This window comes from Lotus japonicus, chromosome 6, assembly GCF_012489685.1.
Source record: "Lotus japonicus ecotype B-129 chromosome 6, LjGifu_v1.2".
NCBI lineage: Eukaryota > Viridiplantae > Streptophyta > Magnoliopsida > Fabales > Fabaceae > Lotus > Lotus japonicus.
The window spans coordinates 8,391,326-8,461,613 of NC_080046.1; the positions used below are offsets into that span (position 1 = coordinate 8,391,326).

General features: G+C 36.3%; 8 protein-coding genes and 1 non-coding gene across 11 annotated transcripts in view; 2 read left to right on the plus strand and 7 right to left on the minus strand.

Moving 5' to 3' along the window:
• Positions 1-4,110: 4,110 nt before the first annotated feature.
• LOC130727190 (U1 spliceosomal RNA) lies at positions 4,111-4,271 on the plus strand. Its single transcript, XR_009015218.1, has one exon. It is a non-coding gene; the product is annotated as a U1 spliceosomal RNA (small nuclear RNA).
• Positions 4,272-10,346: 6,075 nt separating this feature from the next.
• On the minus strand, positions 10,347-11,806 carry LOC130726817 (ethylene-responsive transcription factor ERF069-like). Its single transcript, XM_057578122.1, has one exon. The coding sequence runs from the start codon at positions 11,435-11,437 to the stop codon at positions 10,694-10,696; it is 744 nt and encodes a 247-aa protein (XP_057434105.1). The 5' UTR covers positions 11,438-11,806; the 3' UTR covers positions 10,347-10,693.
• Positions 11,807-16,223: 4,417 nt separating this feature from the next.
• Positions 16,224-20,085, minus strand: LOC130723619 (ubiquitin-conjugating enzyme E2-17 kDa-like). The gene is made up of 4 exons (XM_057574727.1): positions 20,016-20,085; positions 19,483-19,610; positions 17,896-18,000; positions 16,224-16,367 (listed from the first exon to the last, which is right to left on the minus strand). The coding sequence occupies exons 1-4, from the start codon at positions 20,083-20,085 to the stop codon at positions 16,224-16,226; spliced, it is 447 nt and encodes a 148-aa protein (XP_057430710.1).
• A 3,161-nt stretch (positions 20,086-23,246) lies between these two features.
• Positions 23,247-26,082, minus strand: LOC130723785 (uncharacterized). The gene is made up of 3 exons (XM_057574914.1): positions 25,648-26,082; positions 25,074-25,492; positions 23,247-23,683 (listed from the first exon to the last, which is right to left on the minus strand). The coding sequence occupies exons 1-3, from the start codon at positions 25,969-25,971 to the stop codon at positions 23,668-23,670; spliced, it is 759 nt and encodes a 252-aa protein (XP_057430897.1). The 5' UTR covers positions 25,972-26,082; the 3' UTR covers positions 23,247-23,667.
• An 808-nt stretch (positions 26,083-26,890) lies between these two features.
• LOC130723052 (probable inactive receptor kinase At5g58300) lies at positions 26,891-31,143 on the minus strand. The gene is made up of 4 exons (XM_057573976.1): positions 30,997-31,143; positions 30,629-30,803; positions 28,070-29,408; positions 26,891-27,872 (listed from the first exon to the last, which is right to left on the minus strand). The coding sequence occupies exons 3-4, from the start codon at positions 29,400-29,402 to the stop codon at positions 27,244-27,246; spliced, it is 1,962 nt and encodes a 653-aa protein (XP_057429959.1). The 5' UTR covers positions 29,403-29,408; positions 30,629-30,803; positions 30,997-31,143; the 3' UTR covers positions 26,891-27,243.
• Positions 31,144-53,374: 22,231 nt separating this feature from the next.
• LOC130723118 (26S proteasome regulatory subunit 6B homolog) lies at positions 53,375-57,310 on the minus strand. The gene is made up of 6 exons (XM_057574070.1): positions 56,716-57,310; positions 55,644-55,874; positions 55,183-55,341; positions 54,831-54,983; positions 54,564-54,647; positions 53,375-53,725 (listed from the first exon to the last, which is right to left on the minus strand). Exons 1-6 carry the CDS (start codon positions 57,202-57,204, stop codon positions 53,591-53,593), a joined length of 1,251 nt encoding a protein of 416 aa, XP_057430053.1. The 5' UTR covers positions 57,205-57,310; the 3' UTR covers positions 53,375-53,590.
• A 5,307-nt stretch (positions 57,311-62,617) lies between these two features.
• On the minus strand, positions 62,618-64,953 carry LOC130721965 (root phototropism protein 2-like). The gene is made up of 4 exons (XM_057572552.1): positions 64,790-64,953; positions 64,589-64,658; positions 63,409-64,500; positions 62,618-63,314 (listed from the first exon to the last, which is right to left on the minus strand). Exons 1-4 carry the CDS (start codon positions 64,837-64,839, stop codon positions 62,856-62,858), a joined length of 1,671 nt encoding a protein of 556 aa, XP_057428535.1. The 5' UTR covers positions 64,840-64,953; the 3' UTR covers positions 62,618-62,855.
• A 71-nt stretch (positions 64,954-65,024) lies between these two features.
• LOC130721964 (uncharacterized) overlaps positions 65,025-70,288 on the plus strand; it is a 5,284-nt gene continuing 20 nt past the window's right edge. Inside the window, exons 1-6 of one of the 3 annotated variants that reach the window (XM_057572550.1) lie at positions 65,025-68,408; positions 68,477-68,565; positions 68,633-68,722; positions 68,799-69,050; positions 69,127-69,159; positions 69,310-70,288. The exon at positions 69,310-70,288 is cut by the window's right edge and continues 20 nt beyond it. In XM_057572550.1, the coding sequence (XP_057428533.1) occupies positions 66,410-68,408; positions 68,477-68,565; positions 68,633-68,722; positions 68,799-69,050; positions 69,127-69,159; positions 69,310-70,164 (3,318 nt within the window). In that variant the 5' untranslated portion in view covers positions 65,025-66,409 and the 3' untranslated portion in view covers positions 70,165-70,288. Of the gene's footprint in view, positions 68,409-68,476; positions 68,566-68,632; positions 68,723-68,798; positions 69,051-69,126 lie in introns of all 3 variants that reach the window. The other 2 variants (XM_057572549.1, XM_057572551.1) reach the window with 2 other exon arrangements.
• The window catches only part of LOC130724834 (uncharacterized), a 2,346-nt gene continuing 2,334 nt past the window's right edge, over positions 70,277-70,288 (minus strand). The window contains exon 1 of the mRNA XM_057576105.1: positions 70,277-70,288. This exon is cut by the window's right edge and continues 2,334 nt beyond it. Within this exon, the coding sequence (XP_057432088.1) occupies positions 70,277-70,288 (12 nt within the window).

Below are 70,288 nucleotides of genomic sequence, written 5' to 3' on the forward strand. Positions count from 1 at the left end.
CATATAATCATCACATCAAAACCGTTCATGAAAACACCACCACCGAAAGAACTGCACCCCCAATTTTAACCCAAGTTTTCCCCAAATTTTAACCCTACCAGATTCCCCCCCCCCTAATTTTTCCCCCAATTTGAACCCTAATTAGAATGAAGAACAGGGAGAAGGAAAGATATTGTGCAGCTTCAATCCCTCAAGTTTATGGGTTTGTAGCTTTCGCCACCATCCCAACCCCATCTTCACCCTCTGGTTCTTCACACCACACCAACCCCACCACCATCCTCAACCACATCTTCATTGTCTGGAAACCAACCAAAAAGTTACACAACAATCCTCAAAACCCCAGCTTTCAACAACCTATTCCCACAAATCCCAACTTTCAGCCCTAATCGCACAACCACAAACCGACCAACAGATCCAGCGCCACCCAAACCCTACCGGCCTTCATCGCTTAATTCTGAACCTCGTCTACCTTGGCCAAGCCCAACTGTGGCTACATCGACCCTTCCTCGAATTGAATCATCATGCCAGAAGGGAGATGTGCCTCGCTCTCTCTGATCCCATGATCTCTTTCTCCTCCCCGAAACCTGAGTCCAGCCCTGTGATGAGGATGTAGATCTGGTAGATGAGTGGAGTGAAATTTCTCTGGCTTTGCATAGGGTGGAAGGTAGATGGGGGTTTGTTTTTCTGATTTGGGGTTAGCATTTGGGTCATGGGGTTGGGATAGAGAAGAGGAAGAAGAATAAGGTTGGGTTCTGGTTTTGCTGAAGATGAAAACGTGAGGGAGGAGATGAAGAAGAAAAAGAAGAAGGAGATTGAGGGTTTTTTTAGTTGTTTTATTATTATTTTTTTATGTTTTATTATTTGTTGTAAATTAAATTATTTTTCTAAGTTAAATATGTGGACGTGGACGCCACGTCAGTTAATGAAGGGAGAACCGTTTGGTCAACTGACGGAACCAAACAGTTATTGACGGAAGGGCATCAATGTCACAGTTTAGATACATAAGGGAGCTTGACCGCACATTTTAAACATGGGGGGTGCAGATCGCACATTCATGAAACATCAGAGACCCAAAATGGAATTAAGCCTATTTTTTACATATTTATTACTTTCCAGTTTATATATCAACGTTAATATAATTATAATTTTTACCAATACTTAATTTCTTGATAAAGAATAGAAAAATCTAATACTAACAAAGTACAAAATTTGTATTTAGGCACATATATTATTGAATTCATGAGTTATGAACTTTCATAGGAAAAAAATTAACATTAAAACTTAGGAAATTTTCTAAGACACACTTTATTAGTTTAAATTTGTTAAATCATTAATCAAGTAATAATTAATACTAACAATAATTTTTTTTTTCCGAAAGCAATAACTATATTGATGAGGAAATTGACAGGATATACACCATCCTCCAAAGGGAGCAAAAGTCAGCAAATAAAAAAAGAACCCCAAAAAATATAACAACCAACCCAAGATACCCAAGGTCTATACAAACCTATCCAAAAGCCCTCACAAATCCTCAAAAAAACCCCTAAAGATATCCAAGCTCCCACCAAAACCCAAGAAACACCATATGCTAAAGTCACAGCCACAATGAATATAGCGCTTAACTTGTTTATATGTAAATAGGATAGATATGTTGTAGTGAGAAAGAGACGTTGGCACTTGATACTACAAAGCTCAAATATTTGAGTTTTTTTTATAAAAAAATGAATGAATGACAAATACTAAATAAATTATGTGACAAGAGAGGTAAAATAATAGAATTAAAAAAATATTAGAAAGGAAAGAAATATGTTTACTTGGGTTATATGATTTGAGAATTATATTTGAAAAATTATAAAAATAAAATAAAAATATAAGAAAGGATAATATAAGAATAAAAAAATTATAATTCATTCTGCTCTGTCCATTATCCAAACAATGAAGTGGTAAATTTGTTCCGTTCCATCATAACATACCCAAACAATGGAATGAGATTTTCATTCTATTCTGTTCCACTCCATTCCATTCCATTATATTCCACTCCGTTCCGCTCCATTATGTTCCATCAATCCAAACATAGCCTAAGGATAATTACGCGCCATGATTTGAGCTGCAATAAACTTCCTCCATTCAATAAAAAAAACCTCCCCTCCTATATATTTCACTTTGAACTTCCTCCATTAATATTAATTAGTCTATAGTTTTCTACTATTAACCTCAAAATATTATTTTAAATAAGTATATTATTATTTATTTCATATGAGTTATGAAACTAAAAAATAAGATCTTACAAATAAAAAAGACTTCTTCTATCTGTAAAGTAAAATAAAATTGTTATATCAAAAGAGTAAATCTGAAGCATCAATTAGATAAACAAGGACAAACAACAAAATAAAAAAATCAAATACACTCATAAAAAAACCTACGACAAAAAAAACACAATCAAAAACATAAATTAACAATTTGAAAAAAAAATATAATTATCACAAAAAAGATATTATTTTTTCTCCTTTACTTACGAATAAATAATTTTAAAAAAACCATTAAAAAACACAGTACAAAATAAAAAATAATGTCCCCGAGCAACGCATAAGTAAAAAATACTAGTAGATATATAAACGATATGCATTTTATATTTGTTTATCCACGAACAAAATGAAGCACAATTTTAAGAAATTTTCCTATTTTTAAGTTTTAAAATGAGATTGTTAATTTTTAATTTGTTAATATTTATTTTTTTATTTTACACTCATAAGAATGTAATGCTTTTTTATATATTAAATTTATGTAAATGTTACACATGTTTTACACATATTTAATTGAAGGACAATTGTCCTCTAGGTTGCCAAACTTCTTTCACTGATTGAATTAGCGATAACAACATGCAAATTATGAATAAACATTGAATTTTACCGTAGTGAAAGATTAGGAATGAGAAGAATGAATGAGAAAAAAGAAGTCGGCTGAAAAGAACATAGCTTGAGAACGAAATGTGAAGAAAACATGATAGTGAAATTAGAATAAATAAATCTAAAGGGAGAAAAAATGGGCTCTTACAGGATGGACGAAGATAGTTGAGAAGAATATCAAAGCCTAAGACTGAAAAGTGATGAAGAAGAAGTGGTTGATGAAGTAGAAAATACGAAGACGAAATTTTTCTAACCTGATGGAAGATCTTCTTGTGGAAGGATCATGCTATTGGAGAATCCAGACGGGAGAGATTTCTTGCATAGGAATAGAGGTTATGGAGATGAAGATAGGAAAGATGAAAAGAATTTAAAAGGAGAATGGAAAGACGTTTCATATATGAGAGAAAAGGAAGAGACTCTTGCACTTATTTTTGTAACCACAATAAAAAGTTACAAAAGCAACAAAGAAAACAACTAAGAATGTGAACAGACAGAAGATGAGAACTTGCAATGGAATGGACAGCTGTGATTGCATCTTTAGAAAATAATGTGTACTTTTACTTAAATACTCATGTAAATAATTAGATTATAGTGTTTTTGGTTACAATTAGATTATAGTGTAATAACTAATGAATGACAATATTTCAAAAAATAAAAAATAAAAACTAATGAATGACAAAGTTGCCCTCAAAATTGCAAGAACTTCTCTTTTATATAGATTAGATGTTAGACATTAGAGATTAGAGATTAGAGATTAGAGATTAGAGATAGATAGATAGATAAAACTTTGGTTAAGTTTAAGCTTCATTTGTCAAAAAAAAATTCACAAAATAGATACCCTATGAAATACTGACCACGCTTTCACAAGTTTACTGCCTACTAAATACTGTAATAACTAATAGCAAAGCTTCCTCCTTCAAGATTACACTAATTTGAAGGGTTTTAGATTCAAAAATTTCCACACAGAAATGGTTTGATTTATTAGTTGAGAGTGAAAGTCAAAGATGACTCTGCTAAAGAGTCATAATTCAAGTGAGATGGGGAAAATGGTTTGGACTAATTTTCCTCTGGACAAAGTATGCTACAAGCGAACACAACTTGCAATATACTAGAGAAATGCACCAAATTAAGCCCACATCGTAAATCCCAGCCAAAGTAACCTGGAGTATAAGATATAAATATGAGGTGTGTGGCACTATACAACTTACTTACCTGGATGGGGTCAATGGGCGATCAATAAGGTCCATGGCCTAGACTTGTGACCTCCATTGCACTTTGGAGGGGTGCTTGGCTAAGGTCTACCCAAGTGGTGGAGCCTACATCATAATTTGTGGTAGTGGGGGCCTGCGTTCGCGCGGCCCCTCTCTAATTTAGTTTAAATTTTTTTAGTTCTATGTGTTTAATTCCTTGGGATTGTTCAAGCAAATTGAGCTAAGTCATGTGGGTAGTAGGCTTTTAATTGTCATTTGTTATGTAAATTGAGTTGGCTCAAATGTTTGTTTAAAATATATTTTTGTAACACTGTTGAGAATTCATATTCAAATTCTTTTAGGTTTGTACTTTTGACTATGCATATTATTATTTTTCTTGTATTCTCTTTATAAAAGTAGAGATGAAGAAGGGGGAAAACAGTCCAGTGAGATTTGTGGTTCATTCATTGAGGTGGGTATCAGGTTTTGCAGAGCTGAATTGAGAGTTCACACACACCATTGATATGTAATTAATATTAGATAATGAAAAGTTTTATGTCTGAATTTATTTTATATAAGACTAATTTTAGAAATATAAAAAACTGATACAAATAAGACAACAGAAGAAAGAAAAGAGAGATTCTACAGCAAAAGAGAGATTCTGCAGCAAAAGGCTTCATGCATTCACCAATTTCTCCAGTTGTACATGTCAAAGATTTTTGCGGTATGACCAGTTAGAGTTGATTTTACTCAAAATTAAACTACCCATAAACTCTGCCTAAACATACTCCAACTGAGATTTTAATTGAAGTGGTATAGCAGAAAACCAAGCTAACTTGAGGTTTAGAAAAGTCTCAATTTCTAACAATCCTCCTTGAGAGCTTTGACTTGAAAAATAAATGGACACAAGGTAATTGGAGCTTATGAATTAATTAACTTTGATATTGTACCATACATAAAAAAGAAAACAAAAAACTAGGCCTTAACCACAAATACATGATAACAAACTCTCAACAATGTAATTTAAACAGTTGATCCAATATGATTTAATCATGTTATATTATATGACAAGGAATAGCCAGATGTGGATGGATTTCAATCTGGCACAACTTCTAGTATCCATGCATTTTGATGGGAAAACAAGTATAACATTAGGATGAAACATTGATTTTAGGAGACATTTTACCAAATAGTTGTTTAAGCTTTATAACTTGATAACATATCTTATTGGGTACTGTGATTTTTGTTAAAGCTTATGGTACTTGATTAATAAGGAACACTTAAGCAGCCCTTATTGATTTCTAGCTTTGCTTGTATTGTTGTTGATTAAGTTTATTAACTCATTCTTCTGGTTTCTGGACAGGAAGAAGTGGTTTTTGTGCTATCAGGCTTTGACAATCGGGAGGGGCATGTTGAGATCACGAGGAAAATTTACAACGAGACATGTTCTGCATACAATTTGCAAAGTGTTGAAACAATAGAAGTTCCACATTGATGAGTTTGACATAAAAGCTATGGTACATATTGGACTGTTATGTTCCGCCTGACACTTAAGCTTTATCGGCTAGACTATCACTCTATCTCACAGCCATCATTTTGGCCCCTGAGACTGAAGTTTATTCAGAGCATAAGCCACACAAACGACCTCTGAGCACAATTTCAGACAGAACCAATCTAACTCGATATATATATATATATATATTATATGAGTGTTGTAACAAAGAAGTCCCACATTGGTGAATTTGACACAAAATCTATGGTTTGACATAAACTATCCCTCTAACTCACACCACTTCACTCTCCCCAATTCATAGCAAAATTTGGACCCTATGCACCAAGCCCAACACAAAGACACCAAATGAACTCTATTGTTTGTAACACCAAATAGATATATCATATATGGTATAGAGATTCATGATAAATTGATAATGATATAGCCATCACAAATGTAGGCACATTCATTAGGAAGAATGTTCACAGCACACATGTATAGCCTCCGAATCACCCCTAATAAAGCCCACATCGAAGAGCTTTCAAAACATTATACGAATATTGAGATATAAAAATCAAGTGTGTGTGACCGCTGACAACACACTTGTTGATCTATAGGACACGTGGAGCTATAAAGCTTTTTATAGAAGTTTTAAATGTAAAAACTGTTTCTACATAAGTTTCTAGATAAATTATTTAGTGAAATAACTTATGTTGGAACAGGTTTCTTATTTAAAGCTTCTATATACAAAACTATTTTTTAAACTATTTTTTTTATAAGAGTTTATGAAGAAGTATATTACAAAAGTAAATAACTTTTAATATAAATTTGAGTTCAAAAGAAAAAACATAACAAATTTAAATACATCTTAATATAAATAATAATTTAAACACAACCGTGAACTGCAAGGGTAAAGGACTAGTATTCAAAAAAAATTAGAAATCTCATTTATTCTCATTTTCTTATCTCACTTTCCACTCTTTATTTCCGTCCTCTTCATCTCACTTAGAAGAGATGTTTCTTTTGCCCTATATCTTCTACGCTTATATGCTAGAAGAAGGGTCTTCTTCATTTTCTGCATCCATTTTGATTAGTTCCATCTCCTCCCTTCCTAACCGTTGCTTCGAAATTTAAATTTTTATTTCCTCTGTTATTCATCTCTTTCTCATATGGCCTACCATTTGTCAGGAAAACAAAAATCAGGCCATTATTCTTCTTCCTCGATCTTCTACATCTCAGTAACACATCAAGTTTTTTTTCATGATATTCCTCTTTTCTTCTTCTTCCTCATTCTCTTACCTTCTACCGCCAACTCTCTCCTTTTTGGTTTGAGATTTTGAAGGCTTCAATTTTGAGCTTATTTGCGTTCTATTAATTAATAATGTTTTACTTTTGCTCTCACCATTTTGTGTCCGAGACATAGTTTGTTACAACTTCTTTGAATACAAAGCTTTGACTTTTTTGTATTTCTATTAGATTTTGAAGACAAAGCTTTAATCTTTTTTGCCTTCTATTTCAGATTTGACCTATTTGTTTATGTCAAGATTTTATCTTTTTATGTTCTATTTATATCATATTCTCTCTCTAATCTCTAATTTGTTTTTCTTTTCTTCTAGGGATCATAGATATTTTGAATCCAAGGAAATGATGTCTTATTTTACCATCGGTCTCATTAAAATCGCACAAGTGTCAGTTCCAATATCACAATATAAGTGTTGTCCTTCTCTCTTTTAGGTATAGCTCGTAAAGCTAACTCAATTGTTGAGGTTGACGAGTCAAGAAACATGAAAATTTGGAGTCAGAATAACAAATTTTTAAGTTGTTGAAAATTAGGAGTATCTAACATGATATCTATGGAAAGTTCAAACAACATTAATGTGCTCTAGGAGCATTGGAAATTTGAGTAATAAAGTAATATAGTTTTTAAGAAACTTTATTAATGATGCAAAATATGCTACTATCTTATAATAAATTTAGATAAACTTAATTACATGATAAGGTACTCCCAAATGAGTACAAAAAACTTCTTCCGCAATATGTAAGCGCACCTAAAAGTGGAAACATGAATATTAATAGAGAAAGTGCAAACTACATAACGTTGCTATGGAAAGTTCTAACAAACAACCAAAGTTTTGTCTCCAAATAGCAATGATGCAAAAAAGTAGCAAACTTATGGATAATGTTGAAAAAAAAATGAACGAGGCTTGCAAATAATAGAGACATGTAGTAAATATTTTATCATTCTAAATTAAAGTAAATATAAGTAAATATGGTTATAACCAGGGCCGGTCCCGACATTTTGGAGGCCCTGGGTAAATAATAAAAATGGACCCATAATTTTTTTTTTTGAGAAAGTTGAATCGGAACACTACGCCAAAAAATGCCTTTTACAGCGGTTCGGACCCGCTGTAGAGCTCGCCGCTGTAAAAGAATATATAGCGGTCCGAACCGCTGTAAAAGATAGATTATTTACAGCGGTTCTTTAAGAATAACCGCTGTAAAAAAAATTTTTTTTTTTTGAGCTCTTCTTTTTGAAGGCCCTGGGTTGTATGCCTGCTTGCACAGGCTCAAGGCGGGCCCTGGTTATAACTTGTTATATTAACACAACATTCACACCAAGATGAAGTCTTATTATGAAACAAAAATAAGTCTATGTGCTTTATATTGCATCATAACGCTAATTATTGTAAATGACCATTGGCCATTTTGATTATATCAGTTTTTTTTTTTTAAATAATTGTTGAGCCGGGCAAATAGCATTGTTATATCCTCCTAAGCTTCTACTTCATCCTTCTACACACTAAATGGAAAAAGAATTAAATGTTTTTTAGCACTTCTAAGATACCAAAGGCAATAACTTCTTGCTTCATTTAGTGTGTAGGAGGATTTGTAAGATGATTAGTAGATAAATGATTTTCCCGTGCAAACCATTAAACGAGGTAGACTTCGGATCTAAAGAATCATCATTAATTAATGACCATTGTTCTGGGAACTTGGGAAATAGCCAGACTTGGCCCCACATTTCTGCAAATGACAACAGCGGGACCTAGGGGCTAGGAGTTGACTTCCCTCAACCACCCTAGAAAGCTAAGGGGTAGACCCACTTCATGGAAAGCCCAGGACCGTGGGATCTCTCTGGCGCCGCAGGAATAGCAGGAGATATAACGGCTGGGAGGCGCCCGCGCGCAGGACATGCATGACGTCGCATGGCTCAACCCTAGCTCCAAGGCAGGTATATAAGGGGGGTTCCCTTCCTTTAGAAGGTAACTCATCTCTTCATCTCTTTACTCACTCACTCTTATCCAACTTCTTACTTTGACATCGGAGTCCCTTGCAGGAGCCCCTCTCGGGACCTTCTTCAACCGTCCGACGTCACGTGCCCCTCCTCTTTCCTACCCCTGCTTCATGGATAGTTTGGTCACTCCCCGATCAATTACGTATCAGAACCTGATCAGAAGATGCAACGTTTTCCCCCAACACTCCTCTGAGCAAACCTAAGATTGGCCTGAAGACTTGAACTAGATAGCCTATTATGGAGAAATCTTTGTGAGTCATTGATTTGTTTTTTCCCTTAAAAAAACTTAGTTGAGACAAACAAAAAATGATGTCATAGTCACATAGTGAAATGAATGATCAAGTCTCCAACATCCCTATGGCACACAAATCTTTTTTAGGTCATGAACCGATACCATTTGAGCTTTGAGACATGTTACTTTATATATCATAACCAAATTTAGTATTGTCTCTTTTTCCTTCAATTTATCCTTCATTAATTTCCATTCATAACTATACATTTTTTTCTAAGTTATACCTCATTTGTTATGTCTAAAAAAAATATGTAATTGAAAAAGTGTTCATGTACTTCTTTTCTTAAATTTAAAGATGAGCTGTTCTCTTAATTTGAAATAATATTTGCATTTTCTTTCTAAATTTAAAGACATGGTCTTGCTCTTGCCCTGCCCCCACCTAGATTGCTCCAACACATATTTGGAGGTTTAATGAGTATTGGACTTCATGACTTTGTTCTTCCTTATTCATCTTGATTTTTTGGGGATATTTTTATTCTTGACTTCTATTGAGATTAATTAGTGCAACTTAACCAATTACACTTTTTACATGACTTTATCGATAAATTTCAAGCTAATGTTACTTATGCCTATATATAGTATATAATATTGGCCAAATCATTTTGGTACCAATAGAATCCCACAAGACGAATCTTAAAAACCAGCATCTTCTGAACAAAAGGTGATCCCACAATTGATATCTCTCTTTGGCATCTCTCTTTGGCCCTTAGAGCATCTCCAATGCATAGTTGTTAGTTGGGTTGCTTAAAAATTATTTCGGTGGGTCCAGACTGACACATAGGATTTAAGCAACCCAAGCATAATTCGTTCCAACCACGGTTGCTTAGTTTACTTTTAGTTGGGTCCCATTATACCTCTTATATTTATATTATTTCAAGGTAATGACACTATATAAGTACATGAATAAAAGAGAAAATATGATTTTTTAGTCAAAAAGTAAGGAGAGAGAAAATAAGCAACCGTTGCTTAAATTTAAGCAACCCGACTGCCACGTCATGTTGCTCCAGTGGTGCTTCAAAATAAACAACGTTGCTTAAATTGCCAACTGGATTTAAGCAACCCCATTAAAGATGCTCTTAGTACCAAAGAAGGCATTATTATGCATGCAGAATTAAAATAAACAAAAACGACATCATGCGTGATAACAAGCCATTAGCCAACGTCCAAAACATTATAAGTATCATCGAACTTTGGTCAATAAATTTTTTAATTGAGAATAACTTACCATATTATATACGAAACTACAATACTCCTTTTTAATATTTTCCATCATCACTCACTCAGATTTTACTTTTTTGAGCTTTTCCCTCTACATAATACTAATAATAAACTTAATTACAAAATCTCATAGGACAAAAAAGTAAAAACACTTCTTCGGGCCGCGGGAAAATTCTTACAAGGGTAGTTTCGGAACTCCACGACCACAACGTAGATAAGCATGCCACGTAAAGCTTGAGATAATTACTGAATAGTCCCCTCCTTTTAGCAAAAAGACACTTAAGCCCCCAGGGTTTTAGGTCAGGTCAAGAACTCGTCCGGGTTCAACTCGCTGAACTCGTCCTTCCCAAACCGCTGACTAGTCAGCACCGAGTTAACGTCCGTCAAACTTAACGGCGCGTCGATATCGAACCCGAAAGCATCCACCGCGCCATGACGGAAACCGTCAAACGCCGTCGAGTCACCGTCGTAGTAGGCCAGAACAGACGTCGGAGACGCAAAGTTGGTGACGGCATTAGGGCCCTTAAACTTCAAGGCGGCTTCATCGTAGGCAGCAGCGGCTTCCTCCGCCGTGTCGAACGTCCCGAGCCAGACCCGTTTCCCATAACGGGTCGGGTCTCGGATCTCAGCGATCCACCGGCCCCAGGGTCTCTGGCGAACTCCCACAAATTTGCTCCGGCAGCGAGAGGTAGAGACACGGGCAGGGGATTTTCTGGGTCTCTTGAAACGGGTCGGGTCAGGGTTGGAAGATGAAGAAGGAGAAGGTGATGGGGTTGAGGAATCTGAGAAGGGAGGAAGATGCATGTTGATTTGGGTGATTTTCTTCTTCACTCTTGGAGGCTTTGATGGGTTTTGTGGCGGTTTATCGTCGCCGGAAGAGTCAGAGTCAGAGTCGGTGGCGTCGTGGTCGGTGAGAATGATACGGAGGAGCTTCTTCCGGTTTTGGGTTTTGGCGGTGGATTTGCATGGTGGGTCACCCTCAAAATGGGAACTTGCAGTGGATTGTTTGGGATGGTGGAGCTTCAGTGTTGATTGTACGGACATGGGGGTAGGTGAAATAGAGAGAAACAAGGAAGGGTTGGTGTGTGTCACTCAAAAGAGTAAGAAAATGGATAAGTTGGTGTTTTTTGGTGACTAAGCAAATGGAAAAGAGTATATATCTCAATACACCAAGAGAGGAGAGAAGGTTTGGCGGGAAAACAGGGGAGAGCAGAGGGAAAATGGGGGGAAATGAGAGAGTAAAGGAGAGAGTGAGAGGTTTAGGAAACAAGATGAAAGAGGAAGGATTAAAGGGTATTTATGGTGGAGGGTGAAGAAAATATTTTCCTCGTGAGTGGGGAAATTGAAGGGAATGAGAGAGAAGGAGAAGAATGGAGGGAAAATGGAGTGATGGCGGGAGGGGAGTGTGTGTGAGTGGAGGGTCATGAGTGAGTCACTATTTTGTGTGTGTATGTGTGTCATTGTCGGCAGCAAGAAATATCCCCCACCTTCAAGCTGCATCTCTTGACACGTTCCTCCTCCTCTTTCTATGTGTCCGTTTCTCTAACTTTGGTCTTGGTATTGAGGTTTCTACCTCTTTCTCAAGAATTTAATTGCTCTACAAGAAAAATTCAGAAGCAAGTTATTACTTCTACCCTCACTTTACATAATAAGGGACACACAGAGAGTAGAAACAGATAGTGATTTGTAATGTCATTGATTCGAATCAAGATCTCGTGTCTTAAAATGGTGTGATACTTGATATGTTAGTGATTTTTAATTTATGTAGCATAATTTCATTTTTAAGCAATCTTTAAGTTGGATATAATTGATTTTTAAGATAATTTAAGTCTATGTGTAATCAAAAGCCTCAGTGACACTCTCTCATCTGTGGCTTCATGAATTGTTGTAAACTAAATACTAATGGAGCCTTTAGTCCCACTCGAAGTTGCATGGGATATGGTGGCGTGGTGCGTGACTCATCTGGGCAGTGGGTGCACGGTTTCTTTGGCGGTTGCAATGGTGGAAGTCCCCTTTTGGCAAAGCTTCTAGCTTTAAAAGCTAGCCATGAAATGACCTGGGATTGTGGGCAGCGAATGGTGATTTGCGAAACGGATTGCAAAGAGATTGTTGATACCGATCGTGCAAGGGAATATAATCCACTTTCATGCTCTTGCCTCAGAGTTTCTAGAGATTAGGAGCTTGCTTGACCGGGCCTGGCATGTGCAACTTATGCATATCCCCCGGAGTGCGAATGATGTGGCGGATTGCCTTGCAGGCCTTGGTGTTGCTAGCACTTGTGCTTTGACTCGACTTGAGGTGCCCCTTCAAGAGGTTCAGCCCATCTTGGTTAGGGATTTGTTAGCCTTGTAGTTTCTTTTTCTTGTCCTTTAAGTTTCCGATGTACCAAAAAAATATCATAAATAATTGTTTTTTAAAATGATTTAAGTGACCCTTAAGGTGAATAATTGAGTCTTAAGATGATTAAAGTGACTCTTAATGTGACTAATTGATCCTGAAGATGAGTTAAGTGGTCCTTAACATAAATGATTGATTCTTAATTAAGATGATTTAAGTTAGCCTATTACATATAATTGATTTTTGAGAAGATTTAGGTGACCTTTAAGGTGAATAATTGATTCTTAACTTGATTAAAGTAATCTTCAAGATGAATAATTGAGTCTTAAAATGATTTAAGTTATCCATATTATGAATAATTGATTTTTAAGATGATTTAAGTGATTCTTAAGGTGACTAATTGGTTTTAAGTATAATAAAAAAGAATATATCCCACACACACACACTTGAGCCCACAGGCTGGAGAAGAAAGAAGAGGAATGGAGGGTTTTTGAGTTCTCCATTGTTCTTGAGTGATTCTTGAAGGAAGATGGAAGAAAGCATTGGGTCTCCTTCTTGAGTCAAAACCGACACCATCCTTCCACCGCCATCATCTTCATCTTCTTTCTTGAGTCTTCATCTTTGTCTTTGAGGTAAGAATCCACCCAAAGCTTAAAGTTGATGGGATTTGGGAGTTTCTTTGTGGTTCATTAATGCTTTTGAACCATGAGTTGACTTGGAATCCTTGTTGATGCATGAAAATGGAACAAAACCCTAAGTGTTGAAACTTTGTAGAAGAGTTTTAGTGATATACCATGCTATAGCTTAAGTGTCTTCACATTAAGTGCTTATACAACCTTTAATTTGAGTTCTATGGAATCAATTTTGCATGAACACAAACTTTGAGTTTTGGGGTTTTGTTAAAGTTTGGTCCGTAGGGTTTAAACCTTCATGAAAGTGAATAAGGATGTCTTTAACTTTCTAAAAATAAAAACACTAGCTATGATGCATGATTTTGAAGTTGAGGAAAATGGTAATTCGAGATAAGCCTTGTATGGAAGTTTGGTTGATGTTTTAGCCATAGAAATGTCATGAAAATGCTAAGGATTAAATTAGTTTTGGAAGAAAAAGTTGGGTTGCTGATGAACCCTATGTGGCCAAGACCTAGCTCTATGATTTGGGGGTGAGATTCTCATTTTTGAAGCCTAGAATTAGTGCTCGATACTTAGGTTGATTAATAGGAAAGTTTGAGTTTGGAGTTGTTGAGAAAATTGCTAATTGTTACATGTTTCTTGCGTTTTAAGTAATTGAAGAAAGTTTTAAGTGTAAGTTGCATGATTAACCTTATATGAGGTTACATGTCGAAGCATTTCGTCGCTTACTACGCCCCTCCTCATCTCTGGGTGCTTTCAATAATTAAAGAAAATTTTAAGTGTGAGTTGCATGATTAACCTTATATGAGCATAAAAGTGTGTTGTAGTAACTTAAAAAGAATTGAAAGAAAAATTTGGGCCTATGGCCGAGAGGAAATTGGAAGAGAAAGTTTCTTGAATTCACCTAGAAACATGCTTAGGGATGATCCTTGGAAAATTGCATGATATCTATGCTTGACGAATGCACTGTCCCGGGTGCGTGTCAAAGTAACCTTGCAGTAAAATAAAGTAGTGTAGTACAAGGTATAACATCAGGATCGTTTGGACTCAAGTGGATTATAAACAAAATTTAAGGTGAAAGCAAGTAAAGGGAGAGAGGTTGGTTGATTATCAAGAACCAAAATAAAATGCTGGATTATAAAATAAGAAAGCGTTAGTCCTCGGGTTATAATAGTCAAGTGCAGCAAACCTTCATCAATCACAGAAGGTTAATTCAATAAATATTCAAGTCTCTGAGTAGAAACTCAACTCACGATCATAAGTTGGAATCCTAGATCCTCTATCGGGCGATCATCCAGAATTTGATTTGTTCAAGTTAAGAAAGAGTCATCACCCCGTCAAAGTTCAAGAATAATCCTAAGTGACAGGACTTAAAAGTTAACAATCAATCAGTGTTATAGATCTATGTGCCTTTGAGAACAACATTCATAATCGTTTCAACAGACTCACCCGCTTAGATAAAGCAATTAGAACGGAATAAAACTTTGAATTCAGATGTCATGAACAAAAAATATATTCAAGCATGAGTAAAGACCACAAATCAAATTTGAATAAAAGACATAATATTATTAAAAACCGTATCTCAGGTATGCAAACACATAAAAATTAAAAAGACTAAGACTAAGAAATAAGGATTAGATGAGGTGAGGTCCTAACAAGAGCCTCAGCTAGCCTATATATACTAATGAACAGACTTGTCCACCAAGAAACAATTCCATGTTCTCTAAGTCTTCACAAAACTAGACCCACACATAAGTAAGTTGTTGAATACTTCAGGTATCTTCGATTCTCACAAAAGGCCAAATCTTAAATTGAGGTAAACATGACATTTGTAGCTCTTTAAGTCAGCTTTGTGGGCATTCTGATTTTTCCTAATTCCGAGTTTTGTAGCCTAAGATATGATTATTTTAGTGCATGGTGGTCTAGATTCGCAGGATTAGCAACAACAACTTTTCAAGGTAATTATGACCAAGTTAGAGATAAATTATTTAATTTTTTAAAACCTGAAAGTTGTATTGCTTCGAATAAGCTTTCCAACGACTTATTATTCACCCCATTTGGATCTCTGCAGCTCCATATTCAACATGCTCTAGTGCAAAGGGACATAAAAGCTAAAAATAAAGAATTAAGCATGTTTCCATTAAAAACCCAGATAGGCGTGAAAGGTTAGAATTGAGCCCAGTCGCAAAAATTAGTGCTTAAAATTAATTCATTCAAGATCATAAAATCAAAAATAATTTGCATCAATTATGCATATATGCATGCTTAAATGTGTTTTTGGAGCATTAGGAGACTTGTTTAGCAAATGGATAACTTGAACTTGTAATTTTTTGTTAATTGTCTTGTTGTCTAAGTTATATGTTGTTGAGTGAGTAAAAGTAGCCTTAGAACCTAGAAAACCTTGTCTTGAGCTTGTTGAGTTGGTATAATATTGAGAGTCGACTACTGACTATGTGGGTCAAATCCCCCCCCCCCCCACATAGCTCTACATAGATATGTGCATGTGTATGTATGATCTTATTATGCATAGCATGTTTGGAAATCTCTTTCGAAAAAGAAACGAGAAAAAATATCTGCAATTACGAATTACTTATGAAAGTTGTTGCATATTTATTTCAAGAAAGGTTTCTATTGTGACCCCCGAAAGTTGAGGCGTTACATATAGCAGAGTTTTTACCACATCAAAATGCAATTTTTCACATCACCAATGTCATCTTAAAGTACTTTCAAAGTGATAACCAATTCTCTTGCCATGATTGAGTTTCTATTGACAATTAAAATAAAACATTCATTCAATGTGCACTTGTTTTTACATATATCATGGTCCCGCTACTACATTGAACAACAAAGAGAGGGCAAAATCATCCCATAGCATACTTCTGGGTCCATTTGCGAGCCATAACCTCAAACTTTTCCTTATCTGTTTTGTAAATAAGTGCAATTTCAGGCAAAAGTGGGTCATCAGGGTTGGGATTTGTCAACAATGAGCAAATTGATGAAAGGACCTAAGATAATGGATATAGATGTTAGTTTTTAAAAATTCAAAATAACAATATCGTACATAAGAGGAGAATGAACAACACACATTTCTTATTATGAGATTTCTACAAATCATATGATCACCTTATCGATAAGGTGATCATATGATTTCAGTATATAAATTACTACACGAACTTCAGTATAGTAATATGAAACTATATCTCAATTCTCAAGTCAAAATATGGCTAATTGATACTAAGGTGATATGAAACTATATCTCAATTCTCATGTCAAAATATGGCTAATTTTAGTATATAAATTACTACACGAACTTCTCATATAAACTAACCTTTAAAAATGATTGAAAAACTATGAAGCACAAACACTTCTTCTTCTTGAGGTGAACAAGTGCTGAACATTTATTCCACACCAATATCAACACCCTTCCAACAAGTGTGTGACACTACTCATGAGGCTTACTATTAATTTTTTTATCCACTTGGATACTTAACCAAAACCTCAAGCTCATACTCAAATAAGGTTTTTTTTTTAACATGAATGATACGACTCTTATTAAAAATCATTGTTTTTAACTAACTTAGGAGCAGTCAAATTACAAATAAAAAAAATTAAAGCTGAAAAATGTTGTGTCGCTACAAGACTTTATGTGAGAATGTTACTTCTTCCTATCCCACATTGTATTACCACATTATGTATATAGAAATGTAAATCCAATTAAAACATGACATGTGTAAAAATCTAATTTACCATATAAATCATATAATGTATGAATAACTGAGAATGAGTACAAGTCTCATATATACACATGCAATAGTTGTATGAGTATAAATATGGGTGGATACACACACACATTGTTCAAATGTAATATATTTTATGCATTACTCCTTTTAGGATGTCAATGTCATGTTTTTTTATGCATTACTCGTTTTATGATTTCAATGTCATGTTTTTTTTATCGGGGATTATTGGTTAGTATAAATTATCTTAACGCTTCTAAAGCCTAATTTATAAGATTGAAAAAACCTAGAATTATTTTTTGTGCTAGACTTTCAAATCTATCAATGTGTGATTTTCAAAGAAAGCGGACATAATAAAATAAAATCGTGATAATACACTAGAACATACACAAGACATATAAAAAATCATGGAGACAACTGTTCTACAAGAATTGTGTCTCTATGGTAACTAAAAAAGTAAACACTAGCAGAATTAAGTTTTGGATGTGAAAAATCTATTACATATAAGAAGAAAGTCCAACATCTTGATTTGAGAATAAGATCTAATTTTTAACTTGAGAAACATCTGTCATTTCAGTAGATAGAGACATTAACCAATAAAAATACATATTTATCAAGTAATCCCAATTAAAATCTAGAAAATGGGCTTAAAACATAATAATATATGTATTTATCCATTTCTTACTCTTGGAATGCCCAAGAAATTTGAAAATTCAAACACGCATGATAATTGATCTATCACATTTAGCTACGATTAGGATTATATATATAAAGAGAGAAGTTGAGTATAATAAACCTTGGATATAGTGAGTGTTGGAATCCATTCCACTTTCAGAATGTCAAGACATATATTTCCGCTAGAGTTGATGTTTGGGTGGTATATTCTAGTCATAAATGTTACCTGCAATATTCAAATATGCTAGTTTATTATTTGTAAACTGTCATACTTTTTATAAGTTCAATGTATTAACAAACTCAACTATTATTCAGCAAAACCACATTTGTATCATGATAGGAAATTAAAGTTCATAGTTCAACTATATGTATCAACATATATAGATCAATCTATCTCTTCAAGAAAAATAGTAAGATTAGAAAAGAAAAGAAAAAAAGAATGAAGTAGACAAAACAGAACAAGAAAAGTAATCTAAAAAAAAACACAATCAAGTGGAGGGATAATATCAATAATATCCAAGCATATAATTTCCAATACTTATCTTTAGTAATTATGCAGTGTGTGCATGCAGTGTGTGCATGTAGGTGATATGAAGACCAATTATGATTATCAACTACTACACACTAGAGTTAAATAGTGGTTGTTGCCTCATCCATGCCAACATTAAGGTAAGAAGGGTTCTGACTTTGCAACCAAGATAACAAATTTATCACATCAAAATGTAGCCTAAGTTAGAAAACACCAACAACAAGAGAAGTCATATCATAAGGAAAACCTAATTTAATTAAATATACACTAACAAATTTACAAAGATCTCTTTTACCATCTCAATATTGTTGAATCAGACCATTCTCAAAAACCTAATTATCATTTAATCTTCATAGGCTTATATGTTCAGCTATTCATATTTCATTACTTGTCATATCCAGTACCAAAGTGAAACATTGCAATAATTATGGATGTAATTCGCTTGATTTTATGAAATAAGTCCTTATTGGGTAGAGAAAGCAGCACCTCTGAGTAAACATTGTGGGGTAGAGTTATATCTAGCCCCAATTCTATATCTATTTATTTGACCACCAATAAATGAGTCACTCATAGATATCAAATCCTACAATTTCATACTGAAGATTGTCCAACACTTCATGTGCGAGGTGTGTGTCAAGGTCGCATATTTACTAGAGATATAACTAAATAAATTATTATATAGAATAGAATAATCCTTGCCCTTGGGCAATCTTTTCGGAGAGTTAGATCTAGCTTGAATTCTAAGAATACCAATCCCTCTAAAAAAATATTTTGACATGAAAGGTAAAAGATTTTACATGAAATTGGTACATGGCAGAGAATAGAACAAAACAAGGCAAGGGTACTCAGCAATCATTGTGAATAACACAATCAACTAAACCTGGAAATATTCAATACAAAATATGCTACAAATAATAATTATGTAGCTCAGTCCTACACATACATTGAAGATTGGATGAGGCTTAACAATCTAAATCTAACTATTACTTTGTTTGCACTTTGTACAATCTCCTAATACAACTAAATTTTTTACAATGAAAAATAGGAAAAATAGATTTAAGAGGCAATGATGAAAACTTATTTCTGAGCAATATGAACAATAACCAAACAAGTCTCAACATCTAAAGAACACATGATACAAGAAACTAAAGTAAGCAATCAAACAATGTTTTGGTTTACCTTCGGTGGCTTGAATGGATACTCAGCAGTAAAATTCATTTCAATTTGGAACACACCACCTTCATACGGGCTATCAACAGGTCCTTTGATTGATGCTTGCCAATGAAACATATCATCTCCCACAGGACCTAAAATCGACAACACCAAAATCAACATTATACACAATTATTAAAAAGACATATCTCATAGGTAACATGTAATTAATGTAAAAATATAGAATTTATGTTAATAATCTGGAACCCTAAATGGTCATTTATGGTTCTGATCGTCCCTAAGCTCTTTCGATAAATTATCTTTGAAAATCAGCGATAATAATATAAAAACATCTTGCGAAGTATAACACTGAAGTAAACACAAGGATACAAGGACAAACTGAGTTGAAATCTAAGAGGGCACGTATAACTACACTGACCTAAATAACATAATCAAGATGACAATTATCGTAGAGAAAAACAAATTTATGATTGAGAGGTTCAAATTCAATTATTAATAACCAAAAATCAAATATTTATTAAAAGAGGAAAATGGTTCACCTGCACTGTATGGTATAGGAGGATCCTTCTGCAAATCTTTGAGCTCCTTCAAGAGGCGTTTCGATGCCATGCCCAAACTTCAAAACAGAAAGACAAGAGGGGAAATTAAACCTAGATGGAGGCTGAAGAGAGAAGTATATAAAGGATTGAAATTGAAAAGGGGTTGATTGAAGAAGGAACGAAATCGTAAAATTAGGGTAACATGCATAAAGAGAGAGAGAAAATGAAAAGGTTGTATTGGTTTCTATAATGTCATGTATTCGTATTTCTCAAGGATTTTAAAATCGGATGGTGGTTAAACCAGACCATATTTGAACTATGGTTGAGCCGGTATTACCACTATAAATTAAATAATATATAATGTATAAGGTAATATTGAATTAAAACAATATCTGTAAGTTCATACTAATAATAAAAATTACACAAAATTACATAACCAAAATAGTATATTTAAAGTAGATAATTCAAGATTTTAGAGTTAAAATATTAATTTTATTATAAAGTGGGTAGTTATTTTCGCTGGTCATTAATTTTTTATTCTTTTTGGGAATAACCAAATCAATAATGGATGAGTGTTAGGCCTAAACTAGTTTTTAAAAAGTAAAAGCCCAATAACAAGCCACCAAGGAACCCTAGTCCACTTGTATACCCCTTTAGAATCACATTATCTTCCATCAGTCTTGAATAACCGCACTGTGAACAAAAGCAGGAGAAGATCCGAATAGTTCAATGTTTCTTCAAAGTTTTCTTTTGGAATGCTTCTTTAGCCTTTTTCTTTTTACAATTTCATCGCGTGCAGCATTTAGTGATTTGATATGGCCACCTACTTGCATCTCCAAAGATGTGAGGTTTGGGAAAGGGAGTTTGAAAAATGACAAGTTTTCACCCCGATTGACCAGTTGTTGACTGGTTTATCTGATTGTTGACCGGTTTTCAAATGCTTTGGTTTTCTGATCATTTTAAATGTTACTACGATTGCCTATTGAATCGTCCAGGCCGGTCCGGTTTAATAATCTTTTTTTTGGTAAGCCAAAGTGATGTATCAAAAGGGTATTAGGTGGGGTACTCCAACCCTTAATACAAGATGAGAACAAAAAGAGACAAAGGTGTCAATGTCCAAAGTTGGAAAGGGACCACATAAATTAATAACCATCAACTAAAATTGAAAAGATTAATTCATAAAAATTTAAAAATTAAATTTTAAATTTTATATGTGTGGTGCTTTGAATTTTTTGTAATTTTATTTTATTTATCCAACTAAAAAAGTTAAATCAAAATAATGTCCAATTTTTATTTCCTAACAGACTACCTAAAATTTATCAATATTTTAATTATTTAAAATTTTCTTTTATTTCAAACGATATGTCTTCACAAGAAATCAAAATGATGACATGATTTCATGAGAATTGAAAAAAAAAAATTTAAAATATATATAGTAATAGATACCCATACGAAAAGGTAGAGAAAGTTTCCCTCTTTCTCTCATGTGCAACTCAAGTATCCTCCTAGTGAGGCAATATTATTTGAGCTAAGAATAAGACCTTTTTTTTTTAAATACAAGATCCCATTTTGATCTGAAGAGAGTATCAATTAGTCCTTTTAGTCACAAAGAAGAAAATTCTTCAAAATATTAATGAGAATGTAATTTATATGTCAATTAAGGTAAATGTTTATCATATTCATTAGAATTTGTGCGAAGTTTAATATTATATTTCATGATCTATAAAGTATAAATTTAAGTTTTCACATTACATTAAACGCTTGAACTAGGGTCAAAATTAAGTGTTGTTTAGCGCCAACTTAACCGATGCGAAGCCGACTCTAAGCATTGAAATTTAACTATTGTTCCACTCAACACAAGCTTAAACTAAGCTAAAGCTAATTAGTATCGACTTGTGTCTAATTAGTGTCGACTTAGGTCAACGGTAAATTCACCGGTCAAATTTGCGTTTGATCAACATTCATTAATGTTAGTGTTTTTACTTTACAATCACCAACCGATTTAGAGTCGGTGATAACCGACACTAATTTGAAATTGAGTCGGCCCATGAGTTAGTGTGGGAGGCCAATTCTAACTTTCGATAAAATCTACATCATTTCGTCTTTATAACCTTTCTTACTATAACACTCTCATCTCGAAACCCTATCTCACTCTCACTATAACTCCCTTCGACACTCTATCACCTAGAAGTCGCCCCCGTTCCTATGCCCTCACCACAACTTAGCCGCAGAACGCCCCTCCCTTACCTCCATCACTACCCAAAACCTTGTCTCACTCTCACAATACAATTTCTATTACATGTTATCGAGAATATGTCGATACTGCTTGTTTCCAGGAAAAGGAGTAAAAAAACAATACTGAAGGCTATAATCATCGGTGAGTGGCAGAAAGATGTAAGTAGCATAGGTGTATATGTTTATTAATATATGATTTACATACTTAGTAATTATATTCATAGGTGTATATTTTTATTGGAAAAAGTGACTTCTTATAGTTTATTGAAGTTGTATACATGTATTGCAACATGAAAAACTGATGATTACCTAGTAGTTGAGAAATGTAAAAAAACGGCAACATGCCACAAAGAGAGATTAAGGTGTTGTCTTGTGGACTAGCTAGGGGCCGCTCATATGACGTTGAGATGTATTGAGGACATGGTGAGCTATGAAGATACACTTTGCCTTCATACTTTAGACACAATGTTTTGTGGACTGGACGAGTCCTTTGGAGCTAGAAGCCGCCCGAGAGAAAGATGGTGTTAGACGATTTATGTCAAAATGGCCTAATATGGTTTTGGTGAGTGAGTGTATTCGGGCGGTTTGTCGCCCTCATTAGTTAGGATTTGTTCTTCGTGTGGACGACTCAACTCATGTTGGGCAAGTGACACATTTATTAGTGGGGTTCGGTTTGTTCCTTATAGATACTTGACCCATGTTGGGCGAGACATTTGTTATGTCCCCCTTTTATAGATTAGCTTGTGAGCCACGTGATTCTAACTATTTCCATATAAGGCCCAAAACCTAGTTGGATTAGACCAAGGGTTAGCATCTCCCCACTATAAAAGGAAATAGTCTATTGTAATTATGTCTGTTCACTTGAATAATAAATACGACAATTAGACTCTAAGAACTCTTCCAATAAGGGTTTTGACTTGATCTCCGTCACTGTTTCACTCAACGTGAACAAAAAGGAAAAAACAAAAAACAAAAAAGAACATCTCTTCATATTTTCGTCCTTGAATATACGATTAAATTTAGAACACGCACAAGACAAAATTTACACCACCATCTAGTTTCAAAATGCACACCGGTATAGTTGAGAAGAAGAAGAAGAAGAAAACAGTTTCTTGGAGGTCCTAGGTTAAAAAATAGTTATTCCCTAATCTCCCTTTCTTTTCTTTTTTTAAATTCTGTATATTCTTGAACTATGTAGCTGCAGTACTGATAACCAGATTTTTTTGAAATTACGCCATATATACTAATACATGTCCACACTGAAGAAAACAGAAGTTTATCTACATTGAAAAACTTCAAAAATGTAAATAATGTCTCTAATGGCTTTTGAATGCATGGCTACGAATAAAAAACTTGTCATGTGATGAAGGATGCGAAGAAATGCTGCTCTGGCAAAACTTGCTTGTAATTGATTTAATCAATTAGATGAAGGCCTGCAGCAAATTGAGGAAAGCCATTAGTATATCTGTTGGAACATCATCGTTTGGTATTAATTTTTAGAAAGAAGTCTCCAAAATCAATGTGAAAGATAATACATGCCTACATAAACGTATGTGTTTATTAAAAATTGGGAGACCTATACTCAACCACAAAAGTTAGCTCAGAGTTAAGGTTTTCACTATCCTTATAAAAGCTATCTATATTCTATTTCTAGCCAATGTGGGACCCAAATATGGGATATCTCCACAACAAATGGATCTAGAATAGGCTCTGATACCATATTAAAAATTGAAGGTCTATACTCAACCACAAAAGTTAGCTTAAGAGTTAAGGTTTGCACTACCCTTATAAAAGTTATCTATGCTCTATGTCTAGCCAACGTGAGACTTATAACAATTTTCATGTTATACAAAACATCAAAACAGGGTTGATTCCTCAAATTAAAGTCATCTATTTAGGCATGGCAAGCATATGCATGGTTTTGGATTTAAAAAATAAAAAAGCATATGCATGGTTTCTAAAAGAAAGGGGAACTTATTCATTTAGCTATGGGCAAGGATGACGATCATCTTTCTCCATTTGGTATCTGATTTCATGTCTCATTAATGAAATTGTGTTACGTGGGCATGGAAATGACAGTTATAACCTTACATATGTTGTTTTCAAATAACAAGACATAATTTAATTAGTATGACACATAAGAGGACATCAAATAGGGTAGAAGATTTTATTGCAGACAAAACTCCTACATAAAAATATTCATGGCCATTGTGCCCCCTTTTCCTCTTGATTTGGAAACAAAATATAAACCAGATCTCTGAAGGATGATTATCCCCTTTGTTTTTCAAATAAAAGGATGTGGTCCTATCAAAGAGATAAAGATATAGCTTTTCTAATATAATCAGTAAACCTCAACTAGTCATCAGTCAAAATTATATCTAGCTTAACCAAGTCTTATTATTCAAAAACAGAAAAATATCCAAATCTGAACTCTATATACTTTTCTCAAACATAATGCACATTACCTACAAACATACCCAACAACATACATATTGTTCAAGACATTTTCCAATAAATATTGCATATAGAGTTCTCATCAACCTTAATCATCTTTCTGGAGTACTCTTTCATCCCATAGTGTCTCAATTTTCTGCCTTACCAATTACATTTTTCCATATCAACTAAAAGCCACGATATTAGTTTGTAACAGACATGTTCGTGTTTTTTCCAATTGACATGGAAAGATTCATTGGCGAGACAGGAAATTAAGACACCATTGCAAACAGAAGATCTTGATACACCAATTTTTAGAGCATGTTAATTAATGACAAAAATTTGTGCATGCAAATGGCATGGTATAAAAAACATACACACTTTTTTTACCTGAAAGCAAACATCTTGACATCACATTCAGGTCTTCTTCCAAAATCTACATCCATCTGTTTGATTTGATGACAAGATGCTAGAAAGGGGATATCTGTCATCTGCAAACTCCCAACCTTCAAACCAATATGTCCACTGACATACACATCAAACACCATCTCATTTGCATTGATGTCTGATTTCAAATCATCAGCAGCATACTTATCAACATCAGCATTATGCAGTGCCATTGTCATATCCAAATCTGTGTCATTCTTTGGCATCTGAGAGAAGCCCTTAAGTTTAGCCATCCCCAATGGCACATCTTCACTTGTGACATCAACAGAAAGAGGACCATACAAAAGCTTCAGCTTCTCATTCTTGTTTGAGATCCTCAATCCTAAACTTATATCTGCATCCATCTTCTGTGAGCTATCAACCTGCAATGAGTAAGAGGGAAGAAATTTAACACGCTAAAATAAATCAAGAATGACTAATTGGAAAAGACAGTATAAAATTTTGAAGAAGGCCAATACAAATAAAATTCTTGGGGGAGCTACCACCCAATTTTTAGTACACCAAGGTCCGTCCCTACCTGCAACCTGGTTATGTTGATTGACCTGACATTAACCTTTGGCATCCCTGCTTTGAGGAATCCCAAGTAGGAGATCCCGGCAAAGAGAAGAACGATGATGAAGATGAAGACCAAGATGCATCCCCATGCACAGCATGCAAAGCAACATGGATGGTGTCGTCCCTTTTCAAGGTGGTCTATAGAGGAATGAATATCGCTGATGTCAGAGGAGCGGCTTTGCATGATGCGGCTGGAGGGGACCTCGAAGGCCACGCGCCGGCCCATCTTGCGGGAGCCTGTGGAAGGATTCTTCACCAGCGCTGGCTTGGTCTGTTGCTCCTCCATTTCCCAACCTTTGACCGCCCTCTAAGGAACAGCACACCTACGTCCAATGTTAGTTTAGCAGAAACCAAGAAAGATAGGTAATGTTGTGTGTTGGCTTTTGTTTTCCCATAGGCTGCAAAGGTTTTGCCACCACAAATGCTCAAATCTATATATGGTAAATCAAGGTTGGCGGATAAACAGAGTCAACAAATGTCCTTGAGGGACATGCCGTTTCCCCTAGCTATAGTTGATATGAATAATGTATATGTCAATTTATACTCGGTTTATTATTTGGAGCTTAGAAGTTATAGAATTATACTATGATTATAATTAAATTTTTCAAAAATTACTTTCCTTCAACAAGTTTCATGAATAGAGGAAATGGGATATGTCTAATTGCATGTTTGATTATGCGGTTGAAAGTCTTGACGTATTTTGGATTGTGTACCAGAGCCAATCCGACCACATTATAACATGGTTTCGACCAATTAACTCATTTGAACTTCGCAAATCAGTCTCTTTTTTTAGCAAGTTGAGGTGACAAGGTAAACACAATTGGGTGGTTAGTTTTTTTTTTGAAGGTCAATAGGGTGGTTAGTTCAAACAGTACATACTTGATTCTTCTTAAGCAATGTTTCAAGTTCAAGATCTTGAGATTTCAAAAAAAAAAAGTTCAAGATCTTGTGAATAAAAAATAAAAATAAAAACTCTGATGTGAGATAGCCCCATCAAAATGTGCTAGATATGAAGGCAAAGAATAAATAAGGATTACTAGAATGGTTTAAGAATTATGTTTTTCAGCTCAAATTTATAACTACAATTTATTTTTATTGAATAAAGCACCAAGCATCCAATAAAAATGTAAAGAAGGGAGGAGGGCTAAAAAAAGAGCTAAACTGTACATTGCTTTGGAAGCAAGTATTAATATACTGCCATAATATCATCAAAGGAACAAGAGACTGAACACGGGTAGTTTTTTTTTTTATCAGCATGACCCAGTCAAAGCATTATAAGGTGATGCCACACAAACAGCACAACATCAATTCAAGTTTCCAGGGGACCAAATGTGCTTAAATGAAGATCATCAATTAAATCATGATGTTAATACATAAGAATTCATGCAAAGCAACCTACCTATAGAAGGAAATAACTAAAGGAACTCCGTTTGGGAGAAATACTAAACAACTGGACAGAAAGGTTTGAATACAGTTTGAGAAACCTTCACTAAGCATGCAATCTTCTTATATGCCATTTTATGTCACTTTATGGTTAAGCAAAAAGCCAGAGGTTAATCTATGGAGTTTGGACATTTGAGTCTTTAGATTTATTCTCTTCTGAAGATGGTCGGTTCTCTGAGTCAGATTGCCGGATCTCTTCAATCATTCTCACTACTTCATCCATGCTCGGTCTCATATCTGGCATCTTCGCTACACAGGCCATGGCAATTTGCAACATTTGCACCATTTCTTCTTCAATGTTTTGGTATTTCATTAGCTCCACATCGAAAACCTCAGCTGTCCACTCCTCCCTAACAACAGACTGAACCCACCTGGGGAGATCAACCATATCATCGCGGCCTGGAGATTGCAGAGGAGCCTTCCCGGTAAGCATTTCCAGAAGGAGGACGCCAAAGCTGTACACGTCTGATTTATGAGAGTGCTTGCGCGTTTCAATCACCTCAGGAGCGCGATAACCTGCAACTCTAGAAGGGGTTGCAGGAACATTCATAAGCGGGGTCAGGCCAAAGTCAGAAATGCAGCCATCATTATCTTGGCTGAGGAGGACATTTGAGGACTTAATGTTTCCAAGGGTGAATTTGGGACCACCAACAGAATGGATGTGAGCAATTCCTCTGGCAGTTCCCAGGGAAATTTTTACTCGGGAGTCCCAATCTAACGGTGTTCTTCCACCTGTCCGGCTGCCTGTAATCAAATTGAGATCCAATGTAAGGGGAAGTGAAGTGTTTGGATGGTCTAGGACTTCAAACATATGAATGATCTTAAAAGAAATCAAAGAAGCCCACAAAAGGATCAAAATAAAACAAGTTTTTGTACCAACAAACAAAACTTTACTTCCAGAAGATTTAACTGAAACTGCTAATAAGAAAAGAAATGCATACCATGCAAGAGAGACGATAGGTTTCCAGCTGGGACATAGTCATAAACCAAAAGCTTTTCATCTTTTGAATAATAGTAAGCACGAAGCGGCACAACATTTGCGTGCTGTCCAACCCTTCCCGTAATCTCCATCTGCTGTTCAAAGTCCTTCTTGCCTACCACAACTTCTTTCAACCTTTTCACCACAACTGTCATTGACTCCTCCAATATAGCCTTATATGCAGTGCCATAGCTACCCTTTCCAAGAACTTCGGCTGAAGCTCTCAGCAAATCCTCAAGATCAAAATTATAAGAACTGCCCTCGAAGAAAACCAACTTGTTCTTCTCAGGTTCTTGCACCCCGCTCCCAAACTCTTCTTTTGGCTTCTCACCCCTGCCACCGCTAGGACCTTTGGCTTTAATTTCGTCAGAACCCCTGTCAACGTCCTTCTTTAAACAGCAAAGAACAATCACAAGAACTACAAAAAATAGCAGCACACCTCCTCCAACAGCAATTGCAATGATAGCTACTTTACTCAATTTATTTTTGGAGCTTGGTCTTCCAGGAGCTGGTGATGGAGCAGGAGGTGTCAGGGGAATCACAGAGCATGGCTTTAGAGGCAGACCGCATAAATGAGAGTTTCCTTCAAATGACGAACTAGCAAAATTCTGAAGAGCTTTAGGAATAGAGCCATTCAATTTGTTGTAGCCTAAATTCAAATGCCTGAGGTTGGTAACATTGAGATTTGGTATCTGTCCAGATAGGGAGTTGTTCTGGAGATTCAAACTATTTAATTCTGTCAAATTTTGTAGGGTCTTTGGAATGCCACCGGTGAAGGAATTATATGACAAATCAAGTACAATTAGTTGGGGTGACAATGAGGCAGGTATATCACCAGAAAGGTCATTATTTTGAAGGTAGAGATACTGGAGAGAAGGAAGAGAAGCAATGTCAGCAGGCAAATTACCACTGAGTAGATTGGAGCGAAGGCTAATAATTTTCACCGCATCAAGCTTGCCAAGTGTGTTAGATGGGATAGAGCCAATTAGTCCAACTCCAGGGAGCCGGACATAAATAACACGAGTTCCATCTTGATTGCAAGTGATGCCTACCCAAGATGTACAGACAGAGGTGGACGGATTCCACATAAGGTTCCGACCGTGAGGCACAGCATTAGCGAAATCAAGAAGAGCTTGCTTATCTGAACTTAGGTCAGAAGAAGCCACAGTAAAATGAATAATCATGACAAAAAGGAAATAAGCCGCTGAAGTAGAATAGAAGTTCATGGAGGGTAGCTTGCTTAAAGGAATTGGATATTGACAATTAGAGTGGGTGTAAACTTTGTTGGCCTTCATATTTTCCTGGTTTAGCACCATGAACATAAATCATAGTCAGGATCCATCAGCATCAAGAAATAAATAATATCAAACAAACATAGTCTGTAAAATAAATTAAATGCAATGGCAACATGTCAGTAAATAATAGTTGAAATGGAGTTATCCCTAGTAAACAAAAAGGAAGCATCCTAATCAACTGAGTAACAAATAGTCCATTGCAAGCCTCAGGTACGCTTTGGAAGTCTCTTTCCATTATCAAAGGAGAAATTATGGAGGAAGACACTCTACCTGATTATAAGATCATAAAAAGTTTACAGATCTAGTTTTACAGCTACCAAGAGACATAATGCAGATTTGGGTTCTCTGCAGTAAGAGCAATCCTACATTCGCATAGTTAATGAATCTGAGCTGTTGGATTAAGATCAGCCGGCTCATTTGTTTTATCAAGATAAAATATTGAGCTGTTCGTAGATCGAACGAACAAACTACTCAGATTCTTTGACTGCGTAAATATAGGAATTATCTAACCGCAGGAATCCGAATTCAACCAACAGACCGTTAAATACAGATTAAAAAAGAAAATTCATTTCATTTCCAAGAGTTTATCAAGTTAAACCTAGAAGTGTCTAACTGGAAACAATTAACCTAAAATACCAGAAAGGGAAAGTAAGTGTTTTTAGAAGACAAAAGAGGAAGTAAGTGTTTTTAGATTTGTGGTAACTTAATAAACTGTTTAACAACTGGAGCTAAAACTTCTGCAGTTTATTCTCCAAAACCAGATAATTTTTTACCCAACCACCAACTATGCAAACTTTCCTCCTTGTTTTGGCTTCTGAAGACAAAAGAGGAAGGAACTGAATTTCTACAATGATTTAGTAAAGAACAAAACAATTCTTCAAATGCAAACACCATTTAATTGATTAGGAAGGAAATTACAGGATAACAAACAGTCAGAGTAGTTCAACAACTAAATTTGCTTCATGAATGAAAAAAAATTGAAAATTTCTCCAAAAGTATCTTCAGATCCCAAACAAAACCCAAAAACTCCAAACATGAGAATTTGGCAATTTGCAATAGGGAAAACCCCAAAATGGTTTGAATTACACTCCAGCCTCCAATGTGGAGTTGCATTCTTGAATAAAAACAAAAACCCAGATCTGCAAGCTAAATTAGGAGCAACACTACTATACCATTGGAAAGCAGAGAGTGAAAAAGGATAAGCTTTTGCATGAGCAAACAATCACCTGAAAAGAAGCAAGGGAGGGCTCAGAATTCAGGTGCTAGTGTCAGAATTCAGAGGTGAAACAGCAGGTGAAGTAGCATTTGTTGAAGCAGAAATGGCAGCTAGGGAATTTGCTAGTAGCATTCATAATCTGGAACATGGAGGTAGTAGCAGCCTCAAATTGAGAGCATTTCAACCTGGAGAGAATAATGGCAGCTAGTATAATACAGTAACTGAAGAAAAAAGAGGCTTCATGGGGAATTATATATAAATAAATAAATAATCAGGATCTAAGAAAGTGACTTCATTTTTAGAAGTTCAGAGATATTTTAAATAAAGAATAAGCAAGGGAGTATAGAGACAGCAGGGCAATGCAGAATTGACACTAACCTTACTTCAGAAGAATTAACCTCCTTTTCTTTCTTGACCTTGCCTCCAGTCCTAGAGAGAGAGAAAGGTTGAGACTTTATGGCTTTATTGAATCTGGGGTCTCAGTGGGGTGAGAAGAGAGAGAAATCATTAATGATAAATCACATTTCAATGCACACTTAATATGATTATGTTTCATAGTAACTCCTTAAATGGTTATCATGAATTAATACCCTATTCTCATTAACTCCTTTTCTATTTTTCATTTTCTAAATTTAAAGAACATTTAGTTTTCATTTTATGTTTTCATTTTCACAATCATTGTGGCTGCCGTCACCACTACCACGACCACTATTATCATCACCACGAGTACTACCCCACCACTGCCTTTGCCCCTATCGTCGTCATTGCTGCCATGACCACCCACCACCACCCCAAACCTCCATCATCAGTGTTTTTCATCTCATTGGTTGTTGATGGCAGCGATAGGAACATAGCTCCTGTTGGTGGTAGCATATTTTGATTTTTACTGAGTTTTTTATTTTCTATTTTGATTATATTCTAGAAAATATCAACCAAAGATTTTAAACTTTATTTTTTATTTTATTTAAAAACTAAAATAGAAAATACATAGAACAACAAACAAACCTAATTTTCTCAATCTCATACTTTGAATTTGTTATTCGTCTCCCTTGTTTTTCATCCTTAACTCCTATCAATTAATGACTTTGGACATCTTTCAAAAAAAACAAATTGATGACTTTGGACGGTTACTCGAGACTGTGAAAGCCTTTATAAGAATCCTAAGAGAAAATTTATCACCAAGTCACATGCATGATGGAGCAACTAGCAAATTCCATGGAGGCAAGCTTGCCTTAATTTACTGACTTGTATATTAACGTGAGGCTTGCGCAAATCGCTTTCATTTCATATCACCTGTCATGAAATTAATGTCTTTTCTTCAAGATTCCTCGTATTGTACAGTAAATATTCACTTTTACAATTAATAAAAAAAAAGGTATATAAACACCGTGGATTTAGAATAAGAAGTTATTATGAATATTGTAAAGAAAATTTGACCCCAATTTCAAAAAAAGAAATGCCAGTTTAATGTTGAATTAAATGTTTAATATATCTGCAATATTCGGTCAAGGAAGTTTTATGTATATACTAGAAATAATACCCGTGCGTTGCACGGGTTTATTTACACTATTTTTTTAATATAGTATAAAAATTATTACAGTGTAATTAAATTTTTTTTGTATTAGTATTAAATTAATTTTAAAAACTTTGGTTGTAATATATTTTATTGATTTGGGTTCTCTATTTTTAGGTCTATTATTGTGGTTTCAATTACAGATGTGCTGATTAATCATATATCCGGTTGTAAACATTGATACTCAATTATTGTCCCCATATGTTATTCTATTTTTCAATCATAACTAATTTTTTAAAACCAATTTAATAATTTGAAAAATCCTTAAGTGAATTTAAAATATTTTAAATCAAGTAATAAGGTTTTAATATAAGTTATAATAACATATTTTTTTATCAACAATAAAATAATTTTAACTTTTTTTTGAACTTGAAATAATTTTAACTTAAAAATTATAATAAGTTATAATTCTAGTATCGTAAAATATTATTTAGTAAATTTAAATTTATTCAACTTTTGTTATAATTATTTTTCTCTATTATGCTTCATCAAGTTATTTTTACTTCTATATAATAGATCAAAAATCATATTTAATTTTTTTAAAAAATAATATACACATTCGATATAGTAATAATAATATCTTATAGGGACATTTTTTTTAATTTTCAACCATTTTTTCGACATTAATTATTAATAAATATTTTTTTATAAGTAATAAATAGTAATAAGTTTTATTTTTTATTTTTTTAAAATTTCTCAACTTTTGATTAGTAACTAATAAGATTTATAATTATTATTAACAATAATGTAAATAATATAAACAAATTATTATTAACAATCTATTATTGTCATTAATGTAAGGTAGTCAATTTCAATTATTATTATTTTTTAAAAATTCACCTCAAGTTGTAATGAATAATTAAAATTTAAATAATTTAAATATTTCATTTTAAATAAGAGAAATTGAAAAGTTTTAAATTTTAATATTTACTTTTAAATGTGAGAAATTGAAAAGTTTAACAATTAATAATTAATATAATGAATAATAAAGTTGATGTAGTTTTTATTTTGGTTTTCAATTTTTTTATTTACTGTTTTTAATTCAAAATAAATTTACTATTTTTTGTGTTTAATGTTATTTTTTCAAGTATGCTTTACATATGTATATAGTTAGATATATATATATAATTTTTTTTTATTTTAAAAGTATTTTATTTAATTAATTATTAATAATATTATTTTGTTTTTAATTTTTATTTTTTAAATTTGTTAAATGCAAAGCTCAAGTCAATTTTAAGTCTATGAATGTTGTTATTTAATATAAGTAGTTGAATAGTTTTTTATAATACAATTTTTTTTCAGTTTTTAATTTATTAAATTATTTATTTTTTAATGTATTTAATATAAAATTATGTGAGATTGTATGATTTAATGGATAATTAAAATTTAAATAATTTAAATATTTCATTTTAAATAAGAGAAATTGAAAAGTTTTAAATATTAATATTTACTTTTAAATGTGAGAAATTGAAAAGTTTAACAATTAATAATTAATATAATGAATAATAAAGTTGATGTAGTTTTTATTTTAGTTTTCAATTTTTTTATTTAATGTTTTTAATTCAAAATAAATTTACTATTTTTTATGTGTTTAATGTTATTTTTTTAAGTCTGCTTTACATATGTATATAGATAGATAGATATGTATATATATATATATAATTTTTTTATTTTAAAAGTATTTTATCTAAATTAATTATTAATATAGTTTTTTTTTAAATTTGATTTTTTAAATTTGTTAAATGCAAAGCTCAAGTCAATTTTAAGTCTATGAATGTTGTTATTTAATATAAGTAGTTGAATAGTTTTTTATAATACAAATTTTTTCAGTTTTTAATTTATTTATTTATTTATTTTTTAATGTATTTAATATAAAAGTATGTGAGGTTTTATGATTTAATGCATTTATTGCATGCAAAAAACACAAGTGTGCTTTACATATATATATAGACTAGAAATTAAACCCGTGCGTTGCACGGGTTCGTTTTTAATTTGTACTTTTTAATTGTAATATTTAAATTTGCAGAAAGGTAAGAAATCTATTATTTAGAAGAAGATTTAGAATATATGTATAATTAAATATAATTGAGTTATGATATTCTCACACTTTCTTTCTCTAATAAGGGAAAAAAGGATCAAACAGGTAGATTTTTTTTTTTTGCTTCATCGGAAGAAAAAATAGGTAGATTTCTATTGAGATTGAAATGAGAGTAGTTTTTTTTTATATAAAATAAATTTAATTACTTAATTAGATTAGTATTGAAATGAACGTGGTAGTCTACTATTTTTTTTTCTAATATTGATTTAGTCATTCCAGTGATGTTATCAGTTGTGCTAATTTTTTTTTTTATCAAGATTAATGTGTTGTTTACAATTGCTGGTGGCATAGGAGTTCTTTTAAAATCACTTTCACGAACATAAAAATAGATTCTATCTAACTGCAGGATGGACGTCATTTGTTCCCTTTGAATGATTAAGTTGCTATTTTTTTTCCATAATATGATAATATTGAGGAGTGAAAGATTTCTATTTCTTATCAAGAATATAGTGAGTACTACATTTTACACTTATCTTTCTAGTGCAGTATATAAATTTATGTGGCTCACACTTTGTTACTGATTTGTGTCATTTAAATATAGAAATGATGATGTATTTGTATGATTTCAATTGAATGAGAAGAATTGTTTAGTAAATTACCATATATGTGAAACTCTCAGTTTTATTTTCCAATCATCTGCAACGGGGATATATATCACTAAGTAATGTGTGTTTCTTGTTGTTGTTGATGATCTTTCTCCTGCAATAAAGAAATAAGAATGAGTAATTAAAAAAAAAACAATTTTGAAATTAAATAAAATAATTAAAAATGACATACTTGTTGAAGTAGTTAGAGACAATTGTCATTTTTTTCTCACCAGCAGCTGAAGTCTAAGAAATATGAATAATTTGAGTTTGTGAGTGATTTCACTGGTTTGTTTATATAGAGATATAATATATGCATGGTTCAATATAATACATTTCATTTTTTATTTATTGAATGTAGATAGTTGAATGGCCTCTTGACATTAACAATTTTATTAAGTTTTTGACACTGGTATTGCCATCATGCCACTATTTTTAATTTAATGTTAGTTTTTCTTCGGAGTTACAATGTTCAGGAATTCTAAGAGTTTGTGAGTTTAAGAAAAATAGGCATATATTCCTGCAGAAAATTGGACAGCAAACTAAGACCATTGCATATCAAGATTAATTTAGGCGGAAGTATGCTTTATTGTTAATAGTTTTTTTTTTCTTTGACTAAATTGATATTAGTTTAAAATTAACATTAAATTTGATTTTAATTTAAGGTACTGTGCTAAAACCATTTGTAGATATAACTTTGTGGCCTGTTACACTTTTGTAATGATTTTACTCTTTTGCTTATACATTTGATATTTAGTAAGTTTAAAACTGAAATCATTAGTGCACAAGTTTCTACTACCCGTTCATTGACTCACTAAGCTATCTCATTAAAACACCAGTTTTTTTACTAATGTATGTAGGTTCTCATGTGTATTTGTACTTAATACTTAGCTCAAGTGAGCTTTACTAATATATAAGCTATCTCATTAAAACACCGGCTTTTTTACTAATGTATGTAGGTTCTCATGTGTATTTGTACTTAATACTTAGCACAAGTGAGCTTTACTAATATATATAGATAGATAGATAGATATTTTTTTTTTGGAAAAACCAAATATATATATATATATATATATATATAATTACTTTGGGAAATAAGAGCCCCAAGTACTCTATAGATAGATATATATTGATAGAAATTTTTTTTATTTTAAAAGTATTTTATCTAAATTATTTATTAATAAATATTATTTTGTTTTTTATTTTGATTTTTTAAATTTGTCAAATGCAAAGCTCAAGTCAATTTTAAGTCTATGAATGTTGTTATTTTATATAAGTAGTTGAATAGGTTTTTATAATACAATTTTTTTCAGTTTTTAGTTTATTAAATTTTTTATTTTTTAATGTATTTAATATAAAGGTATGTGAGCTTTTATGGTTTAATACATTAAGTGCATGCAAAACACAAGTGTGCTTTTTATTAAGTTTTTGACACTGGTATTGCCATCATGCCACTATTTTTAATTTAATGTTAGTTTTTCTTCGGAGTTACAATGTTCAGGAATTTTAAGAGTTTGTGAGTTTAAGAAAAATAGACATATATTCCTGCAGAAAATTGGACAACAAACTAAGACCATTGCATATCAAGATTAATTTTGGCGGAAGTATGCTTTATTGTTAATAGTTTTTTTTTTCTTGGACTAAATTGATATTAGTTTAAAATTAACATTAAATTTAATTTTAATTTAAGGTACTTTGCTAAAACCATTTGCAGATATAATTTTGTGGCCTGTTACACTTTTGGTATGGATGTTACTCTTTTGCTTATACATTTGATATTTAGTAAGTTTAAAACTGAAATCATTAGTGCACAAGTTTCCACTACCCGTTCATTGACTCACTAAGCTATCTCATTAAAACAACAGTTTTTTTACTAATGTATGTAGGTTCTCATGTGTATTTGTACTTAATACTTAACTCAAGTGAGCTTTACTAATATATATAGATAGATAGATATTTTTTTTTTGGAAAAACCAAATATATATATATATATATATATATATATATAATTACTTTGGGAAATAAGAGCCCCAAGTACAATATAGATAGATATATATTGATAGAAATTTTTTTATTTTAAAAGTATTTTATCTAAATTATTTATTAATAAATATTATTTTGTTTTTTATTTTGATTTTTTAAATTTGTCAAATGCAAAACTCAAGTCAATTTTAAGTCTATGAATGTTGTTATTTTATATAAGTAGTTGAATAGGTTTTTATAATACTATTTTTTTCAGTTTTTAGTTTATTAAATTTTTTATTTTTTAATGTATTTAATATAAAGGTATATGAGCTTTTATGGTTTAATACATTAATTACATGCAAAAACACAAGTGTGCTTTACATATATATATAGATAGTAACATAATGGTTCTACTATCCGTTAAAAATATAATCATTAAAAAAAACACAAAAGTGATTATACTTCTTATACGTTCCCTCATATAAGAGCTCATTAAAAAAACTAAGGATGACAATGATTAAATTTTATACAATTTTCTTATGAAATTATCTTAAAATCGATCTTAAATCGTAGAGTGAACATTAGAATAATTAAAATTCTATAAGAGTATCTTCAATGCAAGGTTCTTAGTTCTTATTTTTGAGTTAAGAACTAAGAACTTTACCATTGGATGTGCTGACATAGAGCTCTTAGAGCAACTCCAACGCTGGTTTCTTAACCCAGCTGGAGTTGCTAAGAAACGTTTCTTATTTTGTGGCTGCATTGGAGTTTGCCTACTTGGCAGTTTTGGTTTCTTAGCAACAGTACTCTGCTTTTTGGTTTCTTAACATTAAAAACTAATATTTTCTCTCACCAAAACCCAACTGATTTCAGTGGGAAAACAACAGAATGAAGATGAAGGAAAGAAGATGATGAAATTGAACATAGCACAGAACACAAAAATGATAATCAAGATGAACATAATTTTTTTGAATATTACAGAACATGAAATTTACAGAATAGAACACCAGAGGTTTACATGAAAAAAATCAAAAAAAACATAATCTTGATCTTGACTGAGAAGCCCTGATCTGCAAAGAGAGATGAGACAGTTTCAATAGAAGGGTGGCGCTTGAGGAAAGCTTGCATGTCTCCGATCCAGGTGCTTGAGGGGCGAGCTGGGTCCAGATTGAAGCTTTGGTGGCGGCTGGGGTAGGCTTTGGTTGCGGTGAGGTGGGTTTCGATGGCGGTGGGGTGGGTTTGGTGGCTGTGAGGTTGCAGACAGAAGGAGGAGCTGGAGGAAGACAAAAGAAGAGAAAAGGAGAGGAAGAAGAAGAAAAGGGGAGAAGAAAGGAGGAAGAAAGGGAGAGAAGAGGGACTTTTTTACTTGGCTGGTGTAATTTTTAAAAAAATTTACCAAACTAGTGCAACTTTTGATTTAATTACACAATTGGTGTAAATCGCCACTTAAAGCGGCGATACCACTTTATTTTTAAATTTTTTTTTTGATAAAATCGCCACTTGGAGTGGCGACACCATAATTTTTTTTTTTTACTCTGCTCATTAGTGACGGACAAAATTCCGTCGCTCATAATTTTGCGACGGAAATATCTACACTCTAATATCCGTCGCTAATATTGTTTGTCATTATTCACTAGGATTTTGTGACGAATAACTTCGTCGCAAACAAATTTGCGTCGCTAAAAAATTTGCGACGGATGTATTCTCTCTTTACCTTCCGTCACTAATACCTTTCATATTATAATACGCTAGGATTTTGTGACGGATTTCTTCCGTCACTAAAAATGAAAGTGAAAAAAAAAATTTTGGTGTCGCCACTGCCAGTGGCGATTTCTATAGAAAAAAAAGATATCGCCATTGAAAGTGGCGATTTACACTAATTGTGTAATTAAATCAAAAGTTGCACTAGTTTGGTAATTTTGTTTTCAAATTACACTAATCAAGTAAAAAAGTCGAGAAGAGGAGGCGTGAAAGGAGAGAGGTTGAGGATTCCAGATTGAGAAAGGGAGAAGAGAGGAAGAAGAGGGTGCGGCTAGGGTTATGGAGAGTGAGGAGGAAAAGAAGGTTTATATAGTGGGTGACCTGCTTAGCAGGTCAGCCCACCGTTATTGACCGGTTATAGCCGGTTTCTGCCCGTTTGGGGGTGGTTTAACCGGTTAGACCAGTTTTTGTTTTAAATTTAATTGTTTTAAATATTTAGTAAAATTAAATTTAAATTAAATTCGTACAAATATTAATTAAATTATTTTTAAGTTGAAGGATTGATTTAATATTAAATTTTAAATCTTAATTGGGTGAAAATAAATATTATTAATTTATGTTGTATGGTGGGACACGGGTGGGACCCTTCAAATAGTAATTTAAGAAACCATGGGTTGGAGCAAAATCTGCTTCAGTTCCTTAGGAGTTCCTTAAGTCTAATGTGACAGTACGAGCCCACAGGAATATTGTAGAATAGTGTCAAATAGTGTGTTAAACCAAATAAGGAATGGTGGGTTGGAGTTGCTCTTAGTTCTTAAAAATAAGAACTCAGTTCTTATATAAGGAGTTTTAATTTTTGAGTTCTTAGCTTAAAATATTAATTATTTATCTCTCATCCAAATTACTTTATTACTTTATGAGTTTTGTTTTTTACTTTATGAAAATAAAAAGTATGAATAATGTGGTTGATAGGACCAAATGAATAGTGGTAAGAACTAAGAACTCATGGTTGGAGTAAAATTGTTTGAGAGTTACTTAAACACATATGGCAATACGGGCCCACATAAATAATGTTAAGAACTAAGAAATAATAACTAGATGATGTCTCCGACTCCAACATGCATGAGTTGAGAATATTGTGGTTGAAACTAAAAAAATCTTTTATTGTTGAGTCCACATCATTGCTCGTGATGATATTATTGAGGAACATCAAACTAACAATTAAAGTTACTATTCAATTGACCTATTTTTTTATTCCTAACTTTGTAGGGATCTGGAAGTGGCAACACTTAAATAAGTCAATGGAATCTACCCCATTGATATTCAAATTGCACCATATAAAAACAATCTCTGGCCCCATATCGTCGTTGTACTTAATGAAAATAAAATTTGAGGAAAAGAGAAGGAAAAACCTTTATAAATTTTAAAATTTTATTTTGCTCAAGCATAGTTTGTCTATAGTTGTTGACTTGTTGTGTATCGAATATCATAAAATTTTATTCTATTATGCAACATATTCTTCATTTTATTTCGGTTGTCATGAGCATTTGTAACCGAGCGATATTAACTGCTGGCAAATGAATTATTTACTTTTGATTTTTGAAGGGAGGTGATGGTGCTATTAGAGTAAGGGAAGGCACAAGCGAAGCTTCATGATGATACACATGAAAGATTAATTAGGAGAGAAATTAAGAACAAGACAAGCAAATCCACATCCAACCACTCTCACTTTTCATCTATTTTCCAACCAACTTCTACCTTTTGCTGTGTCTGGATCTCCATTTTAATATAAGTACAATTTTAGAAACTTCTCTAACAAATTCCAACTAATTAGAAATAGATAAAAATAATACACAAATGGGCTACACAAAAACTCAATTACGTTATAGACTAATGGAAACCCACATAGAAGACAAAAGCATCCTTGAATCAGCTCACAAATATTGCAATGACATGAAATGCCAACTAATTAAATAACCCCAATGTGTACGAACAAACTAAATTAATGTAGTGTAAAACCAAAAATGAAGTTAAATAACACAAAAAGCCAGGAGCAGACATAAATTATAGGCAATGAAGTATTTGAATGGCAAACAAGCAACAATGATTATGGAATGTGAATTGCAACCATAAATTTAATTTTTGTGGTAATTTTGTTTCAAATTTTGAATAAAGTGAGCTTGGAAACTGCATTATGGTCAATACATAAGAAATCTATTGAATGTGAAGCTTCAACCTTCCATATCATGATGTCTCAACTTTAGCCAAAGAGTACATAATTACTATTAATTGTGGGAGTACTCAACTATATAGGGACACCAGTTTGTGGAGGTTGTGATCCCAAATCTATCACAAGGATAAAAGAGGAGACTTTAAAAGAGCCGTGAGGAAAACACATAAAAGTCATATGTTTAACATTTATATATCAGTCATAGCACATGGAGTACTACACCAAAAAAGTCATAGCATGGAGATAGAAGTTCAAAACTTTGGTATTTAACATAAAGTTTGCTTAAATATAGAACCTACTATCACATAGCTGACCATAATTAAACGTAACAATATAGGAGGACCACATGCGTTGATGATCAAGTTTATTATCCAATAATAGAAACATATTCTTCTGTATGAAACTTCGTCCTAAGTAGCATATTAAAGTATCTTGGAGTTTTCCTATAAGCTTATGTATTCTAAGTGTCAATTCCGGTTTATATAGTACTATATTTCTTTAATTTTCAACTATTTGATTTTCTTGTCACTCTCAATATTTAGTTCAAAACGAAATTGACTTGTTTAAATTTTTATAAAGAAAAAACAATATTTGTATGGAACTCTGTGACAGAATTTTTTAGTCCTGCCATGTAATTAAAAGTGTGAATTCATTCAATTTGTTTTCAATAACTAAAATATTACTATAAGATTATGATATGAGTGAGCTAAATATTAATAATAAGAAAAGAGTACCGTTTGCAGTAATGAAAAATAACTTGGAAAAAAATTCCCCATCTCGAATCAGACTTGATTACAACTGATCTGTCTTTTAAGTGTTCTGTATTAATTTCATATAAAAGTATTTGTCCTGTCAATTGGCAGAGAAGTAGAATTTTTGTAGCACTCATATATTGATTACTTTATATATAGAATCTAGATACAATAGTATTAAGTCTGACACACCAGCGCTATATATAAATAAGGTTTACATGGTTATGATTATTTTATTTTTTGAAGTATACATGGTTATGATTGTTAATAACATGCTAGTTAGCTAAACTGCAGGGTCAATTTTATTATCCCAATTTTCATGGATCTGTGTAAGAAGCAAGAACTTTCCCAAAGTTATGTTTGAAAAAATATGAGTCAAACACTCAGAAGCTTAATCAACTAGCACTTCAAATAATAAAATGCAAATTCTAAAAAGATACCCATTTATAACTGTTCTGTACTAGGGCAAGCTTATGTAAGAGAAAGACAAAAAGTAAACCCTAGCAGAGCACTAAAATAGCAAAACTACCATAAAAGGAATATTCTCATTAATGCTGAAAAAGTTGGTCTCGTACAAATGGATGACCTCCCCTTTTATAGAGGGGGTGGTCATGATATGGATCTTTCCTATATTTGGGCCTGACAATCAGGGCCCAAATCCCCGTACACATAAGACAAATCCAAAGGAATCTTCCAGCTGGCTTGTGGGTCCATCACCTAAGGGAGGGCAATGAAGCTCGTCATGTTGCCTTTCCCGCCTTGGCTATCGTCAATGGTTTATTGTTCATTTTGGGCGGGACATAATCTTCTTTATGTCCCGCCCAGTCCACATGCCCCCAAGACATGAGACTCGAGTAAAGAGTTGAAATGTCTTCATCATGTTACCTAGTAGTTCGCCTCTATTGTTTATTCGTTCATCGCCATTTTACCTTCGTTGTTACATCGCCATTTTCACGCTTCGCCACCTTTGTTGCCGTTTCAAAGATATGTCGCCATTAATCATAACCGTCAACCACGTCTTTTCAACTGACGCACGTATCCTTATTTTCCGGGATTTCGTCATCATTTGTTATAAATGCAATCTTCAGTTGCGCGTCTCGAGGAGTAATGTCTTTTCGCTTCCTAACTTTTCGAATTTCAAATCCCACGATCCCACGATCTTCCCCCACTCATTCTCTCTCTTCCTTTCTCTCTATAAAATCCCCTTTTCACTTTTCATTTTTCACTTTTGCTCTGAAAACCCTTTTCACCGCAGCTTTCATTCTCTTCTTTGAACTCCGGTGAACCTTTTCTTCCTCCGGCCGTCGTCATTGCGCGGTGCTCCCCTATCGCCGACGTTCTCCTTTCTCAAATTCACGTTTCTCCCTCTGGTTAGTTTTTCTCTTTCTTGAGACTCTTCGTTTACTTCTTTTTTCTGACTCTGTTCATCTTCTTTCTTCTTTTAACTCTGTTCATCTTCTTTTTACTTTTAACTCTGTTCATCTTCTTTTTATGAAACTGCCTCGCATGTCTTTACCAAACGCTAGCCTTTCTTCCCTAGAACTTTCTTCACCCTCCACGGAGGAGGAAGTTGTCGCCCCTTCTATAATTGAAATTCATTCCTCGCCTTCTACCCATGATGATTCCGGTCCCGCCGGCTCTGTAGACTCAATTCTCTCCTCTAACGGAGATTTGTCTTCACCTGAATGGCGCTCTGACGTGCATTTAGTTGAAGATAAATGTCTGTTGCATTCTATCTGGAGCAGCGTTGGGAGCATTAGTTCGCTTCGAATTTCTGCTCAAGGGTTCACGAAGATAGATCCCGCCACCTCGAATAATGAAGATCATCTGTTGAATGTCCTCCCATGTGGCGAAGATGACTGTGTTCTGTTGCGTAAAGAACCAGACGATGGATCGCCCGATTTTTTCTTTGTTTATGGCTATTTCTTCTTAGATTTAAACATTAAACTTCCTTTCTCGCCGTTTATATGTCACGTTCTTTCTTTTCTGAATGTGGCGCCTTGCCAACTCCAGCCCAACGCCTGGGGTTTCCTCCGCTGCTTTGAAATTCTTTGTGAACACTTGAGTTTCACTCCAACCTATCCCTTGTTCTTCCTTTTCTATAAATCAGTCACCACTAAACCTACTTCTGTGAAATGGGTTCCACTATTAGCCCGTAAGAACATGAGTCGGTTTACCGCCCTTAAAAGCCATTACAAAGTATGGCAGAAGAAATACTTTAAAGTTGTGGAGTCGCCCGAAATAAAGAACTTGTTCCGAGATTCTGACAATAACCCCCTCTTCCCTTTTTACTGGACAAAGAACCCTCGCCGAAAAATATCTGTTTCATACGACGCCTTGGATGAATCTGAACAAGGCGTCGCTGATTACCTCCGCACACTACCAGTAATTTCCGGTCACGACTTGATTGAGGCGTCGAAATCCGGCACTTTAAATCAATTTTTTAGTAAGTTTATAATCTTTGTACGTAACTTCTTTTTCTTTTTGTTCATGTATCTCGTCTAATTGATGTTTTCCGTACAGCTACGATGGGAAAAGGCAAGGTTGACGCGAACCCACTCAAGATGAAGGAGTACCTCGCCCAGTCTGCTGCGGCGGCGAAAAAGAGGGCCGCCGAAACTGAGCAGAAGAAGAAGAATGAAGGTACCTCGGGTTCTGACAACGTCAGGGACCCTAAACGTCAAAAAACTTCAGGTGCTGCTGGTGGTAAGCCTCTCCACCAATCAACTCTTGATTCAAAAAGTCGTCCCGCTGAGAAAAAGAAGGGACATGACAATGTCCCGCCCCCTCAACAAGATTCAAGCACGCTGATCAACCGCCCATCAACTCCATTTGGCCAGGCTGGCCCTAGTTCAGCCATTGGTGGCGAAGCTCCTCCCCCCTTGCTGAGCTTGTCGGATCCTCACTTCAATGGGCTGGAATTCATGACCCGTACTTTTGACAACCGGATTCACAAGGACATTTCCGGTCAGGGTCCCCCCAACATTGCTTCCATGGCGATCCATCACGCGCTTTCTGCCGCCAGCACTGTGGCGGGAATGGCTCAGTGTGTAAAAGAGTTGATCTCAGCCAAGAACCGTTTTGAGAAGAAGGCAGCTGATTACAAAACAGCCTATGAGCAGGCTAAAACTGATGCTGAGACTGCCAACAACAAGCTGAAATCTGCTGAGGAGAAGTGTGCTAAGTTAACTGAAGACTTGGCTGCTTCGGACCTGCTTCTTCAAAAGACAAAGTCTCTTAAAGAAGCCATAAATGACAAGCACACTGCCATTCAAGCCAAATATCAAAAGTTGGAGAAGAAACATGATCGCCTGAATGCTTCCATCCTAGGGCGTGCTTCTCTCCAATATGCTCAAGGCTTTCTGGCGGCCAAAGAGCAGATCAGTGTAGTTGAGCCGGGCTTTGATCTTTCCCGCATTGGGTGGCTGAAGGAGATCAAGGATGGTCAAGTAGTTGGTGATGATGACATTAGCCTCGATCTCCTTCCCCAATTCAATGATGAGAGTGAGCCTGAAGAAGATGGCGAGGATGGGAATGAGCAGCACAGGAATGAGGATCAAGGGAAGGAAGATCCTCAAGCTGGGACAAGCCAGGGCAACAACGCCAACAACGAGAACCTGGCTTGAATTTATTTTATGAAGTTGAAATTTTTCTTTGGGCATTGCCCCGTTTTATTTTCATTCCAAATCATGTATGGGCATCGCCCCCTTTTCTCTACTTTAAATGGATATCATCTTAAGTTCATTCGTTGTTTTTAGTTGTTCCCAACTTTCGTTGTTATATACCTTAGCCGATTTTTCGACGAGGCTTGGTTTCTAGTGGCCACTAGAATTGCCAAGGCTTTTAACTTTTGAAGGCGATACTTTCTTATTCCGAAAGGTTTACTCGCGGTATTGCATACCTTGATACGATTTGCATTGCATGAACTCGTAATAAAATTTCAAAACATATATGATTCTGTTGAAATGATCTTTTCATTAATTTTCTTTCGTATGGGAACAATTGTCCCTTCATTACAATTGTCGCCTCATTAAAAACCTTTCCAAAGAAAGGGAAAAAGAGTGCGACTTCGTTCACATTTGTTGTTTCTACTAACTAAAATACTGCTTTAGATGAGAGGCGTTCCATGTTCGTGGAATCTTTTGACCGCTTAGTTGTTCCAACTTATAAGCTCCTCCTCCAACATCGCCAATAATCCTGTAAGGCCCGCCCCAGTTGGGTGAGAGTTTGTTGTGTTTATCGGGCATTGTATTTTTTCGGAGCACTAAGTCTCCTACCCTCATTTTTCTTGGCACCACTTTTGTTGAGAATTTTCTTGCCACCTTCACTTTTCCCGCCTCATTTCTTATGTGGGCCTCTCGTTGTTCCTCGGGCAGCATAATTAGATTTGCTATTAAGTTTTCTCCGTTGTCATTTTCATTAAACCGAGCCACTCGCCAATTTTGGTTTTCAATTTCCACTGGGAGCATGGCGTCAGTTCCATAAGTTAGACGATACGGGGTTTCCTTTGTGCTTGACTGCTCCGTGGTGTTGTATGCCCAAAGAACGCCTGGTAGTTCCTCCGCCCAAAGCCCTTTTGCTTCATCCAGTTTCTTCTTTAAACCCTTCAGGATAACTTTGTTAGCCGATTCAGCCTGCCCATTGGTCTGTGGATGTTCTACAGAGGCAAATCGCATCTCGATTCCCATTTCTGTACAAAATTCTCGGGTAACACTACTTGTGAATTGTGTTCCGTTATCCATTACTAATGCCCTGGGAACCCCAAATCTACAAATAATCCTTCGCCACAAGAAGCTCCTGACCTTGGCGGCCGTGATAGTTGCTACTGCCTCAGCCTCTATCCACTTAGTGAAGTAATCAACCGCCACGATGATGTACTTCATTTGTGCCTTCGCCACAGGGAATGGTCCTAAGATATCGGTCCCCCACATGGCGAACGGCCAAGGCGACATCATGGTTGTTAATTCTTCTGGTGGAGCCTTGTGTAGGTCAGAAAAGACTTGACATTTTTCACATTTCTTAACATACTCCAAACAATCCTTCTTCATCGTTGGCCAATAGAATCCTGCTCTTATCACCTTAACTGCCAAGGATCGCCCGCCAATATGACTAGAACACACGCCTTCGTGGACTTCCGCCATTATTCCGAGGGCGTCCTTGATATCGACACATTTGAGCATAGGAGACATGATTCCTCGCCGATACAACTCTCCACCCACCAGTGTGTAAAAACTGGCCTCCCTTCGTTTTGCTCTCGTGTTCAAATCATCCTCCTTTGGTGGGCTCTCTAAGAAGGTTTTAATCGATTCCATCCAAGATATCTCGCCCTCACTGACTGACTTTACAGCTTTCAACTTTATTTCTACCAAATCAATGCTCGGGCGAGGCAGGGTTTCTTGAATGACTGTCTGGTAGTTGCCCAATTTCCCTGTGCTTGCCAACTTCGCCAATACATCAGCCCTCTCATTTTGTCCCCTCGGGACATGTTCTATTTTGATTTCTTTGACCTCCATCATCAATCTGCGCACCACTTCCAAATATTTGGACAGTTGCGGATCCTTCACCTGGTACTCACCTTTCACTTGTTTAACCACTAACTGCGAATCTCCTTTGATAAACAACTTCTGGACTCCCAATTCAATGGCCAACCTTAAGCCGGCAATCAGAGCCTCGTACTCAGATTGATTATTGCTCGCCTTGAACTCGAACTTGAGAGACTGTTCAATGATCATTTTATCTGGACTTTCGATTGTTATTCCCGCCCCACTTCCAGTGTTATTAGAGGATCCATCCACAGACAGGACCCATTCTCCTTGAGTCTTCTCTCCTTCAGTGGGTGTTAATTCCGCCACGAAGTCAATTAAACTCTGGACTGTGACTTGGCCCCTTGGCTCATATTGTAAGTCATACTCTGACAGCTCAACTGACCAGCTAACCAATCGCCCTGATAAATCAGGCTTCTGAAGTACTTGCCTTAAGGGAACATCAGTTTTAATTTTGACTTGGAAACTTTGGAAGTAAGGTCTGAGGCGCCTTGCAGTTTTCAGAATCGCCAAAGCCGCCTTTTCAATTTTTTGGTACCGCAATTCTGCCCCCTGTAAAGTATGGCTCACGAAATATATAACTTTCTGCTTTTTTCCTTCTTCCTGGAGCAAAACCGTACTTACCGCCTTGTCAGTAACCGCCAAATAGAGCACTAATGGAACGCCTGGTGTTGGCTTGGAGAGTACCGGTAATGTGGCCAATGTTTCTTTCAATTTGGTAAAAGCTTGTTCGCATTCCTCTGTCCACTGAAACTTTGAATTCTTTTTTAAACATGTGAAGAACGGGGCCGCTTTGTCACCCGCCATTGGCAAGAAACGTGACAAGGCGGCCATTCGCCCTGTCAAACGCTGAACCTCCTTTACACTTGTTGGGCTTTTCATTTCCAAGATCGCCCTTCCCTTATCTGGGTTTACTTCTATTCCTCTTGATGTTAACATAAATCCCAAGAATTTTCCTCCCTGGATCCCAAAAGAACACTTCTCAGGGTTTAACTTCATTTGATATGTTCTTAACTGATCAAACGCTTCTTTAAGGTCGCCGCCATGATCACTAGCCCTGGCGGATTTTACAATCATGTCATCCACATACACCTCCATATTCCTGCCTACTTGCTTTGAAAAAATTTTGTCCATGAGCCGTTGGTACGTAGCTCCTGCATTCTTCAAACCAAAAGGCATTGTCTTGTAACAATAGTTCGCCTGATTGGTCATGAATGCTGTACTTTCCTCATCCGAGGGATGCATCATAATCTGATTATAGCCCGAATAAGCGTCCATGAGACTTAAAAGTTCATTCCCTGAAGCTCCATCCACAAGCTTGTCAACATTGGGAAGTGGGTACGAATCTTTGGGACACACTTTGTTCAGGCTCGTGTAGTCCGTGCACATTCGCCATTTCCCATTGGCCTTCTTGACCATTACAACATTGGCGAGCCACGTTGGGTACTGTACCTCACGGATGAAGCGGGCCTTGATCAATTTTTCAGTCTCTACTTGTACAGCCTTGTTCTTTTCTTCACTCATTCTTCGCCTTGGTTGGATGACCGGGGTCGCCCCTGGTCGTATGGCTAGTTTGTGAGTGATCACCTTGGGATCAATCCCTGGTACATCATTGATGGTCCATGCGAAGAGATCTAGATTATCACCCAGAAGGGTGATTAGTCTGTCCTCTTGTTCTGTTGTCAAACCACTGCCAATCTTTAGAAACTTGTCCTTGACTTGCACCTGCTTGGTTTCCTCCAGCGGCTGTGGGCGAAAATCATCAGCATCATCTCTTGGGTCCAAGCTAAATCCTTCTTGTGGGAAGATTTCTGTAATTCGGTGGCTCTCCTTGGCGGCCTTCCGCCCATAGAGCGCTACGCTCCTCAAATAGCATTCCCTTGCTGCATTTTGGTCTACACGCAATATCCCGACCTTCCCGTTGCAGGCGGGATATTTAACAGTTAAATGAGCAGTTGAGATGACCGCGCAGACCTTGTTGAGGGTGTCTCGCCCCAAGAGTACGTTGTAATTGGCTCTACACGCCAATACTAAGTACTTTACTTGAAACTTCTTGACAAACTCTCCTTCTCCAAAGGCAGTCGGAATTTCGACGTATCCCCGCACACTGACACGGTCTCCTGTGAATCCCACCAAAGTTCCCCTGTATGGTTTCAAATCTGATTCCTTTAGTCCCAGGCGATCAAAGGCGTCTCCATAGATGATATCTGCCGAAGATCCCTGGTCTAAGAATACCTTCTTTGTCACATAATTGTTAACCCTAATTGTTACCACAATTGGATCGTTGTCATGGGGAATTACATGCGCAAAATCCTGAGGGGTGAATATAATAGGGGAATGATTCACCCAACACTCGCCTTCGTTGGACTCCTGTACTGAGTGTACTGCCGCCACGTAGCGTTTTCTGGCCTTACTTGAAATTGCACCCCCGCCAAATCCTCCTGCAATAGATGAGCATTCCCCAACAGGATCGCCCAACTCTTCAACTATCTCTTTACCTTTACCTTTGTCCCCTTGAGTGATTTTAGCTACCTCCGGCGCTGCTGTGTCTTTGACAAAGTTTGCCAAATGGCCAGCTTTAATCAAGCGATCAATTTCCCGCCTTAAATTCCAGCAATTATCTGTCGTATGCCCCAACGCTCTGTGGTACTCGCACCACCTATTGGTGTCCACGTTAGCTGGCGGCCGCCGTGGGGGTGGTGGGTACTGCACAACGTTGGTCTGTCCAACCGCCCTTAAAATGGTACTTAAGGGTGCATTCAACTTTGTAAGTGGGATTGGCGTTGGCGAAGCACCAGGCTGACCAGCTGTGGCAGCAGCGGGACCTTGTGAATTTCTGTGCCATGTATTTTGAAAGCCAGGTTTAGAGTTGTGGTATGGTCCCGGTCTTGGTACGCGGGGGGTTTGCGCTATCCTGGTTTCCTTCCCCGCCTTAGATTTGTCTTGTGAAACACCGCCAGATTGAGACTGCTTACGTCCTTCCTCTCTTTCTTGTTTCTTCTGGTCATCTTGCTCAATCAATATGAACTCTTGAACACGAGCGCGAAGATCCATCATATCCTTCGCCGGTCGCCTTGTTAAGTCTCTATTCAAATCTCCCGCCCGAAGGCCATTTTTGAATGACGCCAAACAGACATCTGGATTTTCATCCTCCAACTGCACCGCCATCTTGCTGAAGCGTGCCATGTAGGTTTTTAATTTCTCGCCTGGTTGCTGATGTATGCTGATAAGATCAAACATTGTTGCTTTTGTGGTTTTATTGGCGGAAAATTGAGTCAGAAACTTAGTGGACAGATCAGTGAAATTATCAATGGAGAAGGGCGGTTGTCGAATGAACCACTGCATCGCCATGCCCTTGAACGTGGAAGGCAATAATCGACATTTTACCGCATCCGACGCCCCGCCGATCACCATTTTAGTATTGAAGTATCTAAGATGCTCCATAGGATCAGATTCGCCCGAAAAGGCGTCTAATGCCATGGTTTGCAGGTGCTTTGGAATGTCCACCCTAGTGATGGCTGGAACAAAAGGTTGGAATTCAACTACATCCTCCGCCTCCAGGCGTTGTTCTTGCTTAAAATTCTGCCGCTGAGTAAGATACTCAACTTGGGCTTGCAACTGCTCGTTTTGGGACTGCACCTTCTGCAAGGTATCTAACATTTGTTGCAAAGCCGCAGGCGTGATACCTGTCACTGCCTCTTGCGCTCTCCGTGGAGCAGTTGTTTTAAGATCTTCCAAGTTCACGTAGTCAGGCGGCGTTGAACGCCGCCGAACACCTGGATCTGATTTAGCGATCAGATCTGAAGGTCTTCCCGGAGCTGCATTCACCAATGACGCCGGCGACGGCGCCACTGAGTGGACCCCCTCCGAGGAAGCTTCCTGCTCTCGGTCGTCCAGTACGGGACGGTTGTTGTTTCGTCCGCCGGCGCGACCGCCGTGTCGACCACCACCGCGCCGGCGATGATCGCGCCGACCTACGCCGTATGAACGAGTCTCCATGGCTCGCGATTCCTCCTTCTGTCACCGGAAGAGCTGAGTCTTCCCCACAGACGGCGCCAATGTTCTGTACTAGGGCAAGCTTATGTAAGAGAAAGACAAAAAGTAAACCCTAGCAGAGCACTAAAATAGCAAAACTACCATAAAAGGAATATTCTCATTAATGCTGAAAAAGTTGGTCTCGTACAAATGGATGACCTCCCCTTTTATAGAGGGGGTGGTCATGATATGGATCTTTCCTATATTTGGGCCTGACAATCAGGGCCCAAATCCCCGTACACATAAGACAAATCCAAAGGAATCTTCCAGCTGGCTTGTGGGTCCATCACCTAAGGGAGGGCAATGAAGCTCGTCATGTTGCCTTTCCCGCCTTGGCTATCGTCAATGGTTTATTGTTCATTTTGGGCGGGACATAATCTTCTTTATGTCCCGCCCAGTCCAATAACAAATTAAGAAATTGTTAACATATACTCTAATTAACATGCTCCCTTTGAAACCTTAATTTCCAACTCCCAGTATTCAGCACCACCCACTCAGCTGTAATATAGTACTAGTACTACTAATTGGCAATATAAGGTGTCCCTAGTAGCTTAGGGGCATTTAAATGTTGCAGTTGTGAGTGACCAATTGTTTCCAAAACAGAGCAACACTTGAATCTTCTCAGGTCCCAGCCCAGAATTAAATTGTCCAAACAAGCCACACACAGAGGTGTCCATTTCAATTTCAATGGGAGAACCAATTAATAGAGGGACATTTCTCGTGCAACTGGGTCTGTTCACTAACGGCTAATGCAAGTTACAATAACTGTCACATTAAATTTAAAACACTAGAGGTTCATTTCAGAGTTCAAACTGCTCAAGAGGGACACCATTTAATGATTTCAATTCCATGGTCCTCTAATCTTTATGTTCATTATTAGTCGTAGTTTGTGTGGGGACTGGGGAGTAAGAAGGGTTTTCCTCATTAATGAATGGGCTTGAAGAGTGTCCCAAATTTGGTATAGGTCCTTGTTCTGGTCCATTGATATAAGATTTCAGTTAATTATGTCCACCAAAGTTCACGTGAGGCCCAGCTCATTGTATTTATGGACTCATCAGCTACGTCTTTCAAAATATACGAGGTTTGTAAGGATATTAATGATTTTCTAAATTTAGAAAATTAGAATTTAATTTATATACACTATTAATTGGAGCAAAGAGTTTTACTCAAACAAACAAAGTTTAAGTTTGTTAGTAGATAGTTCCTTAAACATGCTGACAAAAGAGATTAGTCTCTCGCTACCTGCGGTGGGATTAGGATTCCCTCGTGTGAAAATTTTCGCATATTTCCTTCATGTTGAAATTTCATGTTTATCTCTCTTTTTTGTAAACACTTAACTGGATTCACCTATACTTATTTAATGTATACATGTGAAAAGAGAGATGAACACAAATTTTCAACATGAGGGAACATGAGACAACTTTCACATAAGAGGATCCTGATCCTCGGCTGTGAACACTCAAGGTTGAAAAAAAGGTTAACATTTAATTATATCTTATCATATTCATTTAACAAGGCTTAGCCTAAGTTTGGAACTTACTATAACAATGTTGATCTCTCACAAGAGAAGTTTATCAAACCCGTGTTATTTGGATTTTTTTGAGGTTATGAGTTTATGCTTATATTCATGTTTTTGGGTTTCCAACAAATATTACCATAGAGTCGTCACTGCAAGCATCCATCCTTATTTCTATAAAGTGGGCTTTAAACCATTGTTAGCTCACTTTATAGAAATAAAAAACGAAGCAAAAGGTGGTGTTTTTTTGTTGAATGTAAGGTGGTGTTAATCATTATGCAATTAGGGATGAAAACCTTTTTCTTAAGAAAGTATTTTTTATCTTTTTCTTTCTTCTCTATTACTCTCATACCAAACCAATTATATAAATCTACATTTTTGTCATCTCTTTATGTTAAACTTCTCTCTTTCCATCATCTCTCATCAATTTCTCTTCCTACAACCAAACAGAGCATAAGGGTTATGCAACTGGGATTTCTCTCCTCATAAACATTAATATGGTCCTATCTATTTAGCACACATTTAATGCATATGGGAAAGTTTACACATGAGATGATCCAAATCCTCATAAAAATTTACTTATCTAATCAAGTTTAGCAAAAAAAATCTCAAAGTACCAACTAAACCTCCGGTAAATTAGATCTGCACCATTGGAAATCAGACACAAATTGGCTAATTTAAGGCAGAAGCCACTCATACTAATTTTGAGAGTGCTCAGACTTGGTTTTCCAAACCCTAATAAGACATGCAGTCAGTAAGTACTCAATATTAAGCTGCCACAATTAATCTATTCGGTAAATCAAATAATGTACATTACATAGTAAGATGAAAAGTTTGCCAGAATCATAAATGTTGCAACATTTCTCATAATCATAAATATCGGTATGGCCTACAATTACACTAGATTTATGCATGCATTCTCCAGTCCCACGCATAATCACACAAATAAAAAAGCTATGCAAGAAACCCTCATCATCACTTGTAAAATTCGAAGTCAGTATCGGGCTTCTTCACGTTTGTCCTATAACCCTTCTCAAAGTCCTTTGGCAGTATGACATATCTATTCTTACGAACAGCGTGCATTCCTGCTTCTTGGCAAATAGCTTGTATCTGCAGACACCAATAACCAATACCAATTATACCAAACAAATAACTGCTGAGATGATAATATTCTATTTCAAAGTGCTACTTAGTTCCATTTTTGTCTTTCTTCACAGCTACCTCTATTAGTGTAAAGCTGAAATGATTACTTTTGAGGCCACAGAAAAGGTAGTAAGGTTGATTTGTTTTTCATCAGCTATACATCTTATTCATGAGAAGATCATGTAAAACAACCCTATGATTCAATCAAATAGTTATGCCTTTCATCATTTTTCCCCATCTGCTAAAATCTAAGTTTGCTAAATGTATAGAGCATACGGAAATCACTTTTTTTATTAGCTGTCCGTCATTCCAAGGTTAGAACAACAGATCATAATCCTTCTCACAAAAATAACAATTCATCTTCCCATAATCCAATCTATTTAAACAACACAAATTTTGATTTCGAAAACAGCTACTAAAATAATAACTTAAACTTCCGCGATATCCCATGAAGGAATGCCATTCAGCTAATATAAAGTGTCTTTATTAAATAAACATAATAGTTTTCTTTTAAATAACAGTTTTCAGTTCAAATGGAACTGCTAAAAGCAGCATCTTATATCACCCAAATCTTCAACTACATATCTCAAAATGGAGACAAAGAGCTTCTGAAAGAAGCTGGCCAATCACTCCCAAAGTAAGTATTTCATGGTTGATTTAAGCCGGCATGATGGAAGTGTGAAACGATAGGTTTTTGAAAGTCTTCAATAGTTGGATTAATTATTTATGATCATGACATTAATACCACGTAAGCTTACGTAACTAATTAACATCATGAAAATTATCAGATTAGATATGAACAAACCTCAGCAGCACTGATTTTGTCAGGTCGAGAAACATAATCCTCAAGGTCTACTTCATCACCCAAGTTCATTTTGGCAGTGCAAACCTGTTAAAAAATAAATCATCAAATAATAGGCTGGAAAGTAGCTGAGAATAAATGATTAAATGAATATTAAAGCAAATGAAAATCTGCAAACTGAAAATTGTCACTCATGAAATATAAACATGGAATTCTGTTGATACTTGATACAGCTTAAGATTACAATATATAGAAATGCAAAAGACTTGCCTGAAATACAAGCCTCTTTTGGCGCCTATCAGGTAAAGGGAACTCAATTTTCCGATCAAGCCTTCCAGGACGCAGAAGTGCAGGATCCAAAGTGTCAGCCCGATTAGTTGCCATTATGACTTTAACATTCACAGTTTGGTCAAAACCATCCATCTGAAGAAAAGAACAGGTAGTTAAACCAGAACTTTAGAGAATATCTAAACCAATGAGGAGGTAGTCGATCTAAAGAGCCAGAGATTAAGGATATGGGAAGAAAAACTCAATATGGCTCAGCAGAGCTTAGTATTGGTACATTGAAATGCATTATGAATCACATTCACAGCACCTGATAGAAATATCATTTCAAAGATACCTGATTCAACAGTTCCATGAGGATACGCTGTACTTCTCTATCAGCTCCAGTTTGGGCATCAAATCTAGCAGTAGCTATCGCATCAACCTCATCGATAAATATAATTGCAGGGGCATTCTCCTTTGCAAGACGAAATACATCACGAACCATTCTAGGACCCTGAAATATAAATAGCAGTCAAGATTACAAGATGTTGCGTAATGTGAATTTTGAAACTCCCAGCAAGCTTCAGGAACAACAGTATTTACAATCACGGAGAGGAAATAACCCATTAATGAAATCTCAAAAAAATAAATATATGATCCACAAATTTGAAATAAAATTAGTAAATATAAAGAGCACAATAACATCAATAATCATGATCCTGAAAGCCATAATATTCAAAAGCAAACAAAGATAGCAGAGTAAGTTGCAAAACATAGTTAACACCACTTCCCATGTAAATGTCATAAAATTCATACCTCACCAAGATACTTCTGCACAAACTCAGATCCCACAACCCTGATGAAGGCCGCAGTAGTATGATTTGCCACAGCTTTTGCAAGCATTGTTTTACCCGTGCCAGGGGGGCCATATAGTAGAACACCACGAGGAGGATCAATACCAATCTGTTTGTATAGATCGTGATGTGTAAGGGGTAGCTCCACAGCCTCACGAATTTCCTGCTTTTGAATATCACACCCTCCAATGTCCTACAAAGATCAAAACCATATTAAGGGGGAATTATGCTATGGCCAGCCCATATGAAAAAAATAGCTTATGATGACAAACAATACATACTACACACAAGGTCTAACAAACATGCTATAAAAGTATATTTTGTTAATACTACTTAGTACCAGTGTCATTGACTTAACCAAGATAAATTATACCGCAGAATTGTATGAGTAATGTGCCTGTATTACACTTCATCACCTCTATCGTCTTCCTCATTAGACACCATCACATTCCTTGGAAGGTCAAAATTCCCACCCATCCACAATGATAGTCCTATAGTCTGAGTTTCACTGCTATCACCCTACAACCTCCTAGACTCAATACAATCTAGCATATAACTTAACGAATATCTAATCAGCAATGTTTACAACCTCTGGCGTGGCGTCACAATCCAAGATTCCAAGCTACAAATAAAGAATTAAGAGAACTTCCCAAGCTCATTCATCTATGGCTCCCACTCTAACTCTAGAAGAACATACTTCTCTAGCTTATATAGCAACTACTAACCCAAGAAGCTACATAAAATGAAACGCGCAAATATAATCACTTCCTCATTTTTTCTTTAACAAAGTAATCATTATGTTGCACAGCATTATTACTTTCTTCAAATCCAAAGAACTTTCCTTTCCCATTTTGATTTCATCTAAACAGTTCAAACCACAACCACCAAAGCTAAATTTCACTTTTGCAAGACCTAAGCATTATAATCAAACCGCAAACCATGATTAAATAAAATGAAACTGTTGCATTCAAGTTTAACCCTAGATTTTGTGAAAAGAAATCCCTAATCCAAAACCAAATTAAGAAATTACTGACATTGTAAGTGACATCAGGCTTCTCAGATTGGCTAAGCAAAGAGATACTGGAATCAGCCTCCGGCGGGAGAACATCAACGAGGGCGTTGGAGTGGCGGTGGAGGGCGACGGAGGCAGAAGGCTTGAGGAGCTCACGGTTAATAGTACTGAGGATCCGAACGTAGTAGTTGGATCCCGTTGTGGAGCCAACGATGCCGTTGTTCGTGTCAACCATCTCCATGAACTGGCCGATGACAAGGGGAACCGATTGGATCCTCTTGACCTCCTCCTGCGCGCGGAGAAGCTCGCGCTTCAGATTCTTCTGCTCCTCCTTCACGTACTCCTCTTGGATATCGATGAACTCGAGCTGGCGCTGCAGCGTCTTCAGGCGGCTGTAGAGGTCGTCTTCATCGGCGTCGGCGCCGGAGAGGTAATCCGATTTCGCTGACTGAAGGGACGGTGGTGGCTCCGATAGGGGTTTTGGGTCTAGCACCATCGCTGAGGATCCCATGGTTGTTGGTGAAGAATTGGGGAAAATCGAAGGATTTTGAGGGAATAGGGTTTGGGTTTCGGAGTGAGTGTGGGATTGGAATTGCTTTTGATTTGATTTTCTTTTCTTTTTCTTGTTGATGAAGAATAGATAGAATGACGAAAACAACCTCGTTTGTGAAATTGATCTTTATTGAAATAAATTCAAAATAAATTATCGTGGATGTGAAAATATTTCTTATAAGTTAAATAAAAGCTTATGAAAATAAACACACAAAAATTAAAGTTAAGTCATGTTATTTTATAAGCTTAGTCAAAACTTTGCGAATGTTTTCATGTCATAAAGATAAATTTAAATAAGCTTATCAAGTGCATATTAGTTAATTGCTTATGAATGAATTACTTGAAAAATATGAAACATTGGTGGAAAATTAAAATATTACTATTATTATATAATTAATATTTAAAATTTAAAGATATTAAAAGTTAAATTACAAAAATGTAATCCTACCTTATCGTTCTCTCCCTTCATTGATCATTAGTTATCATTACTCTTTAGATTATTGTGATGTGAACGAACTTGGATCTTTTCTAGGAGTTGTATGTTGCAAGCTATATAAATGGGATGAGGGTATAGACTATAGATGTGTTTAAATCGATGGTTGTAAATGGGCTGGAGGGACCGAAGAGGACCAAACACTTGTAATATTGGTCACCTCTTACAATGTGTTTGTTACAAGTGATCTTGAAGAGACGGATAGGAAGGGGAGAGTTTGAGGAGAAAAATTGATATCCCCAGAGTCAGCCGCTATGAGATTCCCTAGGACCAAACACTTGTAATAATGGTCACCTTGTCTGTTCTTTTTTAATATGTTGTACTAATCCTAAAACGCCTAAAAGAGAAGACCTTAAAACAATAGTAAGAACATGGTGAGTTTCAAGAATTTATTGAACTGTTAAACTTCATATTGCTTCATCATTTATAATATGTTTGGTATGAGAGAGGTTGAGAAGAGATTGAGGGAGAAGAGAGAGATAGGAGAGAGATGGGTTGTGTGTGGTTGTTTGGTTGTGTATTAATGTAGGGGAGAGAGAGATAGAGGATGGGTTTTTTCCACTTTTTACTCTCTTCGCGTTTTGCGAAGAGATTCCTGGCTGACACCTTTTTTTTTACTTTAAGCGTAGGTAGTGGCAGTTCCAAACCGCCACTATTATTTTTTTTGTCCTTTTCTTAGCATTTAGTGGCGGTTCAGAACCGCCAGTATCTGCTTTCTGACACCTTTATTATAAAAAAATATTATTTTAATCAAAAGTTAATTTTTCTCTCTCTTCCACCTCATTATTTCTCATCTCTCTCCTTTATCTCTACCATACCAAACAACCTCTAAATCTACTCTATCTCTCACATATTTCTCTCTACTCAACTTCTCTCTTCTCTAATCTCTCTTCTCTATCTCTCTCTTCACAACCAAACATAGTGTTTGCGTGTACATATGACAATGATGAGCCTTTCACCATAAGAGGTTGAAAAGAAACCGGAGGACCCACTTAAGAAACTTACATTTTTATGAGGTATGATCCTAAGAGCAACTCCAACCCCAAAATTCTTATCTGGTTTCTTAACACACTATTCAGAACTATTCAGCACTATTCCTGTGAGCCCGTACTGCCACATCAGACTTAAGAAACTCCTAAGAAACTGAAGCAGATTTTGCTCCAACCCATAGTTTCTTAAATTACTATTTGAAGGTCCCACCATACAACATAAATTAATAATATTTATTTTCACTCAATTTAGATTTAAATTTAATTAAAATTAATACGAAAACTTAAAAATAATTTAATTAAAATTAATACGAATTTAAAACAATTTAATATTTAAAACAATTTAAAAAAATTCAAAAAAAAGCCCAAACGGGCAGAAAACCGGCTCTAGCCGGTCTGGACCGGTCCACAACGGTGGGATGATCGGCTCAGCCGGTCACCCACTATAAATACATTTTTTTCCTCCCATTCTCTTTAGAAACTAAACCTAGCCGCTCCCACCCTTCTCCTTCCTCCTAACCCTCAAGCTCTCTCCTTCACCTTCTTCTTCCTCAAGCTCTCTCCCTCACCTTCTTCTTCCTCAAGCTCTCTCCTTCACCTTCTTCTTCCTCAAGCTCTCTCCCTTCCTCAAGCTCTCTCCCACCCACCACCGGTCACGATGCAACATCCACCGCCACCAAAACCCACCTCACAGCCATCGAAACCCACCTCACCACCACCAAACACCCACCACCGCAACTAAAACCTACCCCAGCCGCCACCAAAGCTTCAATCAAGACCCAGATCGCCCCTCAAGCATCTGGATCAGACATGCAAGGCCACTGCTTTTTTTTTCATGTAAACCCAGATCGCTCTCTCCCTTCCTCAAGCTCTCTCCCTTCCTCAAGCTCTCTGTTCTGTAATATTGAAAAAATTAATAATAATTTTTTTTTCAATTTCTTGTATTCTTCTGTTCTGCATATCTGTGTTATGTTTTCTATTCAATTTGATCATCTTCTAGCCTTCATCTTCATTCTGTTGTTTTCCCACTGAAATCAGTTGGGTTTTGGTGAGAGAAAATAATATTTTTTAATGCTAAGAAACCAAAAGCAAAGTTCCTTGTGGAAGAAACTCTGGACACTGTTCAGAGAATTAAGAAACCACTAAGAAACTGCTCCAATCTTGATTTCTTAGCAACTCCAGCTGGACTAAGAAACCAGCGTTGGAGTTGCTCTAATGGCTTCTATGCAAAGTTTGCCTCTAAATTTGAAATGGCCTACTAATTACTATAATAATCATTGTTATATTCACATACATAACAATTAGGAAGGGATAAGGTCCCTGGGTAAGAGCTGTTGTAATTTGTAGGAGATGAAAATGGCAATATCATAACAGTACATCTAAATTGTATGACTGCGCGCTATGGAGAACCAAGCTTAGTAGAAGCTACATGTGTTGTTTGGGCTTTATAGTGGGCAACTCTACAATACCTTGTTAAGTGATAACTGATACTGATTGCTTACCTTTTTCACTGTTTGGCATAAACCTCACTGGCCCTAACAGGATATCATGTATGTTCATGTGAGTTTGTTTTGGTAGATGCTTTGACGAACAATCAAAGAAGTGAGCTTTTTAATTACAACATGCCTCTACTATAACTAGGATGTCAATGGGTACGGGTGGGTATGGATAGTATATACCACCACGCGCTCTACATGTAAATATTTATATTCATACCCGCTCCATACCCATATGAATATTCATTTAAACTATCTTCGAATATCCATGGGCACCTGACACCCATGAACATAAATGAATTCACATATATTTGTTCAAAAGAAAATTATGTTAAATATAAAATTTAACATTGGACTTTACAGTCAATCAATGTGTAAAGGAAAATACTTCTTTTCTACTCTTTTTTGGGTCTAAGGGCTTCTTTTTACCATTACCATTGTATAAGTTTACTTGAAAGATAACTATAACTCAAACACAAATTCATTAGATATTTAATATACATCTATGTATATACATATAAAAGATATTTTAGTATTTTATATATCGGATGAGTATCCGTGAGTATGGATACATCAATATCCGTACCCGCCCCATTAATAAATGGATAGTGAAAATATCCATGAAATAAATTCGTGGATACCCGTGGGCATGGATAATTTTACCCATAGCGGATTTTTATCCGCGGGTATCCACAGGTATGGGTAATTTTGACATCCCTAAGTATAACTGTCTTGAAAATTTTCTAGTAAGTGTTAGAAAATCTTATTCCAACCCGGTCCCGTCTTGCATGGATTTAGTTTTATGTAGACCCGAGCATTATTCGGTTGCTTCGGGTCTAAGGACGAGTTAAAGTTCACAAAATAGCTCGATCAATATTTAGGGTCGGGTAAAGAACAACCATAATTTGCCTCAACTCATCTCGCATATACTCCTAGTCCAAATTAACTTACAAAACCACTTCGGAAAGAAATCCCACAGAAATCATAAAAGAGAAGCCTTAGTGCGTGTTTGGTTGTGCGTCTCAAACGCGGATCTGAGGCTCAAAATTGGATCTAAGGCTGTAACGTGGATCATTGATGCAAAATTGATGTTTGGCTACTCGCGTCTGAGAACCGATTCAAGGATGGAACATGGATCTGGCTGAAGCAACCCAGGGTTGCTTCTCCGTCAGAGGAATCGCGTCTCTCCAGATCTGAGAAGCATCTGAAATCCTAATTCCCTTTATACCCCTTCCCCTTCTTGCACTGTGGTACAGATAAATTGCAGAGAAAAAAAAAAACGGTAGAAGAAAGGAGAAGGTGGCTGCGCAGGGGAGAAGAAAGGATAATGAATGTATTAGGTTTTATTGTGTGGGGCCATATATTATTTCTTTTTTTTACGAATTTTTTTTTGACATTAATAAACTAAAAGTATTAATAAACTTGCTGGGGCAAGAAACTCAGATGGGCCAAGTCCAGAAGCAAGTGATAACTGATAACCATCAACTATTGCTGGACAAAAAAAAAAATCCACCACTTTCATATTTTCATCTAATCTCATGTTTTTTTATATATAGGCATCTAATCTCATGTGATATTGCAAAACTTTCAATTTTTTTTCATGTCATGACTCAGTTTTTTTTAACGTCAATGTTTTATCATCATATATGCTTTTTTTTTTTCAAATTATAGATATCATATTTGTCATAAAATATTATTTAATATACTGTATTAAATATTTAAAATTAAATACTATTTGATTAAATACTAATTAATCACTCTTGTAAAATATGTAAACCCCTTTTGGTCATTTCACATTCAAAAGCAATTCTAATCCAAGATATCCAAACAAAATTCTCTTAATAGAATCACGTTCTTGTAATTGTATCCAAACATAAATCACGTCACTCAAACTCACGTTTACTAGATCCAATTCTTCCAGATCCAATTCTGGTCAGATCCAATTCTACTAACGCTAATCCAAACACACACTTATACACTATGGAGAAGAAGTCTACAACATCCATTCGAATTAGCGACCCAAAGATACAACATACTATGTTCCTTAACAACTAGTTAGGACTTACGAGGCATACAGCTAAGGATTTATGCCACTATATGACTATATCCAAGGTTTTGCTGCGGAATCTCATGGTCATATACTGTCTCAAGATTGTACCAGAAGCAAGCCAAGTGTCCCCCAAGAACCTAATCAATGTACCATCTCTCATATTCCATTTGACATTTCACACCAAGCATAACTCTTTCCCAAACATGGTTTTCTTCCTGCCTATAGCAAAAGAAGTTAACAGCACAAACACGTTCTAAGTTCACAAATGATTTTATTTCTTTAATTCTTTCAAAACAAATATAGTCTTAACATTAAAAAAAAAAGGAGCTGCAACCGCTGTGAAATTATACAATCAGATGAGAGGTTTGCAATTATAAGAACAAACATTGTAACATTTCGTCCATTAGAACATTGTAGTAATGCATATGATTCCTTACAAAATGTATACTCAAACTGCACAAATTCTACAAAATACACAACATAATTACGAAAAAAAATCTCAAAAAAATAAAAAAATAAAATCAAACAGCATCAATCAATCAGAAAGCTCTTGAAGAAAACCCAACTAAACCTAAATATAAACTACGAGATGGAGAACCTTCTTCTTCTGGGCTTAGTCAAATCCACAGGCCCATCTTCTAAATGGGTCGTATCCTTCGACCCGTTTCTAAACGGGTTCAAGTTCCCAAGCTTCTTCGACACAGAGGAAAAGAACTTAATCTTCTTACTCGACGACGGAGCAACGCCCTTCTGCAAATCCGAAACCACCGTCTTCATCCTCATCAGCTCCAATCGCAGCTCCTCGTTCTCCCTCACCAACGTCACATCCGTCTGAAGCTGCTCCCTCTCCGCCACGGCTTCGCCGCCGTCATCCGCCCCACTCCTCAGCCGCAACTGGTCGTAGTACAGCGCGTGTAGCACAATCTGCACTGGTAGCCTCTTGTTCTGCGACGCGTGCACACGCGCCTCGTACGATAGCTTCAGTGGATCCATCACGCTGCACACTTTCTCCCTCTCTATCTCATCCAGATTCGGATGCGCCTGAAAAAATCAACAAAATCGCGTTAAGCAAAGTCGTTTCGATTCACCAGAGTATACGGCGCGTGTTGTTAGATCTAAGATCTTAGTTTCTTACCTTGAGATAGATATCAACGGCGCGGTACAGATCGTCGTCGATCTTACGCGCGTGTTTGGGGATGAGGATGGCGATGCCGTTGAACTTCGAGATGCTGAGTTCGGTGTAGGTAGCGATTTCGGCGAGGTACGCGTCGACGGTTTTGGCCACGCGCTGCGTCGCGGCGGAGCAAGATTCTCTGGACTCGCCGGGGGTGAAAACCGCGCCGCTCTTCTCCTTCTCAACGAATCCTGATACGATCTTTCGCACGCTTTCGAGATCGAACAGTTTATCGCCGTCGTAGGAGAACGACAGCACGAGGAGGTCGTCCACTGTCACGTGCTCCAGGATCAACGAGATCCGCTTCTCGAGGTCGCTTTTGCAGGTGGCGGAGGCGCGGAGTTGGATCGCGCAGCGGAGGAGGCAGCAGAGGAAGTGGATCGGGAAAACGGTTTTCTCCGAGGGGAAGAGTTCCACGATCGACTCCAGGAGCTTCCGTTGGTTCACTCTGGAGTCGGTTTCGCTGGAATCTGATGACCTGATTCCTTTACCGGTAAGGTCCCGGATTGCTCGCTCTGCGTAGGTGATCAGCGCGGTGGATAGCGTCATGGATTTGGCGCCACGCTGCTTCATGCCGGCGATGACTCTGCCGAAGAAATCAACATCGAGAACGGCGAGCTCCTCCGTCCACCAATTCGGCGGCGAGCGGCTGGGGAAATTGGCCTCGCTGCAAGCCTTAGCACTGACGGCTTCCACGCAGCGTTCGACGATGCTGAGGTCGTCGGCGATGGGGAGAAGGTGGCGGCAGGATTTGAGGACGGTGACGGCGCCGGTGAGTGTGAAGAAGGCAACCTGAGATAGAAAATCCTCCGTCCGGCCGGCGAGGCTGTTGTCGCAATACTCATCGGTCATCTCTAGGAACTCGGCGGCGCAGCGCAAAACGGCGACGTTGTGGACTGTGATCTCGAAGTTGACACCATAGCAGAACTTGGCTGCTTTCTCGAAGGTTCCAGCACCTCCTGGTATATCAGAGAGGTTGATTGTGGTGAGTTCACTCTCCTCTGCTTCCCATATCAATTTTCTGATGTAGTTGCTTTTTTTCACTAGCATGAACTGTAACAACAGAATTCAAAATATTTAGTAAGCAATTAAACTCAGATATTAATGGATGAAGTTATATCATTGTTAATGTTTTGGGTACCTTGTGGAGACAGAAACTTGCTTCTCCAACTTGAACTATAACATCAGTCGGTATTTCTTGGGAGAAAATCCTGCAATAATCACAGTACAGTACAGAAATTAGTTCACTTAATAGATATTAGAGAGTACAATTAATTATGTGCATGCATGGTGTATGGTTTTGAAAATAGAGGATAGTGGAGTTGAGTGTGGCCGTGTGTACCATTGTCCAGTTCTCTCCATGGCAAGAGAGAGTCTATTGGGAGCCGCCATGAATAGCTTGTGGTTTTTGTTGAGGGAGCTGGATAGAAACTATAGTCAAAGAGAATGAAATAGATGTGGTTGAGAACTTGAGAATTGAGATGAACAATATTGGGTAATGCCATGAGGGCTATTATAAGGACATTTTGAGTGGTGTAGCTTCTTCACCTTTGTTATTGTGATTAATCATTAATCTGCATGGATTGAACTTTGTGATTGTGGTCCCAGTTTATGACTTTAATTGGAGTGTTATATTTGTTATCTTTTCTGTATATGGGGCCCTTTTTAAGGTAAATCCTAGTAAGTCATTTTCATCCCTTGGTCCTGTCCATTTTAACCTGCTTGTAATAGTGCAGACAAGAAGTTCCCATTGGCTCCGCTAGATTTCAATTTCACCCAGCCAGCACAATGATGTGGCTACTGGCCATGTGTTTACACCAAATTTTGGTAAAACAAATAGAGAATCCAAGGATCAATCTGGGACTGGATTCGAGTCCTCTTGGGTTCTTTGGTGAAAATAAATTAAATTTAGTCACTCAAAACTAAAGAGATTTAATAACAAATTAGAAACAAAACGAATACATTCGGTTTAAATGATAAAAGCAATAAATGAATTTTCTAAATCTGAATGATAATAATGAACTATAAGATGCAGTGTTACACGAATCCCTACTTTTTCACTCTAACTTGGCTTGTAATCATTGTGATTGATTGTAAGCACTTGAGAATTTTCGAGTAAAGATTGTGTACCCCTATTCTTTCTACAACCCTGCTATTTATAGACTTAAAAATGTAACTGACTTCTAACGGTCAATTGATAAAACCATTACAAGTGTCTTCTGAATATGTCTTCGTCCTACACGTGTCCTTTTTTGCTCCTTACGTGTCTTTCGCGAACTGTCTTCAAAACAACCGGCCTCCCGTAATGGATTCTTCACATCTCGAAAAAATACTTTCCAGCCGAAGTCACTTAGCACTTGGTAAATTTTCTTGAGTCTCCTTACTTTCGACTTCATAGGTCGAAATTATGCAACATAGGTCGAAATTATATAAAATTGTGTAGTCAACAGATGCCCCCCAAAATATCATTTATTCGATCAGAAAAAATGATATTTTCGTCTCACATGATTTCGACCCAACACTAAATGTCAGTTTTTTCCTTTTCCATTCCTGACAAAACAAAAGTCTCTTTTAACCTTTAGCAACTTCCACACTCCACTATCATAAATGTCTAATCATGTCAGACACGTCCTTCAAGAGAAACCAAAAGGTAGAAACTGCCATACCCCACTCAGAATTCAAACGGATTGAACTAAATTTCATTGAACAAAGTTTTGGCATCCGGTCTAATCTCAACCGCTCATCTTACCCAGACTTAAGTCTTATAAATAGGTGGAAAAACCTTCCCACTTCTACTTCATCTTCAACCTCTAGCTTTTCTCTCTGAAAAAGAAAAACCCATTTCCAAAACCTTGCAACTCCTTGATATTCCAAAGCTCTACCGGAACCATTTCGGTTTGCGCGAGCTTTCACCATCTTCATCATTGCATCATCATCATCTTCCAGTTCGCCGGCCACCATCATGACTTCCACATCCTCTTCTCAGGTTCCGTCTGCGGTTTCTCTTTTAAAACCCATTGAAGTTGAAGGGAGGACCTTTGTTCCAGAACCTCCCAATGAAGAAGAAAAGATTAAGATCTGGAATTCCCAGGTACTTATTCCCTTCTCCATTGGTGATAAGTTGCATGCATATCTAGGACCTTACCAAACTACTTTCCCAAGAAATGCATCTGCATTCTTTCCTTCACCTTTACCTGATGAGAAAATCTTGGCCTTTAGGGATTCCTACAATCTGTCCTTTTTAGGTGACCCCCCTCGAGCTTTCCGTTCTTCACCTCCAGTGAAAACGAATCCCTACATTGAATGGTTAAACAAAGTCGAGAAAGTGAAAGGAGATTTCTGGAAAACTTTAGGGATTTTTGACATAATCCAATTATCTAGGTCGAAAATTGTCTACCATCCAGCAATGTTAGCCAGTTCTTTCTTCTTTTGGGAGCGTTCGACCAATACCTTTCATACTCCTCAGGGAATGATTACCCCTACTCTCTTAGATGTAGCTGCTATTGCCGGTCTTCGACCTACAGGTTCTTCTTTTACATTCGACCGGCCTGTTAAGAAAGAAATCAAATTAGACTATAACCATCTAACTTACAAAAGCTTCATTCTGAGAAACCACGACAAGACCTCTGCAAATGTTTCCGACTCGGAACATGTAGCTTTCTTGTTGTTCTGGCTTTCTGCTTTCTTCCTTTGTTCCAAGTCTCTTCAAGTTCCTCAGAAATTTGTGCTTCTTGCTCAACTTCTGCACGAAGGTACCGACGTCTGTTTAGGTAAAGTTTTATTAGGCGAACTTTACCTTTCTTTGAGTCAAGCCATCACTTCTCTTCAGAAGCCCTCTGGAGCCGAGAAAAACATCCTTTTTGCTGGACCTCTATGGTTTCTTCAACTTTGGCTAAATGCCATATTTGAGACCAAACTCTCAACTCCAAGTCCACAAAATGTCTCGACTTCTATTGCTGCTTTTCGACTTAATTGCTTGACTCCTTCCAAAGATAAAGTCGATCCAGAAACCACTTTCCGTGAGTTTTTTACTGCTTTTATGGAAATGACCTCTTTTACTCCCGACCTTGCTCCATTTGCTGCTCCAACTACTGGTCCCAAATGGCTTGTCCGACCTTTCCCATGCGAATCTCCGGGCGAACAACTTGAAAGTATTAGCATCTGGAGGGAATTTTTCCGACCTCAAGTTCTTCCCCTTGGTTTCAAAAAATCTGAGGTGAACGTGTTGGGTTACCAGCCTCAGCTTGTGGCTAGACAATTCGGCCTATGTCAAATCGTTCCTATCCCTCTTTTCTCAAAAAAGGATGCCATTTGCAACGAAGGGTTTTGCGACAAAGATGTCGACTCTTTTTATGAAGCCCTCAACTATTATGACAAAAAGACGTCTGCTCTTCGTCTTGAACCTCTGTCTTTCGAACCATCCTTTTATTGCACTAAAGAATTTGAAGTTTGGTGGTCGACCTACTACAAGTCTATTCAGACCACCTTAGGAGTTTGTATTGGAAAGATGACTGAAGCTCTTCAATCTGTGCAGAAAAAGGCTACAAAGAAAACTCGAGGTATGCTCATCAAAGAAATCCAGTCATTTCAGAGATTCTTCAAAACTGTTTATCTTCCAGGTCGATTGAATTTAACCCTTTCGGAAGCGGCGGAAGTTTTAAAAGAAAAGGTCAAAGCCAAAGTTTTAAAAATTAAACTTTTTCCCCCTTTTGTGGATAAATATGTTTACACTCTTCGACATTATTGTCCAAAATTTCCAGCTTTTCCTACCAGTGACATGGCTTTGGCTTTACCTGTTATTTACCCAAAGTGGCTCGACCATTTTACATACAAATGTTTTATACAAAGTCTTTTACCACTTCCGAAAAGGGTTACTTCGACTAAATATTTCTTGCACAACTACCCCGGACACATTCATATTAACTCATGTCACGTCCAAGTCCTTACACAAATTCATCAAGGTTAGATAGACTCGTCTTACTTTTGTTCTTTTTCCTTTACTCTCGCACTTATACCCCTTTTCCTTCAGCCGAACCAATACCCAAGGTTCCATGTAAGGAAGACGAAGGTTCCGACAATTCAACAGGCATTCCAGTTCAACAAAAGAACGTCCCTAAGGTATATTCGTTAATGTGTTGTTTTACCCTTTATTCAACTCCAAATCCATATCTTATATATTTTCCAGGCTCGAAAGAGAGGTTCTCAAAGCTCGACTTCGGATGCTCGAAAGAAAATAAGAATTTCGTCCGAAAAGGACGACTCAGAAAGAACTTTGGTAATCTTATCTTCTACCCTTCTCATTTTTTTTTTTTTTTTTTTTTTTACTCATCTTCTTTCCTTATATTTTGCAGGTAGACCCAATTCCTGAAGACGAGAACATTTCTTCCAAGACTGTCGATCCAGATGAAGCTGCACAAGACAATGCTAACTCTAAAGCCTCGGACATTAACGAAGAGAATCCACCGATCTCTTCTGCAAAGAAACGTGCCGGGGCTGAGCCGAATCAAGAGGAGCAACAAGCAGAAACTGACCAAGAAGATTCTGGCTCCTCTCAAAGCGAAAGTTCGGGAGCTTCTTCTCCGACCAAAACTCAGCAAGAACAAGTAAGTATTTTTCGTTCAACACTCTTTTCTTGGTTATCCCTTAATCCTTGTACTTACCTTTTGCATTCTTCTTCAGGACAATTCCTCGCAACCAAAGCCCCCTCCTCAAGTAATCCATTTGTCTTCGAACTCTTCTGATTCCAGTTCTTCTGACTGCCAAAGTCTTGATGACTTTTTAAACTTTCAACCATTACGAATTCAATATCCTTCTGGTCGAATAGTTAGTTATGTTTCATCTGACAATGAGTCCTTTACGCAGGACCTTGGTGCTTCGGCCGAAAAGTCAGATACTGATGAAGACCGTCAGCCTATCCCTTCACCCATTGCCAAAGTTTCGAAGACCCAAGAAAAAGCCCTTGAGGTTTCGAGCCCTGTTGCTGGCAAGAAATCTCCTCAGTCCATTCCTATCGAAGACTTTGACGCTCTTGCTATGGATGACCCAGTATTAGCCCTTGAGCAACTCATCAGCGGTCAAGTCTCTCTTAGCACCAGTCGAAGCCAAGAATCATCTATGCAAAACGAAGGCACAAGCACTCTGAACACTGCCACCACCATGATCAACAAGCTGCGATCTCTTACGTTTGAGCAAGATCTATTCTCTGCCCTCAACTCGAATCCTAACTTAGGCCGAGAAATTAAGCAACTTATCGCTGACCTTGGCAATGAGGACCTCACTGATCAACAAGAAAAGGGCATTCAAGAATTACAAGAGTTTCTTGACGAATCACTCTCGACCCTTGATCAAGCCAAACTTGTCGGTCAAGACTTAGCCTCCAAATTCACTGAGTGCACACAAGCAGCTGAATCATTCGACCAAGCTAAAACCGAAGTGGATTCCATCAAATTACTCGAAGAAGCTGACTCGATGCAACTGAATGAAATTTTGAAACAGATTGCCGAACTTCAACAACAGGAAAAATCCCTCAAAGCCAATCTGGCCAAGTTCAAGAAACAAAAAACCGAAGTTGCTGCCAAGGCCATTTCTCACGTGAAAGACAAGAATCGGCTTGAAGGCGAAATTTCTGAGCTTCAAAACAAGAAGGCGAAGGTTGACAAGCGACTTAAGAAACTCAAGGGTCGATATGCTCCCATGAAAGCCACTCCACCATTTTAGTCTTCTTATTTCTATTGATCATGTTTTTTTTTTTTACATGGCGCCTGTGCCACTTTATTTCCCTATGTACTCTCTAATAGCGTTTTCGCCATATTTATTTTCAGCTTATGCACTACATTTCTAT

What these genes read in the sequence shown, in the direction of transcription:
- LOC130726817 (XM_057578122.1), bottom strand. Translation starts at nt 11,437, where the DNA reads ATGTCCGTACAATCAACACTGAAGCTCCACCATCCCAAACAATCCACT.
- LOC130723619 (XM_057574727.1), bottom strand. Translation starts at nt 20,085, where the DNA reads ATGGCATCGAAACGCCTCTTGAAGGAGCTCAAAGATTTGCAGAAGGAT. An exon ending in TCCTATACCATACAGTGCAG is followed by an intron (nt 19,611 to 20,015) that starts GTGAACCATTTT and finishes TGTCGATTTTAG; the next exon opens with GTCCTGTGGGAGATGATATG. An exon ending in ATCCATTCAAGCCACCGAAG is followed by an intron (nt 18,001 to 19,482) that starts GTAAACCAAAAC and finishes TGAATATTGCAG; the next exon opens with GTAACATTTATGACTAGAAT.
- LOC130723785 (XM_057574914.1), bottom strand. Translation starts at nt 25,971, where the DNA reads ATGGAGGAGCAACAGACCAAGCCAGCGCTGGTGAAGAATCCTTCCACA. An exon ending in TCAACATAACCAGGTTGCAG is followed by an intron (nt 25,493 to 25,647) that starts GTAGGGACGGAC and finishes TACTCATTGCAG; the next exon opens with GTTGATAGCTCACAGAAGAT.
- LOC130723052 (XM_057573976.1), bottom strand. Translation starts at nt 29,402, where the DNA reads ATGAAGGCCAACAAAGTTTACACCCACTCTAATTGTCAATATCCAATT. An exon ending in CCTATCGTCTCTCTTGCATG is followed by an intron (nt 27,873 to 28,069) that starts GTATGCATTTCT and finishes ATTTGATTACAG; the next exon opens with GCAGCCGGACAGGTGGAAGA.
- LOC130723118 (XM_057574070.1), bottom strand. Translation starts at nt 57,204, where the DNA reads ATGGGATCCTCAGCGATGGTGCTAGACCCAAAACCCCTATCGGAGCCA. An exon ending in AGCCTGATGTCACTTACAAT is followed by an intron (nt 55,875 to 56,715) that starts GTCAGTAATTTC and finishes TGATCTTTGTAG; the next exon opens with GACATTGGAGGGTGTGATAT. An exon ending in TGCAGAAGTATCTTGGTGAG is followed by an intron (nt 55,342 to 55,643) that starts GTATGAATTTTA and finishes TTTATATTTCAG; the next exon opens with GGTCCTAGAATGGTTCGTGA.
- LOC130721965 (XM_057572552.1), bottom strand. Translation starts at nt 64,839, where the DNA reads ATGGCGGCTCCCAATAGACTCTCTCTTGCCATGGAGAGAACTGGACAA. An exon ending in CAAGTTTCTGTCTCCACAAG is followed by an intron (nt 64,501 to 64,588) that starts GTACCCAAAACA and finishes CTGTTGTTACAG; the next exon opens with TTCATGCTAGTGAAAAAAAG. An exon ending in CCGTTGATATCTATCTCAAG is followed by an intron (nt 63,315 to 63,408) that starts GTAAGAAACTAA and finishes TGATTTTTTCAG; the next exon opens with GCGCATCCGAATCTGGATGA.